At 57.1% G+C, this 68,752-nt stretch overlaps 2 protein-coding genes and 1 long non-coding RNA gene across 4 annotated transcripts; 1 reads left to right on the forward strand and 2 right to left on the reverse strand.

The window, feature by feature from the left end:
• Positions 1–6,867: 6,867 nt before the first annotated feature.
• Positions 6,868–40,026, forward strand: TMEM63A (transmembrane protein 63A). Of its 2 annotated transcripts, XM_070055402.1 has the most exons (25): positions 6,868–7,000; positions 9,198–9,316; positions 10,739–10,938; positions 12,707–12,786; positions 14,766–14,832; positions 15,653–15,690; positions 17,563–17,705; positions 18,744–18,795; positions 19,188–19,296; positions 20,220–20,290; positions 23,229–23,309; positions 23,548–23,671; positions 23,761–23,894; positions 25,273–25,410; positions 28,028–28,181; positions 30,361–30,467; positions 30,550–30,636; positions 30,868–30,930; positions 33,393–33,555; positions 34,643–34,748; positions 36,177–36,344; positions 36,886–37,001; positions 37,334–37,396; positions 38,410–38,583; positions 39,023–40,026. In XM_070055402.1, exons 3-24 carry the CDS (start codon positions 10,753–10,755, stop codon positions 38,575–38,577), a joined length of 2,418 nt encoding a protein of 805 aa, XP_069911503.1. In that variant the 5' UTR covers positions 6,868–7,000; positions 9,198–9,316; positions 10,739–10,752; the 3' UTR covers positions 38,578–38,583; positions 39,023–40,026. The 2 variants fall into 2 exon arrangements, with proteins under 2 accessions (XP_069911503.1, XP_069911502.1); XM_070055401.1 differs by lacking the exon at positions 9,198–9,316 and having other exon boundaries at positions 6,870–7,000.
• LOC138844956 (uncharacterized) lies at positions 23,172–25,210 on the reverse strand. The gene is made up of 2 exons (XR_011381476.1): positions 25,074–25,210; positions 23,172–23,295 (listed from the first exon to the last, which is right to left on the reverse strand). It is a non-coding gene; the product is annotated as an uncharacterized lncRNA (long non-coding RNA).
• Positions 39,436–54,567, reverse strand: EPHX1 (epoxide hydrolase 1; the record flags this gene model as incomplete). Its single annotated transcript, NM_001082275.1, is given in 9 exon segments — positions 39,436–39,764; positions 40,367–40,492; positions 43,130–43,238; positions 44,436–44,644; positions 45,149–45,278; positions 45,681–45,908; positions 49,118–49,298; positions 51,894–52,081; positions 54,450–54,567. Coding segments are annotated over 8 exon segments (1,368 nt in total). The 3' UTR covers positions 39,436–39,562.
• Between the last annotated feature and the right edge of the window lie 14,185 nt (positions 54,568–68,752).

Raw genomic sequence — 68,752 nt, forward strand, 5'->3', positions numbered from 1 at the left:
TCTGCCTAAACCTTGCCCAGAAGAAGAAACTTCTAGAAGACATCCATCACCAGATCTCCTCTTCCTACCTCCCTTTCGCTTCAGTTCATTCAGTGTTTGTTGATTTTTCCCCTTTTTGGGGTAGCGTGGAGACAAGGAGGCCACGGCAAGGACGGCAAGGTCAGGTGCAGGGTGGGGTCCCTCTGCAAAGGGGCCCAAATGCCCCCCCTCCCTGGGCCTGCTCCACCCTGTCCCACACCAGGGAGGCACTGGCCTCATCCCTGCTCTCCCAATATGTTTCTCACTCACTCTGCCCTGTCCCTTTCACAGGGGAGGCTCAGAGCAGTGAGACCCTGGCCTAAAGCCACGAGAGCGCCCGAGGGGATGGATCCTGGCCCAGTGACCTTGGACATGTTCAACACCAGCCTGCACCTTGTTGGGAACATTCATAACATCTGTGCCATGAGCTCATAGTGAGGACCAAGTGATCGCCAAGCAGAGGCCCAGGGTCAGCGGCCAGACAGCATCAACTACTGACGGCTCCTTCCTGCCCCTCTTTTCAGAAGCCTGCCTCTCCGGGACTCCTGGCACTGCCCCATCCCACACCAGAGCACCTGCTTGTCCCACCACTGCTTTGAATCCAGCTTCCTGCTAGTGCAGAACCTGGGAGGCAGCAGATGCTGGCTCCAAAACTCGGGTCCCTGACAACCACATGGAAGACTTTGATGGAATTCCAGCCTGGCCTGGCCCCAGCTTTGGGGGACATTTGGGAAGTGAATCAGTAGGTGGAAGATGTCTCTCTCTTCCTTTAAAATAAAAGAAAAATAAAGGCTTTGTGGTGTAGTGGGTTAAGCCACAGCCTGCAGCTCCAGGATTCTATATGGTCACCGGTTCAAGTTCCGGCTGTTCCACTTCTGATCCAGCTCCCTGCTAAAGCACCTGGGAAAGCAGTGAAGGGTGGCCCAGGTGCTTGGGCCCCTGCACCCACATGAGAGACCCGGAAAAAGCTCCTGGCCCCTGGCTTCAGTGTGGCCCAGCTCCAATTGTTGCAGCCATTGGAGACTGGACCAGCAGGTGGAAGATCTCTCTCTCTCCCTCTGTAATTCAAATAAAGAAAAAAATAAATCTTAAAAAAAAAAAGCGACTTAAAAAGAAAAAGAACATCCTTCTTTGTTTAAAGAAAGGAGAGTCCTGCCTCACACAGCTGCCTGTCACAGTGGGGTTCGTTGGCTTGTCCCAAGGCTTGTCCCAAGCCACACAGCCACACAGTTGGGACTGAGCTCCGGGCTCACACTTGCCCAGGGGAGGCTGCCCGAGCTGAAGCCTGAACTGAAATGTGCTCCTAGTTCCTGGGGCTGGCAGCGGGGAGTGGGGGAAGGAGGGAGTTGATGATGTGCGGCAGCCCGGGGTGTCTGAGTCTGGTCTGGTCTGGCCTTGGGGTGTTTCCTGAGCACTCACAGGAGTCTCTGCCCCTGAGCAGGCAGGGGACAGCTGCCTCTCTGCTGAGCCCTCCCAGACGCTGCGCCCTAACCTGAAGGAGACCTCTTCTGGACTCCCTACCAGGCCCAGAGCCCCTTTATTTCCCAGCTTAGGCCTGGGTCCAGCTCAACCCTGCGGAGAGGCTCAGGATGACCTCGGGCTGGGGTCAAATCCCAGCTGGGAGGGACAGAACAGCTTCCCCACCCTGGCCTCAGGCCCAGCCCCACCCCCAGGGCTTCCGCTCGCTGCCTCTCCTGCATGACAAAGGGCGAGCAGCCCTCCCTCCGACAGTGTGGGGTGAAGGGCCTCCAATCCACACTCACTTTCTTCTGGCTGCTCGCCCAATTCATTTAATTCCCCAGCAGAACTCTTGAACCCATCTGGAGTGCACTTGCAGGACGGAGACCTATGTTTGCAGAGGGATATTAGCCGCCCGCTGTCTGCGCTATTTGCTTTCTGTCTGTCCCTGTGATCCCCTGGCCAGGCACATACCCAGCAATCCCCTGCATCTGTGACATCTCACCTTCTGCCCAGCCCTGGCCAGGAAGGCCCCAGGGTCTGATGTGCAGGTTGCAAACAGCTGGAGGTCGTGGAAGAGCCTGGCCTGCTGCCCCCCCCCCCCCCCCCCCCGCCTTTCTAAAGCACTCGGTGGCTCCAGGGGCCAACCTTTCCCAGCCGCATCCCAGGCTCCTCCCTCCAGCTGGAGGCCGCATTCAAACGTCTTTTGACACTTCAGGTTCAGCCAGGCTCCATACCCGGGAGTCAGTCTGGATTCTGCCCTATCCATATCCCTCAGAGTCCATCCCTAGCAAGTCCCTTGGGTCCAAACACATCTTGCATCCATTCCCGACCCTCCATTGCCTGCCAGGGCAATGCGACTGCCTTGTCCCACTCCCATTCCCCAGCCCACAGCCAAGGGTAGGCTGTAGCGGACATTAACTAGAAAGTGGGCTCTCTTAGTCAAAATCATCCAAAAACTAACTCAGAATGGATCACAGTGGGGCCAATGCTGTGGCTCAGCAGGTTATGCTACCACCTGTGATGCCGGCATCCCTTAAGGGCACAGGTTCGAGCCTCAGCTGCTCTACTCCCTGTTAATCCATCTGGTTCAAATGCTTGGATCCCTGTCACCCATGTGGGAGACTCAGATGAAGCTCCTGGCTTCTGCCTTTGGTCAGGCTGTTGCAGCTATTTGGGGAGTGAACCAGCAGATCGAAGATTTCTCTGACTTATCTGTCACTCTGCCTTTCAAATTAATAAATAAATATTTTATAAAAACAATAGATCATAGGGGCCGGCGCTGTGGTGTAGCGGGTAAAGCTGCTGCCTACAGTGGCAGCATCCCATATGGGTGCCGGTTAGAGTCCTGGCTGCTCCACTTCTGATCCAGCTCACTGATGGCCTGGTAAAGCAGTAGAAGATGGCCCAAGTACTTGGGCCCCTGTACCTGTGTGGGAGACCCAGAAGAAGCTCCTGACTCCTGGCTCCTGGCTCTGGATCAGCCCAGCTCTGGCCATTGCAGCCATTTGGGGAGTGAACCAGCAGATAGAAGACCTCTCCCTCTCTCCCTCTGCTTCTCTGTAATGCTGCCTTTCAAATACATAAATAAATCTTTAAAAAAAAATCATAGATCTAAAGGTAAAACTATGAAACTCCTAGAATATAGAAAACACAAATCACCTGGGGTTTGGCAATGACTTTTTAGATACAACACCAAAGGTATGATTGATGAAAAAAAAAATAAGCTAGATTGCATAAAATTAACTTCTGCTCTGCAAAAGATATGGCCAAGAGAATGAGAAGACAAGCTATAGACTGGGAGAAAGTATTTGTAGAAGACATATCTGATAAATGACTGTTAATCAAAATATACAAATATGGGTGCCAGTGCTGTGGTGTACGGGTTAAGCCGCTACCTGTGATGCTAGCATCCCATGTGGGTAGCCAGTTTGAGTCCTGGCTGCTCCATTTCCAATCCAGCTCCCAGCTAATGTGCCTGGGAAAGTGACAGAGAATGGCCCAAGTGCTTGGACTCCTGCCACCCACATGGGAGACCTGGATGGAGCTCCAGGCTCCTGGCTTCAGCCTGGGCCAGGCTCAGGCTCAGCTCCAGCCACTGTGGCCATTTGGGGAGTGAACCAGTGGATGGAAGATCAATCTCTCTCTTTGTAAGGTTTCAAATGAATAAAAAGACCTTTATAGGCAACAATTTGATGCTACTACCCAACTATTAGAATGGCCAAAATCCAAAACACTGACAACACCAAGGGCTGGTGAGGATGTGGAGCAACTAGACCACTTACTCATCACTGGTGGAAACGTGAAATGGAACAACCATTTTGGAAGACAGTTTGGCTGTTTCTTACTCAATGAAATATACTCCAGCCACAAGATGTAGCAATAATCATGCTCCTTGGTAGTTACCCAAATGAACTAAAACTTATGCTCACACAAAACCTGCAAGTGTGTGTTTGTCGCAGCTTTATCCGTAACTGTCAAAACTTGGACGATGCCCTTCAGTGGGATAAGTAAACTGTGGCGCATCCAGACGATGGAATGTTATTTAGCACCAAAGAAAAAAAATGAGCGATCCAGCCATGGAAAGACGCAGAGGGAGCTTAAAGGCATGTTACTGTGAAAGCAGTCAATCTAAAAAGGCTACACTCTCTCTGATTCCAAGTCTGTGACATTTTGGAAAAGGCAAAACTATGGAGACAGTAGCAAGATCTGTGTTTGCAGGGGTGGGGGGAGACAGGAGGAGCAGGCAGAACATGGGGGTTTAGGGCCCAGAAACTGCCCTGCAGGTCCACGACATCATACACGTGTCCCAATCCCCACGGCTCCAACACCGAGGCTGACACTGATAGGCCAGCGTGGGTTCACTGACTGTAACAAGTGCAACGCCGGGGCGGGGGTGTTGACAGTGGGGACATCAGGCACTTGGGGAGTAGGAGGTACATGGAAATCTTTGGTACCTTCTGCTCAATTTTACTGCAAACCTAAAACAGCTCTAAAAAAAAACAAAGTATGTATTCAAAAAGGAAGACACCCTGCGAGGGCTTCTTCTTGCACTCTGGAAAGAATTCAAAATTCTTTCCCATGTGCATGCCGCCCAGGCTGAGCCGGGCCAGGTGTCCCCTCGGATCCCATCTCTGTTCAGGTTCAGCCTGAGGACTGGCCCCACGGCCTCCCCCACACGCCACGCCTGTCCCCTCAGGGCTTTTCATGAGCTGTTTCTTCTGCCAGCAAGGCCCTTTCTCCAGACTTTGGCAGGATTTGCTAATTTTTTTAAAAAAGATTTATTTTATTTATTTGAAAGACGGAGTTACAGAGAGAGGTAGAGAGAGAGAGGTCTTCCATCTGCTGGTTCACTCCCTAGATGGCCGCAACTGCTGGAGCTGAGCTGATCTGAAGCCAGGAGCCAGGAGCTTCTTCTGAGTCTCCCACGTAGGCGCAGGGGCCCAAGGATTTGGGCCATCTGCTGTCCCAGGCCATAGCAGAGAGCTGGACGGGAAGTGGAGGAGCAGGGACTTGAACTGGCTCCCATATAGGATGCTGGCAGTGCAGGCGGTGGCTTTAACCTGCTGTGCCACAACCCCAGATTCACTAATTCTTATCACTCAGATCAAATGTCACTTCCTCCGAAAGCCCTCTCTTGCCCATGCATGGATGTCTGTGTCCCTTCCCGCTCCTCTTCCCCTTTTATCCTCCAGTTTGTCTGCTTTGTGGCACTGAGTACTGCACACATTTCCTCCATCTCGTAGCTTAACCATTTACTCTACCCCCGCAGGTGTGTGCTTCCACAAGCTCAGCCCATCTGTGCAATGTCCTTGTGCCAAGACAACACCCAGTTCCTGGCAGGTTCAAAACCAAAATTTGTTGAAGGAATGAACAAAACGATGAGAGTTTTAGCTATGCAAGCCTAAACTACGGGGAGAGAGAGGCAAGGGAGCTGGGCTGCTCTCTGGACAAGGCCTCCCCAGGCCGGGAGCCACCGTGGGCCACCTCCCCAGGAGCCCTCTGCACACCAGTCCAGGGCTCAGTCCAGCAAGGGAAAGAATGCCAGGTCCACACAGTGGCCTCAGGCAGCTCTGCCCTGTGGGGCTGACTACCACCTGCTGGCTCTGTCTTGGTGAGGGGCAGGCCCAGCTTTTTGTTTGAGTGTGAGATTCCGCAGAGGGCTGCCATGTGGGCAGGTCCTTGCTGAAATGAGGCAGGCAGGGGGCTGGTGTGAGCAGAGGCTGCTCAGAGAGACCCCTGCCTAGGAGTCTGGCCCTGTCACTACCTCCTAGACAGACACTTCTGCCTTCCGGGCCCGAGGGACAGACAGGTGCTGCACCTCCATCAGAAGTTTGTGCCCACTCCCCCAGAGCAGGAAAGCTGCCCAGGGTGGCAGAGAAGGCAAGTGGGGCAAGCCGTCGGTGGACAGTGGGGAAGAGGGTTAAGTCAGGCCCATCCTCCCAGTCCCCGGATCCAGGACGCTGACCAGGCAGGCTGGCACTGTCCTGGAAGTGGGGGCGGGGGAGGACACTCGGGGAGGGGGAGAAGATTGGACAGGTGCAGTCTGAGAAGCCAGGGCAAGTCCAGGGGGCCACACCCACGAACCTGGTGGGGTCCTGGGGCAGGTGGGAACAGCAGGAGTGGGGAGACACCAGGGACAGGGGCAGAAGGGACACTCAGGGGCGTGCCTAGCGGCTAGGGCTTGGGGGAGGGGAGGAGGTGGATGGGACAGAGAGGAACTGAGGGGGGGGGGCGGAGAGGCACCCCTCCCCCGGCACGGCCGGTGCGGGGATCAGGGACAGGCAGCAAGGAGGGTATTTTTATCATTCCAGTGACAGATGAAAGCTGAGAAACAGAGAGAGGTCAGGGAAGCTGCAGAGCTGCCCACGTGGGGAGTGGGGAGCGGGGAAGGCGCTGGGAGGAAGCTTTGGTCTGAGCCCTTGTTTTGCGGATGCGGGAACCCAAGCGTGCGTGGCGTGCACCCCGGGACGGAGGCTAATGAGGCAGCCCACGACCCGGCTACCGTGCCGGGAGCGCGCGGAGCCATGGGGCTGGACGGGGCTGAGCGCCCCTGGCTCGGCTCCGGGGAGCTCTGGCCGTGCGGCGGCCCGCGTCGGGGGCCGGATGCTGGGCCTCAGGGTTCCACGGTCCCCGCTCCTGACAACTGCAGGGGCTGCCCCAGCGGCGTTGCAGACAGAGCTCCCCGACCTCCGCCCACCAGCGCGGGACCCAGAGCCCGTCGGCGAAATTCAGAGCAACACAGGGACCTTCCCGCGCCGCGTGCGCCGGGGTCCTAGCCCCTGGACGCCAGCACACGGCGGAGAGGGGCGTTGGGGCCGCTCGGGCGCGGGCGCGGGCGCGGGCGCAGGCTCAGACTCAGGCTCAGGCTCAGGCTCAGGCTCCAAATTGGGCTAGAGGCGGCCGCGGCTGTGCGCATGTGCAGGAGACGTCCGAGTTTCACTTTGTAACTTTTAAGTGGTGGGGACGTCGCCCCGCCCGGCCAGGTGCGGAAGGACATCTGCCCCCGCTGCCACCGCCGCAGGTAAAGTGGAAGGGGCGCCGGGGAGGGGCAGGAAGCAGCCGCCGGAGCCCGGGGTCTGCCGCCAGCCTCGGCGTTCCGCGCTTGCCAGCCAGGGGGACTCCGGGGCGCCCCGCGTTCGGCCCCGCGCTCCTCGGGACCCCTGACAGCTTCTCCGAGGCTGCGGCTCTCCGCCTTGGCGGCCGATCTTGCCTCTTCCCCAGTCCCGTCTCTGGGGTTTGTGGGCTGGAGTCGGACCTTGCCACCGGGCCAGGAGCACGACCCCGGGTGTTTTTCCGTTCCCAACCCTGGGCGAGGCAGGGTTGGGAAGAGGCCGGGCGGGCGAGGAGCCTGCTGACGCGGGGATGGCTCGGGCCCTTCGTGGCCGCTGCCTGCAGCCCTGCCGCGGCCGGGGGCGGGAGGCCGGGCTTTTGGGGAGGGGAAGGTCAGCAGGGAGAACGAGGGGCGCTCTGCCCAGAAACCGAATCCGCAGAGGTTCTAGCACCTGGTCCACCCCAGGCGCCCTGAAGGGCAGGGGGCCGCTGTGCGGGGACCTGCACTTCCCCGATCTCTGCCCGCGCGGCCGCTCAGCCCCCATGGCCCATGGCTTTGTCCTGCTCCTACCTGTTGAGGGTTTGGAGCTAAGCTGGGAGATGGTGGTCACCAGTTCACACGCGGGGGACACAAGGAAGCATCCTGGGGCTTCCCTGCCTGGCTGCCGAGGCTTGTGGACACTCACGGTCACCCCCAGGGGAAAAGTAGCCCTCCTTCCCCTCCCCTATGGCCCTCTGTCTTCCTTCTCTCCTCTGACCCCTGCCAGGGCACCCTCAGGCCTGCTGTACCTTAAGGTGGATGTGGACAAAAGCCAAACCCTCCTTTTCCCTCCATGTACCCCTGTCACCTGCTTACTGTTGGGGCAGATGCCTGTCTGGGTTTTTGGGGGCCCCTGTTTGCTGCTGCATTTCTATTAGCCTGAGAGGTGGGGCCAGGCCCAGAGCTGAGTGCTTTACAAGGATTGTCTCAGGTGTGGGCCGGCAGCAGCATCAGAAAAAGCCCATGACTCCCCTTTTATGGAGAAGGAAGCCAAGGCCGGGAGTGGTTAAGCTGATTGAGTGGCGCCTGATGCTGAGACCCGACCCCAGAGCCTGCTCACAGAACCCGCAGCAGGCCGGGCTGCCTCCTGGGTCTGCACCACCTGCTGCTCCAGGTTCAAGTGCAGGCTCCTGCTCATGACAGTGCACAGGAGAAGTTTGTGTTTGCAACTTTGTGAAGCAAGATTAGAATGAGCTTCTGAGGCAGAAGGGCCAGAGCTGCTAAGGAAATTCAAAGACTTGGTGGTGATCCAGGTGCCCGGAGTTGGCACAGGGCCGTTTTTGCCAGAACCTGTAATGCCCCCACACTTGCTGCAGCCTGTTGCTCGTGTTTCTGGAAGGGAGGCTTGGAGATCGCCCAGTGAGCTTAGAGCTGGGCCTTGCTGCCGGCTCAGGTGGACAGGGTGCGTGGTGCTGGTTTACTTACTTGGCAAGTTGAGAAGAGCTGTTGGGTTCAGCCCTATTCTGCAGGCCACAGTCAGCCTCTTGGGTGCTCCTGGGCTGAGCTTTGGGTTGGGGGCCCGAGTTCAGAAAGCAACTCTTGGCTTCACCTTGGGGCATAAGTTGGGGCGGCGATGACAGAAGAAGAGATGCATGCTTTCTGGAAGGCACGGGTAGTGACTGGCATTCCCACGTGGTTCACACACACGCAGCAGTGTCGGTGGGGGCGGGGGCTGAGCCCGCTGGGGAAGACCCACAGTGTGGCCCATGCTAGCCAGAGGGGCCCAGATGCCTCAGCAGAGTCTGGACACGTCGTCCGTCTCGGGGTCAGGGATGGGCTGTGCCCTGGCTGAAAGGTCTGAGAGACGCAGTGGACCCCCAAAGGCGTGCCCTCCCCTGGTGCCTGCGTCCGGGGGCCAGGCCGGCTTCCCTGCCTGTTTCTCATCAAACTTGTTAAGCCCACGTTGGGGAGCCTGCTGGGCCAGAGCGAAGTGATTGAGAGGAGGCGCAGGCCGGCCTGCCTTCCCGCCCCTCTGCCACCGCAGGAAGCAGCTTCGACCAAGGGCCCTGGCCCCCACCCGGCACCGCCCCGGCCGCCGCGGCCTGCTGGGGACAGTGCGCCCTCTGTGAGCATTTGGTGAGGGTGTTTTTTCCTTTCCACTCACTTTTCAAGCCTTCCCTGTTTTCAGCTGAGTCCCTGATTCTGGCCTCGGGAGCAAAGTCCTCCCTAGCAGCCGCAGTCCTGGGGCCTGCGTGAGGCCTGACCTGGAGGTCTCGCTGAAGCCCACAGCCACCTGTGCATCCGGAGGTGAGGACCCTTCCTCTCGCCCCAGCAGGGCCCCCAGCCGTGGGTGCTGTGGGTGAGGAGGAGTGGGCAGCTCAGGGGTGCACCCACCGAAGGGAGCCACTTCTGTGAGTTTAGGGGAGACCCAGGGAGGAGGGAGCCCACTGGGGGGCACAGGAGCTCCATGGGGGCATCTGAGTCCTACGTTTGCGCAGGGGGAATGTGCGGAGGGGGTTTCCATCCAGGACCCTTAAGCTGGAGAAGGGCAGTGCCCCTGTCCCCCTCGGGGCAGGGACGGCTGTGGAGGCTGGGATCGCAGGACACGAGTGGCAGGCCCGGGGCCAGGCTCCCGGCTCCCGGCTCCGGAGGTGGCCAGCGCTGCCTTCGCCTTTCTCGGCTCCCGCTGAGGGCCTCTCTCATGGACCTGCCCCGGCAGCGTCTGGGAAGTGTGGGACAGGCCTTGACTTCAGCACGGGCGCAGTGCTGCATCCCAGTGGTGCCCCTGGTGGGGTTGCGGGGAGGGAAGCTGCCTGTCATGCTTCACATCCCTGCCGTCACGACCCCTGCCACCTACAGCGCCTGAGAAAGTGACTCGGCCTTCCGGGCAGCCCTCCCATGCCCTTGGGGCTGCCACCTACCCACCCATGCTTCCTGCACTTCCTGTGGGTGGGTGCACCTGCCCGTGTGTTGTCAACAGCTGTGTTCGCTTTGGAAATACGGGGCCTTCTTGGAGCCCTTGAGGAGGGCCTGAGACTTCCTTCCTGTCCCCGTCCACGCCCTTGGCTGCCCCCTCTGCCTTCTCCACTGTCCTCTCATGCTCTCTGGCTGCCCCCTCTGAAGCCAGGTGCTTGGTCTCAGTGAGTTCACACCTGTTTGTGAGTCGCCTGGTGTGGAAGGAAAAGAGTGTGTTGTCTGGGAACTGGTTGAGACTCTGTTCTATCTTGGGGCTGGTTTGTCAAACTCTGAGCCGCAGTTTCCAGGTGCATGGGATTGGCCCATCCCTGAGGCCCCACCTCTGATGTCCTGTGACAGCAGCAGTGAGTGAGGTCTTGTCTGTGGCTCCGACGGATCAACATCAGCCTCGCTGCTCCCTCCCCCTGGGTCGCATCTGTGTTGTCCTCTTCCCTGCCTTCGTGTCCCCAGCCCCTGTCCCACAGGACCCCAGCAGCAGTCCCTGAGGCCAGAGGAACTCCAACAACTTCTGTCCCTGCCACCTCCTTTCTCCCTGTTTGCCTTCCTGGAGATCCGCCCACTGTGTCTCGAGTGAGCCATTTGCGCCGGCCATCTGACTCTCTGGGACTCTTCCTACAATGGAACTATTCTCTGCGGCCACTGCCAGGCACGCGAAGGGCCAGTGTCCAGCTCTCCCTGGTCCTGGGTTGCCGGCCCCTGCAGGAGCCACGGAGCAGCTCCAGCCCTGACCACCTGCATCGTTCTGTTCTCCAGGGAGGGCAGGCGCCATGACCGACTCCCCATTTCTGGATCTGTGGCAGCCCCAGGCCGTGTCCATCCGGGAGCGCCTGGGCCTCGGGGACCAGCCCAACGACTCCTACTGCTACAACTCGGCCAAAAACAGCACCGTGCTGCAGGGGGTCACCTTCGGCGGCGTCCCCACCGTCCTGCTCATAGACGTCAGCTGCTTCCTGGTGAGAGCTTGGGTGGGCAGGTCCCCTCTTTACTCGTCTGTCTGAATCCTCCAGCCAGGGCTCTGGGGGAGACACGGGTGAGGAGTCAGACACACATCCCTGGGCTTACGTCCCAGTTCTGCTGCATTCCAGCTGTTAGGAAAATGGAGGTAACGATTCCTACCCAGGAGAATTTTGGAGAGGTCTGGCCAAGCCCTGGATGTGGAGAAGACATCCAGCCGCCCCTGGATTGCTCCAAGGCCCTTGGGGAGGGTCCGTCTCAGAGCACTGCAGGTGTCAGCGTCACCACCAGTTCCCCTCTAGGATCCCTTGGGGCCCTGTGTCTCAGAGTTGACCTCAGTCCTCGTTCAGCATAAACCTTTTGTTCACAGAGAGCCCCTCAATTTGAAATATGTTCTTCCTTGTACGGCCCTGGCTAGTTGGGGCTTCCTGGGGTTAAAGTGCACTTGCTGTTCCCAGATGCCTGTGGGAGGGTCGGGCACTCCTGATGCCATCTCCTAACATGGAACGGAGGCTGGGTGGGGGGAGCTGGGGAGGGGGAGTAAGGGGGAGTTCCTGAGGGAACGGGGCCCTCAGAGGCAGGAAGGAAGGGCAGCGGTCACAAGTTTGCTGGCCTCAAACATGTTCATCAGAAGGGGGCAGGGGGTTCCCCTTCTCTTCCTGTGTTTTGTTCCTGGGTGTAAGAACCACATGATCACATTAGAGTTTTGCTGCATTGTTGCTCCTTTCCGGACTGGGGACCTGCAGGCCACCCACTTTGCTTTCCTGGAAAAGGGCTCTGTCCGTACCACACGGACCCATTTCTCAGAGCTCCAGTCTGCTGTCAGCGGAGAGCCCTGTGGTATACATCAATCTTGGTGGAGAAGCAGGGCCAGGCAGGGCGCTGGCGGTGGATTTGGGAGTCGGATTCATGGAGGGGGTGGCCCAGGTCTCCAGGGTGACGACAGAGTCGGGAGAGGGGACCTGGCGGAGATGGTATGGCTACAGAAGGGCTCGAGAGTGTCCCCTTCTGGTGCAGTGAGCTGGGCTGGGTGGGTTTGTACTGCAGGAACCTAGCGGACTGTGGGGGAGGCGACAGGGCCAGGAGGGCCTGGGGAACACGGACGTGTGGGAGGTGTCCACACCCCATGTGCCAAGACAGCAGCTGTCCCAGGCAGGCTGCCATGACTCACCTGCCTCTGAGCGACCAGCACTGACTTCCTGATTCACCTGGAGATGCGACCCTCCCCTTAAAACCCCAGTTTCTGACTGGAGCTAATTTTGGGGTCCCTTTCCACCTCCCTGGTCAGAGAGCCGAGGTGGGAGTGGGGAGCAGGCTGGAATTTGTGGATTTCTAGAACCAGGGGATAAAGAGAGACCTTGAGCTGAGCTGCCTGTGGGAGACCTGAATTCGGAGAAACCGGGCCACTCCTGGCTCAGCCTGGGGATGCTCTGCTACCTCTGTTCTTAACTAAAAATGAAATTATGCAAGGAGGGGGCCAACCCTGCCCCCTGGCTCAGGGCCTGCTGGCGGTGGGTCAGGGCCTCAGTGCTGACACTGCCTTGAGAGCAAAGCACAGAGCTGATGCGCTTGGCTGGGCAGGCTCTAGCACTGAGCGCCTGGGTGCTGGGAGCAGCACATCAGGCCCCTGGGCTGTGTGACCTTGGGTAGCTAGACGCCCTCTCTGGGCCTGGGTGACCTCCTGCTAGCCCTGCTGAGCCTGGGCAGGGGTCTCCTCTGTTAGAAGCCGTCGGATGGATTTTGACTTGGTTTCTTTTCTGCTTCTAGATTTTAATCGGGGTTTTTTCCATCATTAGAAGGAGATTCTGGGATTATGGCCGCATCGCCCTGGTGTCAGAAACAGACAGGTAAGAAAGGCAGGGAGCCTACGCTGTGGGCGTGTGTGTGTCTCTGTGTATGTGTTAGATACACACACACACACACACACACACCACACACACACATACTCTGGAGTGGGCCGGGTGCTTGCAAGGCCCGCTGTGCAGCCAGCGCCCACACTTGACCGTGGCAGTAGCCTGTGTTCCCTGAGGTTGTGTCCTGTCCACTCCTCGCCTCAGACCCTGAGGTCACCCCGTTGCCTTCACTGTGCTCCTACACAAATCAAGGCCCAGGGGCCCAGCTCTCTCGGGGCTTTCTGGCTGGGCCGTGGCTGTGACTGAGGAAACTGTTCCCTTAGGGCTTTCGGGGTAACTGAGGGAATCCTGCTTTCTGTCCAGGACTCAGGGCGGGGGCTGGCGGAGCGCGTTATGGAGAGCAGCTGGGCCGTAGGGAGCTGCCCGGCTGGGTCAGGGCGGGGATCGCGGGCTCTACGCCGACTCTTTGTTCCCTGCTTGTTCCCTGCCTCTGAGTGGGAAAGAACTCCCGGTCTGCTCTGTGCAACCGGACTTTCCAGCTGCAGCTGGCCGTTGCACATGCCGGATCTTGTGTCAGATGCAGCAACAAGAAGCAAGTGGGGGAGAAGTCAGGGAGGCTGGGAAGGTGGTTACTTAGTATCAAAGAGGAGGCTTGCACAGGCTCCTGTGGAGGTGTGGCCCATGGGGTGTCCCCCTCTCTCCCGGAAAGAGGAGGTATGTCTGTAAGTGCACTTCCTTCCCCAAGTTCTCTCTTCTGGCATTGGTGAAAGCCCAAGGGGATGACCTTGAAGTTGGGGGAGAACCTTCTGGCACGTCTGCTGTGCCTGTGACCTGTTCAGCCTTGAGCAGGCCAAGTGCACCTGGGCTTCAGGAGGCCCTGCCGAGTCCCCACGCCACCTGGGGTCTGTTTCCTCCCTCCCTCCCCCGTGGAGTGAGTGTGAGAAAATGGCTGGGTAAGTGCTCTGAAAGTGAAGTTGTGTCATGTTTTATGCCATTCGAGGAGGGACTGTGGAGCCAGGAGCAGGGAATAGAGACAAGTAAGCAGTCACATATTGAAGATGCCTCGGCCGGCGCCGCGGCTCACTAGGCTAATCCTCCGCCTAGCGGTGCCGGCACACCGGGTTCTAGTCCCAGTTGGGGCGCCGGATTCTGTCCCGGTTGCCCCTCTTCCAGGCCAGCTCTCTGCTGTGGCCCGGGAAGGCAGTGGAGGATGGCCCAGGTGCTTGGGCCCTGCACCCCATGGGAGACCAGGAAAAGCACCTGGCTCCTGGCTCCTGCCATCGGATCAGCGCGGTGCGCTGGCCGCAGCGCGCTGGCCATTGGAGGGTGAACCAACGGCAAAGGAAGACCTTTCTCTCTGTCTCTCTCTCTCACTGTCCACTCTGCCTGTCAAAAAATAAAAAAATAAATAAATAAAATAAAAAAGAAGATGCCTCTACGTCCGAGAGAACAGGGGATCTTCCCGGGGTGCTGGGGGGGGGGGGTCCGGTCAAGGTGCCGCAGCTCAGCAACTCTAGCGTCTGCGTGCTGGCATTTTCTCACCTCTGACATTGGCATGCATCTTGTGATCAGTGGTGATCAGTCTAATTGGCAGGATTTTATTTCTTACTGGTTCATAAAATAGTTACGTACTGTACACACGTGGTGTCTTGGATGTGGGGAATGCAGTACTCATTTTCAGCTTTATTTGCTATGTTATGAAATGCATTGTGAGCAGACAACACTTTGAAGTCACTTTAGGTGGACGAGTTCCAGAGGCTGAAGGGTGTGGGCTCAGGGAAGGCTTTGAGCCCGTGTAATCACCCCAGGTAACAGAGCTTTGCGCGGCACCTGGGAACCAGCATTTCCCTCATCTCACTTCCCACATGGGAGGCTGCTGGCTTTGGTCCTGAGCCCTGAGAGGCAGCAAAGTCCTGGACATCATTTCTGGATTTTTTTTTACAAATGTAATTTTTTTTCTTTTATGTCTCTAGTGAGTCCAGATACCAGAGATTGTCATCAACTTCCTCCTCAGGGCAGCAAGACTTTGAAAATGAGCTGGTTGGTATCCCAGGCATGGTCATGGCTGGGGGTGGGGACTGGCTGTGGTGATGGGCGGGGGGGGGGGGGGGCAGCTGTCCTCTTGGTTCCACAGTGAATTTAGTCCCTGAGTAGCAAGTTCTGGGGAAAGCACCTTTCTGAACTTGGAAGAATCCCCGGGGGGAGCCTGCAGCTCCATGAATGTGAAAGCAAAACGGGCACAGCACCCCCTGGGCTTTGGCTCTTACCACACCTGTGACTCTGGTGGCAGTTAATTATTGACTGGTCTGCTAGATTAGGAGCCAAGTGTGGGCAGGGGCCCTGCCTTCTCCAGCTCTGTTCTCTACTGGGACCTGGCAGGGGCTTAGTCATTGTTGAATGAATGATAGGCAAATATTTGTCTTTTTCCAGACTAGGAGCAGCACCTCTCTGGCGAGGATTAAAGGTGGGAAGGACAATAGAACCCCCAGATACGCCTTTTCCTCTCTGAACCCCACTCCACGGGGCAGTCCAGAGCCATAGGCTGGACTCTTCTCTTCTGTCCCACCGCTCATTTCAGTCACTTTGAAACCATCAGACGTGCGCCTGTGTGCTGTCTCCTGATGTCACCTGGGGCTTCAGTGATTCTACAAGTTGTAGAGCTTGAGAGATTTTCTCAAGAATTCTAGGCAGGGCATGCAAGTGGCAAAGGACTGGTTCTCTGTCATGACTGGGCGGGGGCAGCTGGCAGGAACAGGGCAGAGATACAAGAGGAGGAAAGTGGTTACTTAGTATCAAAGAGGAGGCTGACACCTGCCTCCCGGGCACAGGTGTTGGAAGCTGATCCCCACTCTCTTTGCAGGGATGCTGCCCCTGGCTGACTGCCATCTTCCGTCTGCAGTGAGTACCACAGGCAGCTGTTGGGGCCTCTGCTGGGGCCTGACTGTTTGGGTATTTGGCCAGCTGGGGAAAGAGCCGAGGTGCTGATCCTAAGATGGAGTCTCCTGGATATGTCTCAGTTCAGGTCCCAGACAGGACGTGGGGGCTGAGAACAAAGGTGACTCAGGCAGCCCTCAGCAGCGGGGTCTCTGGGAAAAGAGGCCTTGAGGATGGGAGCCTCGGTGCTGGAGGGCACGTAGAGCCTGCTGCAGTTTGGGGCCACCCAGCTGCAGGTGGATCCCATGGGTTCTTGAGGTGGTCATGAACTTTATGTCAAGGTATTTAGTGGAAACCCTGTGTTCATCTTTTTTTTTTTTTTTTTTTTAAGATTTATTTACTTACTTGAAAGGCAGAGTACAGAGAAGGGGAAAGACACACACACACATACAGAGAGAGAGAGAGAAAGATAGAGATAGAGAAAGATATCTTCCACCTGCTGGTTCACTCCCCAAATGTCTTCAACAGCCAGGGTTAGGCCAGGCTGAAGCCAGGAGCCTGGAACTGCCTCTGGGTCTCTCATATGGGTGGCTGGCAGAAACCCGAGTACGTGGGCCATCATCTGCTGCCTTCCCAAGTGCATCAGCAGGGAGCTGGATGGGAAGCGCGGGGCAGCCAGCGCTCCATCCAGGTGCTGTGATGGGGGGTGTGGGCGCCCCAGGCAGAGGTGTAACCTGCTGCACCACAGCGCCCGCCCTGGCACCTGTTCCTCTGTCATAATCCTGCCTAAGATGACTTATTATTCTATTTAACACATCCCTTGTGGACGGAAGCTCTTCTAGGCAGGTTTCCATGTCTTTGAAGTAGTGGAAAGTGGAGAAATAAAATACAGTAAGCTCATTTGGTTTTTCTCAAAACTTGGGGTCCATGGAGAGAAGTCTGAAAGATGTGGCTGGTGATTAAGCGCTAGTGAAAGTCGTCTCTCATGGCAGGAGCTGGGAGTGGGGGCCCAGATATGGGTCCTGGTCTGTCCCCTTGCCCCATTCCTTTGCATCTAAGGAGGCTTTTTCTAGGGGGTGTGTTAAGTTGCACAGCACCAAGAACAGGAAAATGCAGCCGGTTAAGCTACCAGCAGCTGTAGCTGCAGGTGCGGCCCATTTACGAGGTGTTGAAATAGGAAAAGGGCATCTTAGAATTGATGAACGATGGGGGTTGCAGGACCCTGGGTTACTCCCTCTCCCTGGGCCTCAGTTTCCCCAGCTAGCAGAGGAGGCTGGGGATAACCCACGCTTTAGTAAGTCAGGTTAACCAGTACGTGATGGGGGAGGGGTGCTGTGTATGGGCAGGTTGGCCAGGGCTTGTTCCCGAGACAGAGGCCTGTGGGAAGAGCCGGTGGACTGAGCAGCTGGCCGAGCCTGGACTCTGAGTTGGCCCAGAGCCTCCTAGCACTGGCACAGAGGGGTGGAGCAGATCGCCTCCCCTCCCTGGGGCTGGAGGAGGGGAAGACCGGGTTCACCTCTCCCGCCCAGTGGCCTGAGGGGAGCCAGGGGACTGGGTGGGGCCTGGGGCTGGACATATCCCAGCCACATTCGGGATGAGACCAGCAGCCGTCTGGCTGTGGAGCAGGAGGTGCAGTCTGGGATGCAGTTCATACGCCTCGCCTTTGGCTCGGAGTGGTGGCCGTGCCTCCGCCCTGGGCGTGGTGAGGGGGCTGAAGGGCCGGGCTCCGGTACACCGCAGCCCTGCTGTGACCCTCCACTTGTTTGCTTTCTTCACATGTGAAAACACAGAGAGCTTAGTTTCTAGGACTGCCGTGGGGACTGGACGGGGTGATCTAGGTGAGGCCCCAGGGTGCCTGTCCTGTGCTTGCTAAGGTGGTGCCTGTGTCTCCGGCAGCGATGACCAGATTCTGCAGTGGTGTGGGGAGGACGCCATCCACTACCTGTCCTTCCAGAGACACATCATCTTCCTGCTGGTGCTGCTCAGCCTCCTGTCCCTGTGCGTCATCCTGCCCGTCAACCTCTCGGGAGACCTGCTGGGTGAGCTCCTGTCCCTGCCTGCGCGCCTGGGACCCGGGGTGGGGGGCACAGCTCTCGGGAGGGGGCCCGTGGTGGCCAGCCTTTCTGGTGGGGGAAGGTGTCTGGAGGTGACCATCTGGTTACAGATCTGGAAAAAAATGTGGCCAGTGCCCCAACTCACTAGGCTAATCCTCCGCCTTGCGGCGCCGGCACACCGGGTTCTAGTCCCGGTCGGGGCACCGGATTCTGTCCCGGTTGCCCCTCTTCCAGGCCAGCTCTCTGCTATGGCCAGGGAGTACAGTGGAGGATGGCCCAAGTACTTGGGCCCTGCACCCCATGGGAGACCAGGATAAGCACCTGGCTCCTGCCTTTGGATAGGCGCGGTGCGCCGGCCGCAGTGCGCTGGCGGCGGCCATTGGAGGGTGAACCAACGGCAAAGGAAGACCTTTCTCTCTGTCTCTCTCTCTCTCACTGTCCACTCTGCCTGTCAAAAAAAAATCTGGAGAAAAATGTACCCCAAACTCGGAATAAGAGCTAGGGCCCCTAATATCAGTTTTTAGTCCTATCTAAATAGTAGGGAAAAACCCCAAGACTTAGAGAACCGGGGACTTTAGGTGGGTGTTTTCTACTTTCTCGCTCTCACCCAAATTAGGAGGTAGCAGTTGGGGGTGCCGGGGGATGTCGGTGGTGCTCAGTGGAATCCGAGTGCAGCTGCGGGTACCTGCAGGCATCCGCCGCCTGAAACACCGTCCTGCGCCCACTTAGGGTGTCCCTCGTGCCCAGCCTTGGAGTTGGCAACAGCTTAGGGTGTTTGCCGTTTTCTTGAAACATCTTCAAAACAAAACAAAACAGAACACCTGAAGGCAAGATGAGTCCCCTGCCTTCGCCCGCGACAGTGAGTTGAGAAGTTGCTGGGGGCACCTTGCAGTAGGCAGGAGCCCCGACTGGGCCTGGCGTCCCTGCACTGGGCACTGATTCTCCTCTGAGTTCCGTGCACCAAGGCCAGCCCCTCCTGCTCCTGCGCTGCGGCCCTGCCACTAAGTCTCTGCTTCCCGGCAGACAAGGACCCTTACAGCTTCGGGAGGACGACGATAGCAAACCTGCAGACCGAGTGAGTGTCGGTGTCTGCCGCGGGCTGGAGGGGGTGCGTGGCTGGGTCCCGGCAGAAGGAAGGCCCTGGAGCCCCAGGGCCGCCGGAGGAGGCCTGGAGCAGTAGGCTGGGGTCTGCAAGCCGCTGTGGCTGCCGTGCCCCTGGGCCTGGGCCTGGAACACCGCAGGCTGCTGCCATGGCTGGGGGAGGGGGCTCCAGAACAGGGAGGCCCCGGGGATCTGGAGTTCATTTGTCAGCACTGGCACTCTCGGTGTTCCTGGTGGGCAGAGGGGGGTAGGCCAGACGGCCTCTGTTGGAGGCACCTGTTGGGGTGAAGCTATTCGCCCCCCGGTTCAGGGCCCGCTGGGAGCACCCTGGCCCCGCCACTGCTGACGCAGGCGATGTCCCCTCAGCAACGACCTCCTCTGGCTGCACACCGTCTTTGCCGTCGTTTACCTCCTGCTCACCGTGGGCTTCATGTGGCACCACACCCGGTCCATCAAGTACAAGGAGGAGAGCCTGGTGCGTGTAGCTGGGGGCTGGGGAGGGAAGGGCATCGCAGCCTGAGACCACGGTGCCAGGACAGCACCAGCCAGCCTGCACACTCGTGCTCCCACTGGGCTGTGACAGGCTTTTTATTTTTTTTATTTTTTTTATTTTTTTATTTTTTTTATTTTTTTTATTTTTTTTATTTTTTGACAGGCAGAGTGGACAGTGAGAGAGAGAGAGACAGAGAGAAAGGTCTTCCTTTTGAAGTTGGTTCACCCTCCAATGGCCGCCGAGGCCGGTGCGCTGCGGCCGGCGCACCGCGCTGATCCGATGGCAGGAGCCAGGAGCCAGGTGCTTTTCCTGGTCTCCCATGGGGTGCAGGGCCCAAGTACTTGGGCCATCCTCCACTGCACTCCCTGGCCACAGCAGAGAGCTGGCCTGGAAGAGGGGCAACCGGGACAGAATCCGGCGCCCCAACCGGGACTAGAACCCGGTGTGCCAGCGCCGCAAGGCGGAGGATTAGCCTAGTGAGCCGCAGCGCCGGCCTGTGACAGGCTTTTTTCATGTTTTAATTTCCTGGTAGGTTGTTGTAAATTTGGAACACCCCCCCCACCCCCGGGCCCCGCCCCGTCCTTTGCCCTTTGACCTGTGGGGTCTGGGCAGTGCTTGCTGAGGTTAAGTAAAGAAGTGCGGGGTGAGAGCAGCCCCTTTGCCTCACAGCTTGGCGGGACGGGGAGTTTGTGCCACGTGGGGCCCTGCATGGGGCCTGCTCTGATCTGCTGGGGGACCCCATTTGAGTAACTTCCTCCCCCGGGTGCTCTCTCCGTCTCCTGCCACGCAGAGGGGCTCCCGCGCATTTCCAGTGCTGCCTTGGGAGAGGCTTGGCTGGGGTGGGAGCCTGGCCCCTCGCGCTGGCCGGCTCCCATGACTTTCCTCGCTGCTGCTGCCTCCTGCAGGTGAGGCGGACCCTGTTCATCACCGGACTCCCCAGGGAGGCCAAGAAGGAGACTGTGGAGAGCCACTTCCGGTGAGCAGGACTCCTGGATGGAAGGGTTGCTGAGTCTCTTCCAAGTGGGGCCGCCACAGTCCCTCAGGCAGGCACCTTACAGGAGCCCTTGCACCTTCTACCTGGCATCCAGGTGACATCAGAGAAGGACCTGGCCCTGCCACGCTGGTGTCAAATGGCTGCCATGTGCTGGCTCTGCTGGGACCGTGAGAGAGACGAGGCTGGGGTGGCCCCAGTGCAGGCTGGGAGAGGCACAGTACAGGGGGAGAAAACGCCCCCTCCCCCTCCAGGTTCTCAGTGACACCTGAGGGAGTCACCTTGCAGAATAGGGACATGGGAGTGGAGGCTGTGTGCCAGCCTGCAGGGCGGGAGCCTGAGCCGGGGCAGGGCCTCAAGGCCACGTGTGTCTGCGGGTTCATCCAGAGCCGCCTCTCCCGCAGCCCCCGGGGAGTGTGGGCACCAGCAGCGGCTGCGGGTGGAAGATGGCTTGGAGACTGGGAGGAAGGCCTGGCATCCTTGTGGGAGTAACGACTGGTGCTGGGCTGGGGGTCTAGTGCCCAGAGGGCTCCCGGATACCATGCTAGAGGACTCGAAGACCTGCCTTGAACGCTGCGGATCAGTTCACTGGGCGCAACCACTCACTTGTTGTCTGCATAGGTTCCATTTAATTTTGTGCTGCTTATGAGGAAAGCACTCAATGAGTTATTAGATATCAATAGAATCATGCAGTGGATGTTGAAAATGCATTCTTCAGAAACTCCAAGTGATGTAGAGATGCTCACTTAGATGCGAATACTCGATACGGAAATCGTGTTGCCCAGAGTCGCCTGCTGTGTACCGTCTGGAAACCGTAGTCCCACTTAGCTGTGCATTGAGCAGAAAAGAGTCCCCTGCACCCCAAACATCATTGAGTCCCTCTCTCCCTGTTCAGGAAGCTTCTTAGCTCTGCTGTGGTCTGTGGGGAGTGGTGCGTGGATTGCTTAAACTGCGGCTCGCTCTCAGCGCTCTTATGGGGACCTAAGACTGTTCCACTGATTTTTTTTTTTTTTTTTTGGACAGGCAGAGTGGACAGTGAGAGAGAGAGACAGAGAGAAAGGTCTTCCTTTGCCGTTGGTTCACCCTCCAATGGCCGCCGCGGCCGGTGCGCTGCGGCCGGCGCATCGTGCTGATCTGATGGCAGGAGTCAGATACTTATCCTGGTCTCCCATGGGGTGCAGGGCCCAAGTACTTGGGCCATCCTCCACTGCACTCCCTGGCCACAGCAGAGAGCTGGCCTGGAAGAGGGGCAACCGGGACAGAATCCGGCGTCCCGACTGGGACTAGAACCCAGTGTGCTGGCGCCACAAGGCAGAGGATTAGCCTAGTGAGCCGCAGCGCCGGCCTCCATTGATTTTTAAAAAAAAATTTTTTTTTGTTAAGATTTGTTGATTTATTTGAAAGGCAGATTTAGAAGGAGAGAGAGTGAGAGAGTGCTTCCATCCACTGGTTCACTCTCCAAATGGCTGCAATGGCTGAGGCGGAGATAGGCTGAAGCCAGGAGCCTGGAACTAGCTGGATTGGAAGTGGAGTAGCTTAACCCCCACCCCACAGTGCTGGCCCCTGCCCCAGTAATTGAGTGACTGACATGTATGTGGGCTGTGTCTCTCGTAAAATGTGAGTTTGTCCAGGCTCTGTTCCCAGCACCTAGAATAGTAATAGGTTGCGATTTATTTATTTGTTTATTTTTAATATTTATTTGAGAGGCCTGCACGGTGGCACACTAGGTTAATCCTCCGCCTGCGGCACCAGCATCCCATATGGGTGCCGGGTTCTAGTCCCGATTGCTCTTCTTCCAGTCCAGCTCTCTGCTGTGGCCCGGGAGGGCAGTGGAGGATGGCCCAAGTGCTTGGGCCTCTGCACCCGCATGGGAGATCGGGAAGAAGCACCTGATTCCTGGCTTTAGATTGACGCAGCGCGCCGGCCGCAGTGGCCATTTGGGGGGTGAACCAACAGAAGGAAGACCTTTCTCTCTGTCTCTCTCTCACTGTCTGTAACTCTACCTTTCAAATAAAAAAATAAAAATCTTAAAAAATATATATTAATTTGAAAGGCAGAGTTAGAAAGGGAGAGAGAAATCTTTTATCTATTGGTTCACTCCCTACAATGGCTGGGGCTTGGCCAGGTTGAAGCCAGGTCTCTCTCGGGTGCAGCTGCCCAAGCACTTGGGCCATCCTCTGCTGCTTTCTCAGGTGCATTAGCAGGGAGCTGTATTAGAAGTGGAGCAACTGGCACATTAACCAGTGCCCATATGAGATGCCGGCATCTTGGGCTGTGGCTTTACCTGCAGTGCCACAGTGCCGGCCCCATGTAGGTTGGGATTTATGTGGTTCTGTGTTTGTGGTGAGGGGGTGATGCGTGGGGGCTATGACCATTGACCTTGGGCACAAGCCGCTTCACCTCTGTGGGCCTCCACTTTCTCATCTGTAAAATGAGGGCAAAACCTCACAGATTATGATGAGGATAAATAAATCAGATCGCGACGACACCTGGCCAACGGCGAGTATGTATTTTGTGGTTGTTGCTATGTGCATAGACGTTTTCTGGTTTGAGAATCTCTTGCTTTCCTTAGACCCTCTAAAAGGTCTGTGACGTTCAAAAAGGTTACAGCCTTGGTAGTGCTTCAGCGATGGCCTGGCAGGTGCTGACCTGGAGCAGACGATGACTCTGCTGGTGTGGTCGGAGGGGAAGGGAGCCCGCTGGCTGAAAGCCGAGTGGGTGGAAGCGTCCCCACCACCAGCAGTGACTGCGTACCCTTGAGAAAGGCCTATTTGTGTTAAATTCCAAACTGCTTCCCTCTGGGAGAATAAAGAGTGAAGCGGTCTCGGACGGCCCAGAAGCAAGCTTGGAGATGAGGGCACTCTCCTGCTGAGGGTTCTCTTTTACAATGGCTGCTTTTGCTTCTGGCCGGCGCTGGCCCCAGGGACGCGTACCCCACGTGTGAGGTGCTGGATGTGCAGTTGTGCTACAACGTGGCCAAGCTGATCTACCTGTGCAGAGAGAGGTAAGGGAGCGGCGGTGGGCAGGCTGGGTGCTTTCCAGCCCCGCCCCCTGCCCTGATGCCCACCTGCTCTTGCTGGCCCAGGGTCCCCCAGCTGGGAGGGGAAGAGGGGGGTGCCCTGCCTCCTTGTTTTGGAAAGCTGTTCTCTCTTGGCCACTGGTGGTTGAGCCATAGATGTGGGGTCCGAGCCACAGGACTGGATCTGAAGTTTGTGCCCCTCAACTTCCCCCCCACCCTGCAGAAAGAAGACCGAGAAGAGCCTGGCCTATTACACAAACCTGCAGGTGAAGAGCGGCCGGCCCACCCTCATCAACCCCAAGCCCTGTGGCCAGTTCTGCTGCTGCGAAGTCCGTGGGTGTGAGCGGGTAAGGGCCCCGCGGCCTCCCCCGCTGGGAGTGGGTCCCCGACCCCAGCACGGGGCCGCCTCACCCCCCGGGGCTGTGTCTGCCGGCAGGAGGATGCCATCTCTTACTACACACGCCTGAAGGAGAGGCTGCTGGAGAGGATCACCGAGGAGGAACGCCGGGTCCAGGACCAGCCCCTCGGGATGGCCTTTGTCACTTTCCAGGAGAAGTCCATGGCCACCTAGTGAGTGTGGGCATCCCGGGCCCTAGCTTGGCCGACTCCCTGTCCCCCTCTCTTGGGTAGAGATGGTGCCACCTTCACTCCTTGTGTATGAGACAGCTGGTAGGGGCTGGGCATGGGCGGTGCACATGGACTGGGCAATTCTAGCTGACCCCTCGTGGATTGCTGTGCCACCAGGCTCTTGCCAGCAGCCCCAGGGGTCCATCCCGGTGGCTCTGTGCCCCATACTCTGCCCCCTCCTCTGCAGGTACCTGCTCGGGAATGCAGGGCCTCCTCCTGTCTGTGGCCCCTGCCTCCCACAGACGACACACTGTGGGAGAAGGCCTCTGGTCTGCTTCAGGGCACCCTTGACTACGGAAGCCTGGAGCTCAAAGCTCATCAAGTGTCCCCTCACCCTGGGAGCAGCAGGGGCTGGGGTGGGGATAAAGGTGCAGAAAGGGCAATCCGGTGCCCCCTCCCCGGCCCTCGCTGGGTCAGGCATGGTGGCCCTGGGGACCGTCTCCCAAGGTTCTCTGCAGGAGTAGTAGGAGATGGTTCTCTTTTTCGAAGATTTATTTTATCTATTCTAAAGGCAGTTACAGAGAGAAAGAGCTCTTCCACATGCTGGCTCATACCCCACATGGCTGCAATGGCCAGGGCTGGGCCAGGCTGAAGCCTGAAATTATCCATGTAGGAACATGGATGACATGGGACCGAGCATTCGGGCCACCTGCTGCTGCTTTCCCTGGCACATTAGCTGGGAGCTGGATGGAAAGCAGGGAGCCAGGACTGGAACCAGCGCTCTGATCTGGGGTGCCATTGTTGCACACAGCGGCGCAGCTCAGTGCACCACAGTGCTGGCCCAGGAAGGGTGTTCTGTTACAGGAGTCAGGGCTGGCGGCTTCTTCTTAGGAGGCTAAAGAGGGAGCGAGGGGGAGCCACTGAGACGAGATGGCTGAGGCGGGAGTGCTGCGGAGGGAAGTTAGGGAGTAGGACGTGTGGTCTGGTGCTGTTCTCGGGGCCGGGCCCCCAGAGAAGGAATGGGAAGGAGAAGGCATTGGGCTTGCAGCAGGGTTGAGTCAGAGCTGCAGCTGCGTGGGCAGAGTGGAAGGGCTGGGCCCTAGAGGAGCCCTGTGTTGGGGGAGCTGGGCTCAGACCAGTAGTGGCACGGCACCTGCCTTGGAGAAGCCTCCCTTTCCTTACCTGCAGGTGCAGACGGTGCGCTCTTGGCTGCAGGGTTGTCCTGAGGGTGTACGGAGTTGCCATGCTGTCCCTCTTTGGGAGTGTTCATTATAGCGATAGAACAGGAAGGAAAGATCCGGTGTCTCAGCGCCGGCCCTCTCCCCGGTCTGTGTTTGCCACGTGTGTGCGTGGTGCCCCAGCCACGTCTGCCTTTCCACAGCATCCTGAAAGACTTCAACGCCTGCAAGTGCCAGGGCCTCCACTGCAAAGGGGAGCCCCAGCCGTCCTCCTGCAGCAGGGAGCTGCGCACCTCCCAGTGGGCCGTCACCTTCGCTGCATACCCTGAAGACATCTGCTGGTGAGCTCCGGGGCTGGGGAGGGGGCCTCGAGAGGCCTGGGCTCCTGGCGGGGGCTGGCGTGTCCCCTGGAGCACAGGTACAAGCTGACCTTGTGTGTCACAATGACTGGGTGTCTGCCCCTGGTGCATACCTCCCTTGTGACTCCCTGGCCAGCAGAAATGTGATACAAGCTGCCCATGTCATTTAAAATTTCCCAGGAGTCTTGCTGGAAAGCAAAAGGAAACAGTTGCAATTAATTTTCATCCTGTATCTCTCCCAGTACAGTGTGTCTCTTATCTGCAAGGGATACATTCCCAGACCCCGGGGGATGCCTGCAACTGTGGGTAGCAGCAAGCCCCATTTGTATAGCACTCTCACACTCTCTGGGGTACCCAAATTGCCAGCATTACCACTCCTGTGCCTCTGGGCCATTATTAAGGAGATGAGGGTCACTTGAACGCGGTAAGTACTGTACCACTGTGACGGTAGCCCTGACAACCCAGGCAGTGATTAAGTGGCTAGTGGACAGATAGTGAATATGCTGGACAAGGAGTGATTCACATCCCAGACACTGAGATTTCATCATACTGCTCAGAACAATGTGCAACTTAGAACATGCATGTTTATTTCTGGAATTTTCCATGAACATTTTTGGACCTCAGTTGCCAGGGCTGAAACCATGGAAGATGACACAGCAGATAATGGAGGACTACTGAATACTCAAAATGTTAATCATCTCAACATAGAATCAACTTTGTTTATTTAGGGTTTTTTTTTTTTAAGATTTATTTTTTTATTTGAAAGAGTTACACAGAAAGGAGAGGCAAAGAGAGAGAGAGAGAGAGAGGTCTTCCATCTGATGGTTCACTCCCCAATTGGCCACAACAGCCGGAGCTGTGGTGATCTGAAGCCAGGAGCCAGGAGCTTCCTCCAGGTCTCCCACGTGGGTGCAGGGGCCCAAGGACTTGGGCCATCTTCTACTGCCTTCCCAGGCCACAGCAGAGAGCTGGATCAGAAGTGGAGCAGCTGGATCTCGAACCGGCACCCATATGGGGTGCCGGCGCTTCAGGCCATGGCATTAGCCCACTGCGCCACAGCACTGGCCCCTGTTTTTTTTTGTTTTTTTTGTTTTTTTTGACAGGCAGAGTGGACAGTGAAAGAGAGAAACAGAGACAAAAGTCTTCCTTTGCCGTTGGTTCACCCTCCAATGGCCGGCGCGGCTGGTGTGCTGCGGCCGGCGCACCGCGCTGATCCGATGGCAGGAGCCAGGTACCTATCCTGGTCCTCCATGGGGTGCAGGGCCCAAGCACTTGGGCCATCTTGCACTGCACTCCCAGGCCACAGCAGAGAGCTGGCCTGGAAGAGGGGCAACCGGGACAGAATCCGGCGCCCCGACCGGGACTAGAACCCGGTGTGCCGGCGCCACAAGGCAGAGGATTAGCCTAGTGAGCCACGGAGCTGGCTCCCTGTTTGTTTTTTAAACACTCCTTTTCATGTTGTTTTGGGAGTTTGTGTCTTTTACTCCCGAGTGCCTCTCAGTTTAGACCAGTGACTTTCCAAGTGGCTGTGGCTATCATTTTGGACAGTGCAGTCTGAGGTTGGGCAGCAGCCTGGGGTCAGGCTGGTGAGGGGCCCATGTCCACACTGCCATGGGCAAGCCAAGGTGCCGTGCAGAGGTGAGGGCAGCCCCAGCAGAAGCCCTGGCACGTCGACCTGTGTGGCCCTGCCTCGGTCGTTATATAGAATAGATGTGAGGTGCTCAGGTACCCAGGTGCTGGCTCAGCCTGTCATGGTTTTGCTGTTTGGTTCAGGGGCTTCCCGAGCTTGGGTTTGGGGTGTGGGTGTGCTCTGGGTAGGAGTGAGAGGCGGGGGCAGCTTCCAGCTGTGCCTTTGCTCCTCTGTCCCTGCCTCCCTGGCAGACACCAGGCCTTGTTGGGAAGAATGTGCCACTGGCCACAAAGCATTGCAGATGTGTCCAGGAGCTGCCACACAGGGACTCATGTGGTCTGTTTGGGTGCTCATGGCGTCCCCTTCAGAGGGTCTGTAGCTGGGGAGCTGGGTCAAGGGGCAGTGATGTGTTTTTCCTCTGAGCTCCCTGGGGCCTGAGATTTGGCCTTTCTGTGGACAGGCCTTCCTGGAAGTCAGGGCAGAGAGCTTGCCTGTACCCCTGAGGCCCAAGGGAGCCCCCAACCAGGGTTCCTGGGCCTGCCTATATTTGACCTCTGTGTATGTGTGTATGCACGTGCACTTAACTGACAATGTACAATTTATTTATTTATTTACTTGTAAGTGTTAGAGATCTTCCATCTCTGCTGGTTCACTCAACAGATAGCCACAACAACCAGTTCTGGGCCAGGCTGAAGCCCGGAGCTTCATCTGGGTCTCCCATGTAGGTGTCCGGGACCCAAACACTTGGGCCATTAGCAAGGAGCTGGATGGGAAGTGGAGCAGCTGGGACTTGAACCAGTGCCCATATAGGATGCTGGTGTTGCAGGTGGCAGCTTTGCCCACTGTGCCACGATGCCAGCCCCCATATATCTGACCTTCTGACACCCTGAGCCATATGTACTATTGGCCTCACAGGGGCCTAAGTGTGGGCGATAAACCTGCAGGCCCCTGTGTCCCCGCCCTCTGCAGGAAGAACCTCTCCGTCCAGGGCCTCCGCTGGTGGCTCCAGTGGTTGGGCATCAACTTCGTCCTCTTCGTGGGGCTGTTTTTCCTGACTACGCCTTCCATCATCCTGTCCACCATGGACAAGTTCAACGTCACCAAGCCCATCCACGCACTGAATGTGAGTGGCCATGCTGGCAAGGGCTGGTAAGAAGAGGGTGGGTAGGGGGTGGACAAGGCTGAGGGGCATAAGGGAAACTGAGCCTGGAGGCCACGTCCCTCAGCTCACGTCTGCATGCATGGCTCTGTTAATTATGACATCTTTTAGTAATGCCCAAAATATGTTTTTAATGAAATCAGTCAAATGCTCAGCAGTGGGAACGAGTATGTCCAGACAGACAAAATGTTAGGCACCCATTAAAGATTGTGTGGGCTTTGTGGCACACCCGGGGCTTCAGGTAGAAGCAGAATGCAAAGTTGTCTCAAAGCGATGGTTCCAGCCAGTGACGTGGACGCACGGGGACACCATGGGGAGGGGCCGAGGAAGAATGAACAGAACTTCTGTGTTTGGGGTGGGCTGGAACACACATGATTCCTCCTAGATTTTAGTTTCTGTTAATCATTTGTATGTCTTGTGTTCTGTTTGCCAGTTATTTCCAAGAATCTTACATGGCTCAGCGAGACTGCAGCTTAATGCCCTGTATCTCTCTTTTCCCTCTTCCGTTGGCATTTGGCTGATCATCCTCCGAGAAAGCCCCCTAGCAGGGGACCTGAGGTCCCAGTTGGTCTTTGCCACTCCCCCCGCCCCGGGGAACTCTGAGCCTTGGTTTTTCACCCCAGACAGGAGCTGAGGTGGCAGCGGCATTACACCCACCAGGTGGTTGTGCTGACGGTCGAATGGGCCAGGGTGCTGGGTGCCTTCACCTGACCTGCGGTGCGATAGCAGCTCCCTGGTATACCCGAGGCAGATCAGCGTTCACTCCTCTGCTGATCTTGTGACGTGGGGACAGGCCTGTTCTTGTGAGGAAGGGTCTGCTTTGTCTGTTTAACACAAAACACACACTCTTCTTTTGTTGATTACAGTTTTGGTTTCGTTTGTTTCTTTCTTTCTTTCTTTTTTTTTTTTTTTTAAGATTTGTATTTATTTATTTGAGAGGTAGTTAGAAAAGAGGGAGAGAGAGAGATCTTCCATCCACTGGTTCACTCCCCAAATGGCCACAATGGCCAGAGCTGGGCTGATCTGAAGCCAGGAGCCAGGAGCTTCTTCCAGGTCTCCCACGTGGGTGCAGGGGCCCAAGCACTTGGGCCATCCTCCACTGCTTTCCTAGGCCATCACAGGGAGCTGGATCAGAAGAGGAGCAGCCGGACACAAACCAGCACCCACATGAGATGCTGTTGTTGCAGGCAACAGCTTAACCTGCTGTGCCACAACGGCAGCCCCAGTAAAGCAAAAATTTAAAGATGATTGCAAAGCCACTCTAAAAATAGAAACTTGATTTTCTATAATTTACTTACTTTCATCTAATTCAATGGTATTAGAAATGGGCCTTAATTAGGTCTTCTCAAAGTATACAACTCAGTTTACAAAGAAAATCTTTTTATCTTTGAAAATTTATTTTATTTGTTTGAAAGGCAGAGTTACAGAGAGAGGGATTTTGATTCATCTTCCATCCATTTGCTGGTTCAGTCCCCAAATGACCACAATGGCTTGGGCTGGGCCAGGCTAAAGCCAGGAGCTTCATCCAGGTCTCCCGTGTGGGTGCAGCGGCTCAAGCACTTGGCCCATCTTCTGCTGCTTTCCCAGACACTTAAGCAGGGAGCTAGATTGGAAGTGGAGCAGCTGGGACTTGAATCAGTTCCCATGCGGATGGCAGTGTCTCAGGTGGCTGTTTAATCAGCTAGGCCACAGCGCTGGCCCCAGAAAATTTCCTTAAGTTCATTTGATCAGTGAAAGTAAGTTACCCAGGTCATATAAGTACAGTAGCAAATATAAGCGGCATCTGCAGGATTTGGGACAAATGCCGGAGTCCTGTAAGCTGCAGCTGGGCCGGGGGAGCCGGGCAGGCGGGCGAGCAGCCCTGGCCTGGAGCAGGGGAGCCAGGTGGGCAGAGGGCAGCCCTGGCCTCCCAGAGTTCGCTCTGCCTTGGCATCAGTGGCTTTGTGTGAGGAATGGAGGTTCTCTAATCTGTCCATCCGGTAAGAGGAATTGAGTTGAAGGTGCAATTGCTTCACTGCTGAGAACCAGGCAGGCAGAAGGTGGCGCTATGGTGTAGTCCACCACATTGAGCGGGAAGGGTGACCCAGCCCTGCCCCCGGGTCACTCAGAGCTCCTGCAGGCACGCTCTGACCTTGTCTTCCAGAACCCTGTCATCAGCCAGTTCTTCCCCACCCTCCTGCTGTGGTCCTTCTCGGCCCTGCTGCCCTCCGTCGTCTACTACTCTACCCTGCTGGAGTCCCACTGGACCAAGTGAGTGCCTGCGGCCTCTGGCCCTGCCCCCGCCCTGGGCAGCGGGCCCCCGGCGTTTGTGGTCACCTCTGACTTCCCACAGGTCGGGAGAAAACCGGATCATGGTGACGAAGGTGTACATATTCTTGATCTTCATGGTGCTGATCCTGCCCTCCCTCGGCCTCACCAGGTACACAGTGCTGCCTCTCACATTGACCTAGAGACTCAGGGTCATGGTGTGGGGGGGTGTGTGGAAATGCCTTTGGAGGCAGGGGTCACGCTGTGCATGTGAGTGGTGTGGCTGAGAACCTGCGCAGGTCTTGAGAGCCAGCCTGTTCAGAGGAGAAGCAGTGGAAGACACATGCAGGGGTCACACGGACTGTCCCGAGACGATCACTTACGGGGTGCGTTTGTTTTTCAGTCTGGATTTTTTCTTCCGGTGGCTCTTTGACAAAACTTCCTCAGAGACCTCTATCAGGTTGGAGTAAGTATATCAGCCAAGTTGTGTTCTGGAGCTGTGAGCCTGGGGAAAAGTCTCAGAGGGGCTCCAGCGTGGGCCATGGTATGGAGGGTGTGGTCGGGCCTCAGAACAGCATCTGACACCCCCATCCCATCCTCCCAACCCCCCAACCCAGCCCTGAGAAAGCAGGGGGGTCCAGCGCTTCCCCATCCGCCTCCCAGACTCTGTGCACACTGCGAGCTGACCCACTTTGCACTGCAGAAATGTGTCTGATCCCTCAGGCCAAAACGCAGTTAGAGGCAGTCTCAGCCATGCTTCCTGAGCCTCTGGGGAGAAGGGCCGGCGGGGTCTCAGTGGGGCGGGGGGCGGGGGGGGGGGGTGGCAGGGAGGCGTGGCAACAGTGCCATGTGACCCTGATGGCCATTTGAGCTCACCCCACACCCACCTAATGGGGAGAGCTAAATGCCTTTTTTTTTTTTTTTTTTTTTGGGTAAGATTTATTTATTTATTTGAAAGAGCTACAGAGAGGCAGAGAGAGAGAGGGAGAGACTCCATCTACTGGTCCAGTCCCCAAATGGCTGCAAAGACCAGGCTAAAGCAGGGAGCTGGAAGCTTCATCGGATTTCCCATGTGGGCACAGGGGTCCCAAAAACTTGGGCCATCTTCCACTGCCTTCCCAGATTTGTTAGCAGGGAGCTGGATTGGAAGTGGAGCAGCCAGGACTTGAACCCACCCCCACATGGGATGCCAGCACCTGCTATGCCACAGTGCTAGTCCCTAGCTAACTGCTTTATACATCTTTAACTCATTTAGCCTTTTTTCAAATGCAATTTAAACAAAATCTTTTTATGTGAAAGGTAGCGATATCTCCTATCTGCTGTCTCCCAGGATACACATTAGCAGTAAGGCAGATTGGAAGTGAATGGCAGGGACTTGAATCAAGCACTCCAGTGTGTGATGTGGGTGTCCCAAGTGTTGACTTGACTGCTGCACCAGACGCCTGCCCCTTGGTTAACCTGTACAGCTGTGAACTAGACACTCTTACCCTGTTTTATGGTTTTTTTAAAGATTTATTTATTTATTTAAAAGTCAAGTTACACAGAGGAGAGGCAGAAAAAGAGAGAGAGAGTTTTTCCATCCAATGGTTCATTCCCCATTTGGTTGCAACGGCCAGAGCTGTGCCAATCCGGAACCAGGAGCTTCTTCCAGGTCTCCCACACGGGTGCAGGGGCCCAAGGATTTAGGCCATCTTCCACTCTTCCACTGCTTTCCCAGGCCATAGCAGAGAACTGGATCAGAAGTGGAGCAGCCGGGACTTGAACCGGCACTCATATGAGATGCTGGTACTTCAGGCCAGGGCGTTAACCCACTGCTCCACAGCGCCAGCCGCTCTTACCCTGTTTTAAAGATGAGGAGACTGAGACTCAGAGGTACCCAGCTAGCTGGTTACGAGAGCTGGAAGTCAACCCCAGCCCCAACGGCACTGTTCTGCGGGTCCCAGCGTAGGCCCTAGGACTTGGAGTGGCCTCTTCCCAAGGACCATGGATAGGAATCTGGGGCTTTCCTGGAGGCAATGGTGAATTCCTTCGAGTGTGTTCTGGCCAGGCAGGCTGACGCCACGGAAGCTGGCAGTCAGACACGCATCCACTCTGCCGGCCCTTGTCTGGCTTCACGATGACTTCCAGATGGCCAGACCCTGCAGCCACTCTGAGCCCTGCTCTTCTGTGCTCTCGGCCCCTCCTCGCTGAAATGCTGTCTCTCCTGGCCCTGCAGCTCGGCCCTCGGCCGTCCCTCCCAGCCTCACCTCCACAGCCCTTAGTAGGTTCTTTCGCATCTCACAACTGCAGACCTTGCCTGCCCGAGGGCTCAGCCCTCTCTGGGTGGCCCCAGCTGGACCCAGGCCTTCAGCACTGCACCAGTACTCTTGAGCTAAAATATGCAGTCGGCACCCCCGTCCCTAACTCCAGCCTGCACCCTACATGCTCTGTCTACCGCCTGCATTTCAGTTCCCTGCATGTGGAGTTCTAGACTTTACCTCCCCTCACCAAACTCCTGACTTTTAGCCCCAAATCTGCTACTCCTCCATGTTCCCCACTCCGTCGTGCTTTCCAGCGGGAGTTTTTCTTGTCTCCTGTCCTTCCTACCTCACCGTGTATGTCAGCAAAGGCCCCCAGCTCTACATGGGCCGGGTCCAGAACTCGACCTGCCTCGCCACCTCCACACGACTGCCCCCTTGCTGCGCCTGGATGGTGTCCATAGCCATCCCTGTGGTCTTCTGCCCGGCCGTGCCCTCTCCCCGACCCCTGACCCCCTTTGGCCTCATGCTCCGGCTATGCTGGCTTTGGTTTTGTGCTCAGTGCCAGGTGGAGAGATGGGCTGAGTGAGGGGTGGGGCTGAAGCCTCCCCATGTGCTGGCAGCCCCTGCCCAGCCCAGGGCCCTTCCTTTCCCTCTGCTCTCAGCTCACAGACCCCACCTGGGTCCCCAGGTGCGTCTTCCTCCCTGACCAGGGTGCCTTCTTTGTGAACTACGTCATCGCCTCGGCCTTCATCGGCAATGGCATGGAGATGCTGCGGCTGCCGGGCCTCATCCTCTACTCTTTCCGCATGGTCATGGCCAAGACGGCCGCCGACCGCAGGAACATCAAGCAGGTGCTGCCCCGGGGGTGTGGGTGTGGTTGTGCCTCTGACTTGCCTTGGGCCAGGTGCTGTGCTTGGTACTTCAGGCCAGGGGGCTCCTGCAGGAACATACCACGTACCCCTCAGCCTCTGCTCCCACTCACAGGCTGCAGAATACAGTTTGCAAGTTTTACGTTTTTTAAGATTGATTGATTTGAAATGCAGAATGATGGAAGAGACAGTTATCTCCCACATACTAGTTTACGCCCTCAGATGGCTGGAACAGCCAGGGCTGCGCCAGCCTGAACACAGGAGCCAGGAACTCCATCTGGGTCTCCCACATGGTGACAGGGGCCCCAAGTCCTCGTGCCTTCCTCTGCTGCCTTCCCCGGGCCCACTGGCAGGATGCTGGATCAGAAGAGGAGTAGCTGGGACTGGAACCCACACTCCAGTATAGGATGCCAGAGTTGCAAGTGGTGATTGAACCCACTGTGCCACACTGAAGCCCCAGGATTTTTGCATGTTCACGTTTGGTCACATACATACGTATGAACAACTGGGACGCAGACTTCCTTTTCCACAGCTCCCCTCCCCCAATTTGTATACTTAGGATTACTGTGGATGTCGGAGCCCTTTTGGGCTTAGGGCAGGAGTCCCTAAAAGGGGTGGCGTGGGGCTCTCTCTCCTCTGCCAGGGGGGTGCTGTGAGTGGAGAGGGGGCAGCGGCTGCCTCCTTCTGTTTGCTCCTCAGCGCCCCTCGGGATGCAGGTGCTGTTCATGCCGCTGTTTTGCAGCCGTGCAACTGAGCTGGCCCCGGGCTGGGGGGCCGAGCTCATGGCAGTCTGATGCCCAAGGCTTTGGGGAGTCGCTCTACAGCCCCTCCAGGGCTCACAGACCTGCTGGGTAGAATGATGAGAACAAGGAAACACTAGGAAAACGCGGCTCGCTCTGCCTCGGGAGGGATGGTCAAGCGGGAGAGGGCAGCCAGCTGTGTCCTGTTTCCCTAGCCCATTCCCACCCTCCACCCCCTTCAACCCCGTCCTCACCTCACCACCTGGTGTGTGTGGAGGGTGTCTGGATGGAACCAGCCTGTGAACTGCTCACCAATCCTCCTCCCCCAGAACCAGGCGTCTGAGTACGAGTTTGGAGCCATGTACGCGTGGATGCTGTGCGTCTTCACTGTCATCATGGCCTACAGCATCACCTGCCCCATTATCGTGCCATTTGGTGAGTGCCACGGAGCTGGTCCCAGGGTACACAGACAGCTGATGTCACCCAGCCAGCCCCCTAGGGACAGTGGGAGCCCCCGAAAACAGGGTGGATCTCTTGTAGGCACCAGAACACAAGCTGCCAAGGACCACACGTGACACCAATTTCATTTCATTGCTAAATGCATTCCTTCCGCTGGCCTCCTGTGTGACCCCTCTCAGTACTTCTGCTGCTGGCCCGAGGTTCTCTGTCCAGTGGCCACATTGTTCTAGGTGTTTTGTTTATTTATTTATTTATTTTAATGATCTAGTTACTTGAAAGAGTTACAGAGAAAGAAGGAGAGACAGACAGATCTTTGATCTGCTGGTGTACTCCTCAAATGGCTGCAACAGCCAGGGCTGGGCCAGGCCAAAGCCAGGAGCTTCATGTGTGTCTCCTGTGCAGGTGGCAGGGGCCCAGGCACTTGGGCCATCTGCTGCTGCTTTCCCAGGTGGATTAGCAGGGAGCTGGGCTGGATGCGCAGTAGGCAGGCCATGAACCAACCCCCACAGGGGATGCTGGAGTTGCAGGTGGTGGCTTCCCCTGCTGCGCCACAGTGCCGACCATTCTTGGCTGGTCTTTAACAACATGTAGGACGACATAATGATTGAAGCTCTCAAGTTGTTGCTCTGGTTCTGGCCAGATGCCAGTGCCTCCACGTGGGCAATCCTATTTAAGTCTCACCCAGCCCCACCCAGGCAGGTCTTGAAGAACTTAAATTAGAAAGGAGGAGAGCCAGGACTTGAACTTGGGGACTGTTTGACTTTAAGGGCAAAGGTCTTGCCACTAAAATAAAACATCAAGAACTGGCAGACTGATGGAAGAAAACACAGGAAAACCCAGAACACCCAACAGACTCTTGCCCGTGACAGTTGTGGTTTAGGGATAGGAGGAAGTTTGTTTTCCCTGTAGACTCTATTGTGTGATTTAAAATATATATATAATTCTATATATAGAATATATAAAAATACATAAAATAGATACTCCTTGAAAACATTTTTAGACAAAGTACTTTTCTATTAAGCCAAGACCTCACCCACCTTCTGTCCCAGGCTAGGAGTCAGACCTGTGGGTGACTGAGGGCAGAGGGGGCAGCCTGGGTGGGAGAAGCACGGGGTGGGGAGCCTCAGCATGGGAGGGGTCCTGGAAGACTGAGTCCAGGCATCTGCGAGTGACACCACCCATTTCCCAAGGGGATCCTGGGATTTGAGTCCCACGGGGACAGAATGACAGAGAAAGGGGTGAGCGGGGGGAGGAGGGAAGCAGACACCAGCAGCCAGGCTGTGCCTTTTGCCTGCAGTAGAGTGCAGTCAGCCCCAGCCACAAGCAGGCGAGCTGCCCCTAAGAGCAAGGGGCAGAGGCTACTGTGGTCCAGTGAGGTCCCGGCCCCTGGCCCCCTCTCTGCAGGCCTCATCTACATCCTGCTCAAGCACATGGTGGACCGGCACAACCTCTACTTCGTCTACCTCCCGACCAAGCTGCAGAAGAGGATCCACTTTGCTGCCGTGAACCAGGCTTTGGCTGCTCCCATCCTCTGCCTCTTCTGGCTCTACTTCTTCTCCTTCCTACGCCTAGGTGAGGGCCCTTTTGGAGCCAGGGTCCCAGCCCTTGGCCTTGGCCTTCCCACCTCCACATGAGCCACTCAGATCCCTTACAACTTGGTGTTCAATCAGAACATGTGCCCGGCGTGAGGGCTGGTTGGGTGTCCAATCAGAATGTGAAAACCCAGCTCCTGAGCTCCAAGCCTGGTAAGGCCAGCTCTTTGCCCCAGGCAGCCAGAGAGAGGGCAGCCCCAGAGGAGATGGACAGCTGATCCAGAATGCTCTGTGGGGATGGTGGCAGAAGACACATGGGGTATCCTCTTCCAGAGGAGCCCCCGTCCCTGGGTACCCAAGACCGGAGGGGACAGACCCAGCAAGGGTGCTGACGAAATGCCATCACTTGGTGTCCCAACACCTGAAACTTGAAGGGGAAAAATGGGAGGGACACACCACGTGCCCCTGGAGCGAGGGGTTGGGGGAGACATCCCCCCAGTTCCTGTGCTGGGCGTAGCCCTTTCCCTCAGCAGGGTGCTGGTACTGTGGGTTGCCTCCAAGGCGGGCATCTTTGTCCCCAGGGATGAAGGCCCCTGCCACCCTCTTCACCTTCCTGGTGGTGCTGCTCACCATCCTGGTCTGCCTGGCCTACACCTGCTTTGGATGCTTCAGGCACCTCAGCCCGCTGAACTATAAGGTAAAGACACCTGCCGCCGCCCAGCCAAGACCCAGGAAGAGACAGGGAACGGGGGAGGCACAGGGAGAAACCCCACTATTGGTACAGTAGCCAACTTCTGGAGATTTTATCCCTGGGACAGGCGTGGGTCTGGATGTGATGTGCGGCTCCTCCTCCCCCGCACCACCCAACCGTTTCTGCTCCTGTGCGCCCCCAGCCCCCACCTTGGGCTGCTGCTGGGAGCCTGGTGCAGCTGGGACAATTAATCTGGGTGTTAACAGTCTGTTGGGAGGATCTTAGCTCAGGGAGATCAGTTTTTGGTTAGTGTTGCAAGTTTTTGTTGTTGTCTGCAGACAGAAGAACCAACAAGTGACAAAGCAAATGAGGCCGAGGTCCACGTGCCCCCACCATTCACAGTAAGTGACCCACGCTCCTTACGGCCCAGTGCGTGTCACCTGCCCTTGCTCTGGCTGTAAACTGGCTCCAGCCAGATGGGCCCTGGCACATGTGCCTTGATCCTCTCTTGCTAAGGTAGAAGTCCCTTGACCACATGGCAGGCAAGTTCTGAATTAACGTCCGTGGAGAAGGCACCCCTATGGCCTCTGGAGGTCTGGGCCTGCGTGTTGGAAACCCCCTCGCGAGGGAGAAGACAATCGGTCCTACCCGGATGGCTGCCCCTCCCTCTGGGTTTCGGTTCCCTGCTCCACATATTTCATGCTGGGAGTCTGGGGCTCAGTGAAGTCTGATCAGCAGGCCCTGTGGTTTGATGAAGCTTTGTCACCAGATTTGCCTGCCCATGTGAGGGCTGCCACTCAGCACCAGGAGGCTAGCAGACACGTTTCCCCTTGACTTTCATGAACGCACGTTGCACCTGCTTTGGAGGAAGGCAGTGTGTGGGAGACACCACACTTTGCTTTCTGGTTCTCCCTGCTTCCAGGAAGGGCTGCACAGCAGAGCCACAGGGTCCGGGGCCGTGACCACCCCCTTCCTGGCAGACCAGAGGCTCCTGTCAGCAGTGCTCACCCCAGGCGCTGCCGCCCAGGTGTCAGGCACTCTTATCCGCGTCTGCCCTTGGACAAGCCCCAGACTAGGCCCCTTGGGAGACTCACTGCCCACACATCTGCGGCTGTGCCCACAGGGCAGGTGTAAGCCCCTCAATCTCAGCCTGGCTTGGGGGCCTGTGCTGAGTAGGCAGCCAGGGCCTGGACTGGGAGATCCACTCGGCACGCCCAGTCCCACGGACTGTGTCCTGCCTGCCTGGAGCCCAGTGCCAGGATGTCTGGCTTCTCTGTGGCGCTCCCTTCGGCAAGACCACGAGCACCGTGCCATCTGCTGTTTTGCACACTTGACCTCTCTGGGCTCTTGACGCCCTACACGGACAGACGCCACTTCGTTGAGGACGGGCACTCACTCTCCCCTCTGCTGACAGCCCTACGTGCCCCGGATCCTCAGTGGTTTCGCCTCGGAGACGACAGCCCTGTCCCCGCAGCGGCAGCAGACCTATGGCGCCATCCACAACATCAGCGGGACCGTCCCGGGGCAGGACTGGGCTCCGAGCCCTGCGGACGCTGTGACTGCTGACCACCAGGAGGCCTGAGCACAGGTGAGCTGTGGGGCAGGGCCGAGCTCCCCCCACCCCACCCCTGCTGGAGGAGACAGCGGTGGAGAGGAGCCTCCAGCCCTAACTGGGTTCCCAGCATCTCTCCATCTGCTTCACAAGCTCCCCCTGCTCTTCAAAGGCAGCACAGGAGCGGCCTCGAATCTGGGCTCAGGGGGAGGGGAGGGGCGGGACGGGGCGGGGCCGGGTGGGGGGGATGCTTTCTGAGTCACAGCAGCTGCAGTGGGAGTACACATTGCTCCCTCCCCTCTTTCCCAATTCCCCTTTCGTGCCAGAGTTTCCAGCTCTGGAGCTGGGGCTGTGTGTGAGGATCTGTGCCTCCTCCCCCTTCCCCCCCCCCAGCCAATCAGCCCTGGTCACTGTGTAGGGTAAGCAGGGGAGTACCCCTACATCTGAGCACCAGACAACGCCCATCCCTCTGCAGGCCCCCAGCCAGCCGGTAACCAAAGATCCCGCAGCGGCCGGGTCTGGATGGGAGTCCGGCCCCCTCCACGTGCTGCGTCTTTCACCCACTGCTGTCAGATGGACTGTGGGGGAGCTGGGGGTGCCGTACGGTTGCTGCAGCAGCCCCCACCCGCCGTGCACGCCTCCGCGGGCGGAGACCACCGGGACGACTTAAAAAGCACCCTCTGGGCTGGATGAAGCCTCTCCTGCCTTGCCAAGAGCTAGGTGTCCCAACCTCCAGGGTTAGGGGCAGCCCAACTCTTGCCCTAGATGCTGCCTCCCTTCTCCCCCAGGGGGCGCCAGAAGCACAGGCTGGTGGGGCCTCCTTCACACTCTGCCTGGCGTGCCCAGCAGAGCCAACCCCCCTGCCCATCACTGGGGTCCAACCACTCATGGGAGTCAAATCATTTATCAGCCACGCCATGGGGGTGAGACAGTGAGTATGGAGGCCTGAGGTGGGTTCCAGCAGGCCAGGGGAGGAGGCAAGCCGACCCCTCACCCCAGGCAAGGCTGGGAGGCATCACTGCCGCTCCACCAGCCCCACGAACTTGCAGATGTCCCGGGCCAGCAGCTCCGGCTCCTCGAAGGCGGCGAAGTGGCCCCCGCGGGGCATGTAGGAGTAGGAGATGAGCTGCGGGTACTTGGTCCTCACCCACTTCTCTGGCACATGCATTATCTCACACGGGAAGGCTGCGAAGCCCGTGGGCACGTGGACCTTCAGCCTGCAAAAAACACAGCCACCGCTGAGGATGGAGGCCAGGCCTGCTGCCGCCCTCACACAGCCAGGGAGAAATGGGCGGGCAGTGTTAAACTGGTGCCCGGTTCGAGTCTGAGTCACTTCACTTCCCACCTAGCTCCCTCACAACTCCAGGAAAGCCATGGAAGATGGCCGCTGCCATTGTAGCCACTTGTGGGGGTGACCCAACAGACAGAAGCTGACTCTGTCTCTCCCTGTCACTCTGCCTTTCAAATAAATTTTTTTTTTTTTTAAAGAGGCCCTGGGCTCTAACCCGTCCTTGTGTTCAGATCTCCAAGGGCCCACGCTCTCCTAGGAGGCCATGGGGGCAGGCCCACGGACTGAGTCCGGTGCTCTCACTGTGTTCCCTTCTCCAGGACGAATCTGGACGTCTCAGAACTGTCAGGGCCACACCAAGCCCATACCCGAGCTGGGGCTGGGCCCTGTGGGACAGCCAAGGGCAGTGCTCCTGTCCACACCCCAGGCAAGGCTGTACCTGTCCTGCCCCCATGCCCTCCCTGGAGTCCAAGAGCAGGCCACACCCCTGCCTCCAGCCTTGGAGGCTCCCGTGTGCTCGGGCAGGCTCACCGCTCATGCTTGTGGGCCATGAAGCCCTGGCCCAGGTTCTCCTTGTAGTAGCGCTGGGAGGAGACGATGGAGCCAGTGGTCCAGTAGATCATGATGTTGGTCAGCAGGTCCTGCAGGGAGAACTTCCTGGAAAAGCAGAGCAAGGAGCACACTCAGGCCAGGCGCAGCTGGCCCCAGAGCAAGCCGAGGCCCTGTCCTGCACCACACCACCAGGTGGGCCTCGATCCCCCTGCCGCGGGGAGGCTGCTCCACTGCCCAGAGCACAGTGCTGACCCTGCACAAGGCAGTGCCTCCGGAGCCCCTTCGGCTGTATCCGTTCCTTTACCCCTCTCAAGCGCCGATGGGGCACAGGTCCCGTCACCAGCTCCATCTGCTGTGGCAAGGGTCCAGGATGCACACCCCACGGCCCCACGGCTCCCGCCTCCATCTGCCTGCACTCGACTCCAGCCCACCAGGGGCTTCTGTCGCTCCCCGTCTTCGTGGAGGAACGACACAGGACCCTGCATTGTTCTTTCGTCTGCTCGGCCCTCCCCGGGTTTGCTGCTGGTTCTTCCCGGGTTGGCTACTGTCCCTTCCACCTCCGTGGAAGGGCGGTTCCCCCTGCCACATTCCCCACTTCCGCAGGGGAGCGGCACACCGCCGGCCGGCTCTCTCGGGGGCTGCACAGGTGTTCCCCTTAGATGTTCCTGGTGCATGCCGGCTCTCTCCTCCTATATAGTCCTCTTCCACCAATCCCAACTCGGCTGCCCACACGCCGAGCACGCTGCTCTCCTCCAATCAGGAGCAAGTCCTACAGTTTATTGGCTGAACTGGAGGCAGCTGTGTAGAAGCTGTTTTCTTCTCTCCCAGCGCCATATTGTGGGAGAGCAGATGCATAGAATAAGTCTTAATTCCAGTAACAGTATAGTCCGAGTTGCTCCCCACAGCTTCTCCAGGGCAGTGTGTGTCGCATTCCTCAGGAGCCTAAGGGACTTGGAACTTGGAGGCGGCCTGGACATGGAGCTCATGGAGGCAGTGAGCCCAGAGGGCCGGGGGTCCAGGGTCTCATATTAGCCACTGTGCTCAGGAGCTCTGGGACTTGGAGTCGTTTACCCTGCCTCTGCCTCCATTTCTCCTGTCCTGACAACAGGATCTACACCACCTGGAAAACATCCGGAGGGGATCCACTACATGGATCCCAGGCCCATTTATGACTGCGTGTCCAGGCAGGAATTGGCTCAAGTTCGCCGCTGATCAGAGGGTCCCTGCTGTACCGGTGCCTCACTGATGATGCGTTTACTGAACGCCAGCTGGCTGCCAGGTGCCAAGCGATGCACTAGGTTGGCTGCCTGCCTGGAGGAAGGAACAGGTGGTCCGACAGGGAGACTGTGACATAAGCCACACTGGCTGCACTGTCCTGGGGCAGAGGTGGGAGTGGACACAGGCACAGAGACAAGTCTGGCCTGGATGATGGAGAAGTCAGAGAAGGCTTCTCAGAGGAGGTGACCTTGGCCCTCAGCCTGGGAAAGGATGGTAAAATGGGGGCAGGCTGATCCAGACAGAGTTAGGCATCCAAATAGGAAGACGGGAGGAATGCACGGACAGAGGCTTCCTGGGAGTGGAGTCGGTTCCCGAGACATCTGCACACCCAGGAACGTACACTCCTTACGCTTGCCCCTCTCAGTCCCTGTCCCCAGCCACAGCAGTGCAGAGCAGGGACCGTGACAGAACACCCTGCTCAGTGTGGTTTTGCAGTTTTGATGGCAAAATCAAACACCCCTCTGAGAAACCGGGAACCACCGCAGTAATGACAGACTCTGCGAGCCAGCGTTTGCCGAGTTGGCCCAGTGCTTGTGTCTCCCTGGCGGCTCTGGACACAGCGTGAGGACCACCACGGCCACCGTTTCTACCGGCTGGTGCCAGTGGTCGTTCTAGAACACAGCCGTGATCCTGTCTGCTACACCCCGTTGAAAGCCTGGGGCTCCCTGGCGCTGGGTGGCAGGGAGGCTCACATCAGGTTCCTGGCCCCCGTGTGTGAGAAGCCCTGGGACATCCCAGGGCGAGGCCTGTCCCACTGCAGGCTCTGCGTCAATCACCCTTCCCGAACATGCCTTGCATCTCACACTCGCTCTGAAATCCCATCTTCTGCCTCTCACCTTTCCCCACCTGGCAGACTCCTACACGTCCTGCCACGTTCTCCCAGTCACGTCCCCTCTTCTCGCTCAAAGTCAATTCTCCTTTCTTTGGTCTCCCAGAGAGCGCATTCATTCCACATCTGTTTCCTGAGTACCTACTATAGCCTGGCACCATTCTAGGTGCTCAGACCAGAGCATGGCCAAGACAGAGTCCCTACCGCAAGGGGGGAGCCAGTCTCCCCACAGCCTCCATTCCCCACCCCGCACTGTGCCCGGTGCTCCCTGAGGAGCACCTGTGCCTCCCCAGGCCTCCTGCAGCCTCCCTCCCTAGATGGTTTCCACAGACTACAGGGTCACGCGGTGCTCTTGGCAACACAGGGGTGCTCACTGCCCTCTGGGCTCCTGGATGCCACAGGGCAGAGGTGCCGTCAGCCCTCGTCCCACATCTGCTCGCCCCACCAGGAAACCTGGGCCAATCATCAGAACCCCCTAATCAAAACCGAGGGCTGTGCTGGTCATGGGGTGAACACCTGTGCGGAGGCCAGCAACAGCAGGAACTTGCTCACCACCCTCCATAGCATCAGCAATGAGCAGGAGCGGGGTGGCCGCCAGGACCAGGTCCCCGGCAGCTTGGACAGACAGCTCTCACCTCTCCAGGCCTCCGTCCTCCAGGTCTCGGAATTCTGAGTTGGTCCAGGTGGAAAATTTCTCTAGAATGTATGCAGCCAGTCCCACAGGAGAGTCATTCAGAGCACAGCCTGGTCGGGAGGAGCAAGGGCAGGGCTCAGGCCTGGGTCCCCAGGGACTGTCCATCAGGACGGTGGCGTTCTGGCAGGACACCTGCACCCTAGCCCCTTTGGCGCTTCTGTGCCCACCTTCCTTAACCTTTGACCAGGCATGCCCATCTGACACCTGGGGATGCCAGCTCCCCCACCCTGTGTGCGTGGCACTCTTCAGACGGAAGGGTCCCAGCTGTTTTTAAGAAGGTGGGGTTCTCTGGTCTGTGTGTGTGCTCTGATTCGTGACACTGAGAAGCAGCCCAAGAAGCCAGGATGGGGATCAGTAGGCCCATAGCTAGGTAAGTCATGACTGTGACACGGAGCCAGCGCAGCGGACCCCGGTGTGCTGACCCTGTGACCCCTCCGCGGAAAAGTGCGGAGTGAAAACCACGCTGTCAGGAGTCCGGGGGTGAGCAGCCCCAGGGGCACAGAAAGATGGCGTCCAGGGTTCTGGGCTTCTGCCTGTGCGGCAGGCTCAGGGCGTGAAAATGAACCAGCCACGCCATCAGCATGCTCCTTTCAAAGACAGGAGGGGTGGAGCAGGGGCTACAGGTGGATGGCCTTTGCCATCATGTGCTGTTTGAACGTGCGTCTTATACTCAGAGGGGAAATGGCTTAATAAACTGCAAGCAGGGACTCGCCTACAAGACTTTAAAATAGGCAGCACAGCTCCTGGCTGTCCCCTGATGGGGCCTGGAGCCGTGCAGTGGGCCCTTCCGGAGGTGTCTGATCCCCTGGGGGCAGGGGGGCACACTATGCCCCACCTTTTGAGCTTGGTGAGTTACAGAATTCAGATGTGTCAGTCAGCCTGTAACAGGACCCTCGCAGCAGAAGGGTCGAGGAACTGGCTCCAGGCCCTGGGCCACCCTCTTGCCTTCCTCCACAGCCCAGAGCTGCCAAGCGTGGAGCCTCCTCTTGCTCCACATCGCCCACCTCTTCCTTCGGCCTCTTCAGGCAGGACTTGGGCTCAGGGGCGGGTCAGGGGTCAAATCACTATGAATATGGAGCCGGCTCAACAGATGTGGCAGGATGGGCCTGGGAACTTGACACTCACTTTCGTGGCAAGGTGCAAGTAGGGGCCTGACGAGCTCTGTGTTCCCTACAAGTGAGCCTGAGGCGTGTGCCACCCTGCACCCCCACGCCCAGTGGAGCCCCCGGCCGGCCAGCTGTGCTCACCCACAGTGTCGGGCTTGGTGGCCTGGATGTGCATGTAGCCGCTCTCCCTCATCAGACTGTAGAACACCTTCTCCTTGAAGGGGTACAGCAGCTCCATGTCCCTCTCAGTGTAGCCAAGAAGTCCCCCTATGCGCCGTCCCAGCAGGAGGGTCAGAGTGTAGTGATTTCTTAAAATCAAAGCCATGTTCAAGTGCAGACCTTTCACGTGGCTGAGGGCAGAGAGGGGCCAGGTAGGTGAGCCTGGGCTGCTGCCAAGGCAAGGGGCGGGGGGTGGGGGGCAGAAAGGGGAGAAAGGCCAGCCACAGAGGGAGGGGAACAAGGCTGGCCTCCTCTGGCACCTACCCCAGGGACGGACACAGGAGTCACGGGACAGGGATTGGGGGCAGAACACAGAGTTTCCAGAACGTTCTGGCTAGGGCTCTTCCGGACTTGGTCTATCAGGAAGGTCTAATTCCCCGCCACCCCTTCTCACCGGCCCTCTCTGAACACCTGGCCCGGAGTCACTAACCCTGCATTATGCCAAGTGGGAGGACCCAAGCCAACGCACTCCAGCCCCAGCAGGGACAGGGACCCTTCCTATTCCACAGGCCCACAAGCATCCCTTCCTGGGTGGCCTCTGACAAGACGCTGCGCCTCGTGTCCTGGGGGGATGGCTGCCCCGCACACATATGCTCCCAGGGTCTGTTCCCTGCACACGCGGCGGGTGGCCTCACCTGGGCACCAGCTGGGCCATGTTCGTGCAGACCAGGGCCCCCCAGTCCCCGCCCTGGATGTAGAACTCCTGGAAGCCCAGCCGCAGCATCAGCTTGTAGAAGATCCTGGCGGTGCTCACCGAGTTGAAGCCTGGGGGTGGAGGGCAAAGTCACGGGCAGCTGAGGGGGCAGCAGCCCCCGTGGGGTGAGAGGGAGCGCAGAGGCAGGGGCTCCTGCCCCCTAAGGGCTGTGCCCAGTGCTTATCGCAGTCGACGGGGCAGAGTGGACCGCCGCCACCCTGCGGGGATGTGTGGGTGCTCATGGGCTCACACTGGGCTCCCTAAACGGGGAGCTCATGAGGACACGAGTGCAGGGCTTATGCAACACTGAGCAGCCTTGGCAGCTGCTCTGCCCACTCCCTGAGACGCACAGCCCTTTAGCACCCCCGTCCTGGCCTCCTCGGCCACTCCCCGCCCGATCCTCAGGGAAGGACAGCACCGACGGAGCATGGCCCAGGACAGGGTGGGCCCGTGGGCCCTGGCGGTCTCCGTACCCTTCTTGGAAGATGCCTGTGAGAAGCCATAGCCTGGAATGGAAGGGCAGATGACTTCAAAGATGTGCTCATCGCTCAGGCCGTGGCTCTTGGGGTCAGTCAGCAGCGGGATGATTTTGTAGAACTCGAAGAAGGAGCCGGGCCAGCCATGCACCATCAGCAAGGGCTTGGGGGTGCGGCCAGGGGGCACCTGCGGGGGCTTCACGTGGATGAAGTGGATGTCCAGCCCTGGGGGGACAGAGTGCAGTCAGGTGGGGGTGGGGATCCAGTCAGCCCCTGCACCCCACAGAGCGCCAAGGGCTGGTGCTGTTCCCCACCGACTGTGGTACTGAGCGCAGGAGCAGCAGGCAAGCCACCGAGCACCTGCTGCACTCAACCTTCACGGCCTCCCCGCAAGTGTGGCACCATCACCACTCCCGGTCACATCAGAATGCTCGCTCAGGAGGACAGGGCCACCCTGTGCAGGCAGCGCTGTAGGCTCAGCGCCCAGACATTTCCTGGCTCGCAGTGGGATTCCATGAACACTTGTTCAATCATTGAAAAGTCAGGTGTGGGGCCGCCTATGGTGCCAGCATCCCATATGGGTGCCAGTTCGAGTCCCAGCTGCTCCACTTCCAATCCAGCTCCCTGCTAATGGCCTGGAAGATGGCCCAAGTGCGTGGGTCCCTGCACCCATGTGGGAGACCTAGAAGAAGTTCCTGGCTCCTTATCAGCCTAGATCCGGCCATTGCAGCCAACTGGGGAGTAAAGCAGCAGATGCAAGATCTCTGTCTCTGTCTGAAACTGTGCCTTTCACATAAATAAATAAATCTTTAAAAAAAAAAAAGTTGGGGTTAGGGACCCTGTATATCCAGCAACACAGGAGTCATCAAACAGATAACAGTTTAACAGTGTCTTAGAATACAAAGTAGTCATTTACGATGACAGTGTAGCTGTGAATCTACTGAACACAGAAAACAGTTCAAGGGCAGGTGTTGTGGTGTAGCACTGAGCCACTGCTTGGGATGTTTGCATCCCATTGGAGTGCTTGATTCCAGTCCTGGCTACTCTTGCAATACAGCTCCCTGCTAACATGCTGGGCAGGCAGCAGATGATGGCCCAAGTGCTCGGATCCCTAGCACCCACATGGGAGACCAGGATGAAGTTTGGTCCTGGCTTCAACCTGGCTCAGCCTGGTTTCAACCTGTTGCAGCCATGTGGGGAGTAAACCAGAGGAGAGAAGATGTGTCTCTCCCTCTCCTTCTGTCACTCTGCCTTTCAAAGAAATAATACTTAAAAAAAAAAACAGTCAGGAATTATTTAAAAAAACAATGTCAGCAGACATTAGTAGGTGGTAAAATCAAATTACCAAGTCATGCCTATTGCATGATCCAGTTATGTATGCACGTTTATACTGCGTACATGATTTCAGCAGTCTGGAGGGTGAACTCAAACATAAAAGGCAGTTTTGGAGTAAGATCAGGTGCTTTCATGTTCTTAGTGTCCCATGTACTTCGTAATTTTAAACAACATTTTTTAAATGAGATGTTGGAGGGGAGAGGGAGTGCATAGGGAGAAAGATCGAGTGCCGCCCCATCTCCTGGTTCCCTGCCCAAACACCAGCAACAGCCCTGGCAGGGGCTCCAGCAAGGAGCCAACAATTCAGTCCAGGTCTTCCATGTGGGTGACAGGAACCTGACTACTTGCACTGTCACTGTTGATCCCCCGGGTTTTACAATAGCAGGAAGTGGGACTCCAGAGCTGGAGGCGGGCACGGAAGCTGAGCCCTTGGCGGCCTCACTGCTGGGCTGTGCGTTTAGGAGCTGCACACAGAGGGAATCACCTGCCCAGTGCGCTCGGCATCCAGTCCTCCAGGCCCACCTGTGCCGCTGCACGCTGCAGCTGAACGCTACCCTGGGACAAGCAGCCACTGGCGCATCACCCAGGTTCGCTCAGCTTTCACCCAAGGACCCCTCCCGCCCCAGGATCCCAGGCAGGACACAACGTGGCATTAGCTGTGTTGGCTCTTTAGACTCCTCTTGGCGGTGACAATTTAAACTCTGAGAAATACTTCGAGAACATAACTTCCTTTTAGCAAAAATAGAACCCTACATGCATTCTATTCTGGAACCTCATTTTTGTCACTTAACAATGTATCTTGGGTGTCCTTCTATGTTGCTAAATTTATTCCTATTCTAAAGCTTTTTTTAGTAGGTATTCTTATCTCTTGGAACACACTGAATGATGCAAGATGATTTTTTTCTATTAAAATTCCACCACATTATCCTTTAAGCTTAGAAAAACCACACACACATGCACACACACACACACACGATTCGTGTGTCTTGGCTCGCCCTGAAGTACAGGCGAGTAAACAAAGCAGAAGTGTCTCTGGGAGTGAGAGGGAGACCTCCTGTCCCTGTATTTCCTTACTGAACTTTCTGAATCCTAAATATTTGGATTTATACATTTTTACAAGCCTCATGGTCCCCCTGGGGGCCCCACTTCCCAGTAGGAAGGACACGCTTGCTGGGCTGCTGGGTCAGAACCCAGGAGCTGAGCTGTGCTGCGCTCCAGGAGGCCTGGCCTGACGGGGGCATGAGACAGCATGGGGTGGAGGGTGTCACGGCCAGAGGGCCCAAGTAGCCGGGTGTAGGAAAAGCAAGGAGCTGTGAACAGCCAGGAAGGCTGCAGACCAGACTGTGGCCCTGCACCTGCACCCCTCCTGCCCTCTGCACAGGCTGCAGTTGGACTCACCGGGGGCCTCGGGGAGCCCCCGCAAGCTCCCAGACTCTAAGGTCGGTCTCCTGCTGTTGCAGGATGTGGGTTAGATCTGGATGCTCACCACAGAACAAGGAGGGAAGAGGCGGGAACAGGGAGGCCGAAGGGTGCAGCCAGTGGGGCCAAGCACAGAACCCTGGAGCAGTCAGCAGCAGGGACACAGGGCTCAGAGTAGCCCAAGAGAGGACCCTGGGAAGGTCCGTGATGAGAGGGAGATGGCAGCACACGGACAGCAGACGGGGCCTCCTTGGACCAACTTCAGGCTGGGGAAAAGACACACGAAGGTTTGCTGGGCTGGGGCTCAGAGGCCAGCAGCTGGCACCATGGAGGCTGGGCAGAAGACAAACAGACCCAGACCCAGTGGAAGGACCCCACAGTGCAAGGCCAGGCTGAGAACGAGACCGACGCCATGCCCATCTGACTCTCCCTCTCAAGGACTGCCACATCACTGGACTGGATTCTCTATTTCTTTGGCTTTTAAGTTTTTTTTTTTTAAATACGCTCCTCTGTCCAGCTCCAAAGACCTTTGGAATTGTAGGGACTCAGCATTACCGTAAGTCCCAGCTTACGAATCCCTGCGGGGACCCGCAGTCAGCTGCCAGGCCCCCAGCTCTGAGCGACTCTGAACCTCACACGTGAAGGCTGCTCCGGGCGGAGCGGGGGATCTGGAAACAAACCTTCGATCTTGGTCTTGAAGTGAGGGTATGAGTTCAGAATCTCCACTTGCTTCTTCCAGTCGAATTCGTGCCTCCAGTAGGAGAGGATCTTCTTCAGGTAGTTGGAGTTGAAGCCGTAGTGGAAGCGGCTGTTCTCCAAAGGTGGGGTCAAGCGGATCCTGTCGATCCTCTGGTGTAAGTCCTGGAGCAAAGGAGAGGGGGCTGGGTGGGGCGGAGCGAGCACTGCGCAAACCCTCCCACCTCACTGGCTGCCCCAAAGCACAAGGGTTCTTTGCTGTAAATCTCAGGCTTCTTTCCATATTTTATTTATTTATTTTTTAAGATTTATTTATTTGAAAGTCAGAGTTACACAGAGAGGAGAGGCAGAGAGAGGGAGAGAGGGGGAGAGAGGGGGAGAGAGGGGGAGAGAGGGGGAGAGAGGGGGAGGGGGGAGGGAGGGAGAGAGAGAGAGAGAGAGGTCTTCCATCCGATGGTTCACTCCCCAGATGGCCACAACGGCCGGAGCTGGGCCGATCCAAAGTCAAGAACCAGAAGCTTCCTCCGGGTCTCCCATGTGGGTGCAGGAGCCCAAGGACTTGGGCCACCTTGTCCACAGTGGCTGAGGCTGGGCAGGGGCTGGGAGCTGGGGACTCAATCCAGGATCTCCCATATGGGTGGCAGAGACCAATGACTTGGGTCATCACTGCTGCCTCCCAGGGTCTTCGTCAGCAAGATGCTGGAGTCAGGAGCTGGACGCAGGTACTCTCATGTGGGGTGCGGGCACCTTCACTGATGTGTTACCCGTAGGCTAAACGTCTGCCCTATCTTTTATTTTTAAATGTTTGCACACTATTGATATTGCATTTGATTTTAATTTAATAAAGCATAGTCCAGCTAGGGGTTGGTGTTGTGGCACAGTGGGTTAATCCATCACCTGCAACACCAGAATCCCACATGGGCAGCAGTTTGAGTCCTGGCTGCTCCACTTCTATTTAAGCTCCCTGCCAATGGCTGGGGAAAGGCTATAGAGGAAGGATGGCCCAAGTCCTTGGGCCCCTGCCACCCACATGGGAGAGCCAGATGAAGCTCCTGGCTTCGGCCTGACTCAGTCCTGGCCGTTGTAGTTACCTTGGGAGTGAACCAACAGATGGGACAGTATGCTCTCACTTGCTCACTCTAACTTTCAAATAAATAAATCTTTAAAAAAAATTCACTTGTGGACAATGAAACTTGAATGCCATATAATTTTCACATATCGCACAATATTCTTTTGACTCTCCCTCAATCATTTAAAAATGTAAAAACTGGGGCAGGCATTTGGCACAGTGGTTAAGATGCCTGCAACCCATACTGAGGGGCTGGGGCGAGTTCCAGCTCTGCCTCCAATTCTAGCTTCCGGCTCATGGGCACCCTGGCGGAGGGGGCAGGTGATGCTTCAAGTACCTGGGTCCCTGCTACCTGCATGGGAGATGTGAACGGAGTTCCGGCTCTGGTTCAGGCCCGGCCCAGACCTGGCTGTCACTGCCATTTGGTGAACCAGCAGATAGATTTCTCTATGTCTGTTTCTATCTCTCTGCCTTTCAAATAAACAAAGATTTAAAACATAAAAAGGTCAAAATTATTTTCTGGCCTGAGGGCTTTGCAAGAGCAGGTGGTGGGCTACATGTGGCCCCTGGGCTCTGGTTTGCTGACCCCTGATATATACGTGAGACCTCAGCTGAATAAAACTGACAGACCAGGAGAGAGGGCGTACGTCCAACGGGCACGGACCAGGCTACAAGCCCCGTGCCGGCTGGGGACAGTTCCAGGCAGTCATGATGCCTCCTAAGTGTCACCATTCCCAGGGCTTCCTCTCCCATGCTCCAGTCGCCCCCAGGGAGTCCAAGATTCCACTGAAGGAATCGTCCTCAGGCCGCAGCGGCCACCTGGAATAGGCAGGCTGTAACAAGTCCTAGCCCCAGCTTCTGTTTCTAGACACCCTCCTCCTCAGAACTCCTGTCTTGCCGTGGCACTGCTTGCAGTATTTATCTCTGGTCGCCTTTTCCTCACCTCTTGTTCGCACACCTTCCCTCTCTCACCTACGGGAATACCAGTGATCTGAGGGGCCTCTCTCTCCTCCCGCACACTCAGCAGAGCCCCTGCACACAGTAGGTGTTCCAATACCACAGAAGGAAAGACAGACCGTGCAGGGCTGGGCCCAGCCTTGCTCCTCCAGGAGGCTGCCCGCTCCCTGCCTCCAGCCTTTTGTGTTGCAGGTGGACCTGGGTTCAGCTCCTTCCGCCTGTTAACTCGCTCACCGCGGACAAACCACTGTCCCTCTCTGAGCTTAAGTCTCTGCCTGTGTGAGACCGGCAGGCATATTCCCCCACCAGGATTACCACTGGCACACGGTGGGTGCCTTCTCAGCAAGACAGCACTTCTGCCCGCAAGGCCCCGCTTTTCCCACAGGATCTCTGCCTGGGCCCTGTGGGGGACCCGCTCACTTTCTCCTGCACGTTCACTCCCAAGGTTTCAGGTAGGGCTTAGGGGAGGTGAAAGCAGGTGCTTCCTGCGACCTTTGAAGCTGGCAGCTGGGGCCAGCTGGCGCTCCCTCTCCTGCCTGGGCACGGCTGGCCTTGGGCAGGGGAAAGGGTGGGGAAGCCGAGCACGCCTGTCTGGAGCCACCTGCACCTGCAGCTGCACCTGGGTGAAGTGGGGAAGAAAACACTGCCGAGACGGGCTGCTCCCCTTGCCGCATCCCCTCCCCCACCCAGCGCGGTCTCAGCGCAATCCCAGCCTGCTGGAAAAGGAGCCTCACGTTGATCTCTTCGTCCGACGTCTCCACCTTGAAGGGCCGGATGCTCTCGTCCTCCAGGCCTACGGGCCTCGACCCCGGGCCCCACCACCCATCCTCCAGTGGCAGACTCTCCTCCTTGTCTCCAGAGACGAACCAGTAGATGACGAAGCCCAGCACTGAGGCGAGAAGGAGTTCCAGCAACATGGCTCCTGCAAGTCAAGGGGTGAGCCCTTAGCCATGGGCGCCACCTGGCCAGGCCCCGTCCCAGCCCCTGCCGCAGAGTCCATGTCCCCACCTGTTCCTCCACAGCTTCTCTCCCACTCAACCCCCAATTTGATTTACGTTTATCCCAGAATTCAGGTATGGTACACTAAAAATGGACAACAGAAGAAGGCACAGCACTGTAACTAAGCTATGGCAATCATTAATCACTTTGGGAAAACACAGGCCCACGTTGGCTGCTGAACAGTCTGTGCGGGGCGTTCTGTTCCAGAAGTTTCCGAGAGGACTCCCTCCCCTGGGGCAGGAGGGACAGACTTTCTGAGTGGCCGGCCCAGGAGAAGCAATGGCGTCTCATGGCTCCGCCCCTTTCTCTTGGAGCAGGGCCTGTACCCCCTCGGGTATCCAAGAGGCAAAGGGGTGTCTTGGAAGCGCTGAGAGAGGACACTCAGCTGGGCAGCAGTAAGCCCAGGCACAGCGGGCATCTGAGCTGTGTGACACTTTACCAAATTCTGAATCATATACGACGGCACTTCAAAAACCTGATGCAAGATGCACGTTAGCTTTTAATCCCACTTCCCACGAACTTTTCATGGTGCCTACTGCACAGCTCACCCATCTAAGCATGCAGTGCACACCCATCCACTCACGACCACAAGCCCATTTCGGAACATCTGCGCCACCACAGAGAAATCCTTACCCTGAGCATGGCCTCCTGTCTCGCCCCAGCGCCCCCGGGGCCCCAGGCAAGCCTCATCTACCGCCCGCCTCCAGGGACTTGCCTCTGCCATTTCACAGGCACCCAGCTGCCCTCCTTTCCACTCCTCCCCGGACTTGCTTCCCAGGAGGTCTGGTGAGGACCCCAGCCCAGCACTGCCACATCCCAGGGAGGTAACCGCTGAATGTCTGCGGTCAGGACCTGGCAGGGCAGCCAGCATGGAGCCCAGCTTGGTCCTGGAGGCCCCTGCCTGCGAGCCTCCGCTTGTGTGCCCTCTGCTTGCTCCAACTTACGTGTCCCAACCCTGCTGGGTGTTTACAGAGGCCCCAGGCTTGCTGCCGCCCAAAGCTGCCTCCCTAAGCTTCAGGACCAGGGTCATCCCCAGAAATCCCACCCACAGAGCTCCCCAGAGAGCCAGCAGGGCCTGGCACCTGCCCCCTTCCTGCAGCACAGCGGATTCTGACTGGGAAAATCGGCCCGGAAACACAGTTTTGTCAGTGGCATTACCGACCTCCCAGCCCCCCGTGCAGCCCCTGGCCCAGTCTGATTCCACACTCCCCCCACCCTCGTCGCAACTTTCCTCCTCCGTGCTGATGCCACCCAGAGCCAGCCTCCTCCTCTGAACCAAGCCCCCTCTCCTCAATCGGAGATGTCATCCCACAGTGAGATCACGGCAGCTTTCGAGAGGTGACCCCCAGCCCTACCTCTCCAAGTCACTCTCAAGTGCACGTCTCAGAACCCAGGCCCAGTAAACCCAGCCTTGAGCCTCTAACACCTCTTTGGGCTGTAAAACATTGAACTGGCTCAAGGTCTCACTGACTCAATGTTTACTGAAGTCCCCGATGTGCCAGGGAGCTGGTCTCCAACATCTCCACCAGAGAGGTGGTATGGGATGTGGGTCCCATCCCCAGGCAAGTCAGACTGTGGGCCATGGCTCTTATCTCACAATCCCAAGTGCCAACAGTGCCAGCCCCAGCTACTTTGATCAGCTCTCCTGCAGTAAGAACAAGCCAAGGACTGCTGGAGATGAAGCCCTGTTGTTTCAGAGTTCAGAAAAGAAAACTTGCATGGGCTTTTTCCATGCTCAGAGAGGCCCTCCGCCCCTTTGAGAAGATGGAGAAGCACCACCCTGCAGGCTCCGTGTGCTGTGACTGCGGGGCTCCTGGGTAGTGTGTAGGAGAAGGCAGAGAGCCGGGCTGCCACCTACAGCGGGAGCAGATGGGTGCTGCTCACCCGGCAGGCAGGTGGGTGGTGAGAGACCCTAGCCCAGCAAGGCAGGGACCGGGTCTGTCCTGGTCTCAAACCCCGACTCCAGCACAATGCCCAGCACAGCAAGGCATTCCACCAGTATCTGCGCCAACTGCACAGACCCTGGAAGCAAATAAGGCAGCTGGCAGGCATAAGGAACAACAGTGGGCCAAGTGCACCACCATCACCTCCCCATGGACACACAAGGGCACTTCAAAAAGTTTGTGGGAAAAATGGGATTGGAAGATATGCTTATTTTGGTGCAAAAAAAAATTTTTTTTTGAAATCTATTCCTAGTGTTTTTTTTTCCATAACATGCATGTTCCATGAACTTTTTGAAGACCCCTTGTAACTGTCCATCTTCCCCATTTCCCTGGGCAGGGTGCTTTTACCTGTCCACAAGGGCGCTGTGTTGTCAGCCTCTGCTCACCTGCTTGGGAAGCAGAGCTGTGGAACTCTGCGCACGGCGACACTGCAGAGCTGCGGGAGAGGCGAGACAGCACTGTAGGCACTGGCCCTGGGCCCGCCTTTCTATAACTGCACAGTCCTGCTGACTCAGCTGATTTGATGTCCGCACAGGTCGGTTATCTCCCTTGGACTTCAAACAGCAAATTGAACCCAGTTGGCCCCAGGGAGGCAGGGCTGAAATGGTTAGTGCTCCGGTCCCACCCAAAATCAGGAATCCAGGCCAAGGGGCATTATGGTAGCCAATGCCAGCACTGCCCTGGATACTTTTTTTTTTTTTTAAGATTTATTTTATTTATTGTTTGAAAGACAGAGTTACGGGGAGAAGTAGAGACAGATGTTTCCCTATATGACAGCAATGGCCGGAGCTGAGCCAAGCCGAAGTCAGGAGCTTCTTCTGAGTCTCCCACTAGGGTGCAGGAGCCCAAAGACTTGGGCCATCCTTGGCTGCTTTCCCAGGCCATAGCAGAGAGCTGGACATGCGGTGCCCATATGGGATGCCGGCACTGCAGGCTGGGGTTTTAACCCACTGCGCCACAGCACCGGCCTCCACCCCGGGCAGTATCAGCTCAAGCGGAGGGCAGGATAGCAGATGCAAAGAGAAATTTAAAAACTCTCTCTTGCATTCTAATTAAGAGAATCAGGACAGTGCCTTAAAGCCACTGCTATCAGATCAGAGAGCAGGCTTTAGGGCAGCTTGCTTATTTGCCACTTGGTAGCAGCCCTCATTCACTCGAAGGAGGTGTTCTAGACAAGCCCTGTGTGACAGCAGGTGTGGATTCTCTCCCGGTCAGTTTCTAAGGGATGTCAGGAACCACGGGAAATGCAAATCCGCCCACTAAGGAGTCACAGTTCACGGAACTTGGTTTCCTTTTCACTTATCTACACAAAGAATCTGGGTAGCCAAGGGCCTTGCTCCAATTTGCACAGCAAGTGAGGATCTGAGTTTGTGGCCAAAGCATTGGGTCCCTGGCAGTCACTGGTCATTTGGCTTGGCTCTGCCCATCTTGTCACCGACCCCCAGAACCTGCTAGCAGCCTCAAACCTTCCTATCTGTTCCCTGGGACGGCCAGGACACAACCCAGCCACCACTGCACAGGGACTGAGGCCGTCTGCCCCACCTCATCTCCCAGGCTGGAACATTTTCTCCCAGAAAATGGAAACAACAAATCAGACCTTTTCTTTACAGGTGGGTCACCCAGCCAGGAAGGGGTAGGGCCAAGGAGTCCAACCAATCAAATCCCAGGGATTCACCGCTACCTGCTTAACCCCGCCCACAGACCCCTCGCACTCCACCGATGGCCCGCTGCCCTGGGGCTCCCTCAGCAGGGCTGCTGACTTATTGAGAATAAGTGGAAACTGAGGTTGGGGGCTCAGTAGAGACAGCCTCGCCCTGCCTGCTCAGCTCCTGGGCAAAGCAGCAGGGCTGTGGAGCTGGCAGGTGACTCTCTGACCTAGGGTGGACTCCCTGGAGCTGGGCAGCAGAAACAAACATCACCCGAACCAAGAGAGAACAACGGTTCACAGGGACACCCAAGGCCAGGTGGATTCCTGCAGCAGTGAGCAGGCCTGGGGGGGGGGGGGGAGCACTGGGCAGGTGACAGAGCCTTGCCCTCCCTCTCAGGGCCTTGCTCACAGCCTCCCAGCCCCCAAGAGGAAGACAAGGGCGGAAATGCCACAGGTCAGCACCATGGGACATGGAAGCTGGGAAGGAACTCGGCAGCCTCGGGCCCAGTGCCCTCACTTCATGGCTGGGCAAAGGGAGGAGGAGGCAGTGCCTGGGCCCTGGGCATGTGGCCTGGGAGTGGCATTATCTAGAGTAATCGGACAAAGGCTTACGGCTTTCTCTGTCCTCTGTCGCAACCGCTCTAGGCTTTCTCAACGTCTGCGTGCCTGATATTTGGCCCGGATGCCTGGTGTGGGGCTGTCCGCTGCAGCCCAGAGCATTTGGCACAATTTCTGACCTCTACCCGCTAGTGGCCAAGTCCTCTCCTCCCTCTCCCCAGCATGACAACCAACAATGTCTCCAGATGGTTCCAAACGTCCTGGGGTGGGGCTGGGGGCTGACCTGCTGAGAACGATACCCCTGACCAGTGGTTCAACTGCAGGGTATATCCGAGCACAGGGCAGCACAGTAAACCCAGACTTGCTGAGGCAGGAGGCGGGGGGTCGGGTGGGCAACCTGCAGCCTAACAACTTCCCAGGTAACGCTGCAGCTGCTGGGCTGGGGGTCGGGCTTGGGGAATCCCCTGCTGTGGACTGCAGCGAAAGCTCTGATAAGGTGGGGCCCTCCGTCCTGCACACAAGTAGGCCACGGGCAGGGGCCTCAGGGCCAGCACCAACCATTGTTGAGCGAACAAACACTTGTGCTGGGAAGAAGGAGAAATGTGAAGATAACATCAGCCCAAGGTAACAGGGGAGCAGAGCCTCTCTGCGCATGGACTCTGTGCACAGTCCCGTGCAGAAAAGCCAGAGGCCAGGGCTGCCCTCCTGGTTCTCACTCCTGGGGGAAGGGTAACTGCCTGGATGGGGCGGGGAGGACTTCTGGAGAGCTCAGCAGGACGCGCTCCCACCACCTCCCCAGCGGGTTCTTTCCCCCTTCCCCTCGCCCAGTGCAAGGCAGTCTTCTACTTCTTCGGTCTACCCCAGTGCCCCGAGCTCAGGGCTCTGCGCTGCCACACACCTAGAGATGGGAGCCGGTTTCAGGCCTGCCTTTGACTGACGGTGCTGCCACTCCCTGGAACTCAAGCGGGACACCTGCCTTTAGGACGGAAGGGGGTATATGGTGTGGAGGGCACCACCGAAGTGGGATGCAAAGCTGAATCCCTAGAGTGGCTCCTAGAGGAGACGCCAAGATCGTAATGGGAGCCTTTGCTAAGTCACTCCGGAAAGCTACCTGGCAGTACCTGGGAGGACTGAACATGCCTAAGCCTGAGTCACAGCCATGCTGGCGCCGCGGCTCACTAGGCTAATCCCCTGCCTTTGGCGCCGGCACACCAGGTTCTAGTCCCGGTCAGGGCGCCGGATTCTGTCCCGGTTGTCCCTCTTCCAGGCCAGCTCTCTGCTGTGGCCTGGGAGTGCAGTGGAGGATGGCCCAAGTGCTTGGGCCCTGCACCCCATGGGAGACCAGGAGAAGCACCTGGCTCCTGCCTTCGGATCAGCGCGGTACGCTGGCTGCGGCGGCCATTGGAGGGTGAACCAACGGCAAAGGAAGACCTTTCTCTCTGTCTCTCTCTCACTGTCCACTCTGCCTGTCAAAAAATTTTTTTAAAAAAATTAAAAATACACGAAGAGCCACAAGGGTGCCAGAGTCTCCCAGGGGATCCCCCTCAGCAGCGAGTCAGACGCCTGTCCCCCAGCACAGCCTCACCCAAGACGCGCAGGCAGCAGGGCAGGGACGTCTGCTGTGTGACTTTTTTCTGTCCGAGAAGCCCAGGGGACGAGGGTTAACCTGGGACCCCACGGGCACCTGATGGCCAGAGGCCTGGACAAAATGTGGTAACGAAGCTGGCTGGGCATCGGGAAAGCGGTAGCTGCTGGAGCCACAGCCACCTGCGCAGATGACAGATACGTGTGAGCTTCCCAGGGGCACAAGGCAACACTGGCTAACGAAGCCCTCAAGGCCTGGGACCCAACTGCCCACTTCGCTCCCCCCTCTCCTGGGTTCCAGTCACTCCCTATCTTCTTTCAGTTATTTAAAAAAAAAAATCATTTTTGAGACATCCAGAAAAGAGATCCCAACTGTTGTTAGCTTATGCCCCAAACACCTGCAGTGGGGGTGAGGGGAGCCAAGAATCTCAACTCAGTCCAGGTCTTGTGGGTGGCAGGTACCCGACGCTGCCTTCCAGGGTGTGCATGAGTAGGAGGCTGGAGCCGGGGCTGGGGCTGGGGCTGGGGCTGGGACTCCCCCCACCGGCACTCTTACTTCTCTGCTCCTCAACTCCCCCAACAGACCGTGTCCCTCCCATAGCCTCTCCTGACCCTTCCAGCAGTCACCTCTCACCCCTCGCCTCGTCACCATCACACTTCTCTGCGTGATGTGATCAATACCAGCTTCCCCCACTGCACGTGAGCTCCTCCGGAGGACAGATCCCCTCCCCGCTGGACCCTCGTGCCTGGTATTGCTTGGGTGCTCAGCACATGTTTGGTGAACAAACCAATGAACACAGCAATTCTGTGACAGTGCAGAACATCATCAGAACATTTGAACAAAATTACGATCAAATTCTCCTTGAGGAGTAATCCTTGTCTACAGCCAGTTTCTCGGCCTGGGTCTGTAGGGCAGATGGCGAGATGCAGCAAGAGGGCCGAGCAGCTGGCATGTGGCACTATGGCAAGTCTTCCCCGAACAGGAGACCAGAGGATAGCACCCTGGGAGCGCCGCAGACAAGTTCTGGATCTGAAAAGACGAGGCTGGGGCAGACCCGCTCAACCTGCGAGACTCCCCACTCTCAGACACAGGCAAGAGGCCAGACTCAAAATTGGGAACAGCGCCAGAAATCACAGTGGGGTACTAGCTAACGGTGACTCAGCACCTACCGCGTGCCTGAACCTGGCCAAGTGCATGACAGGGCCGGGTGCCCAAGTGCTTCCCCAGAACAAATGCCACAGAGGGTGGCCGTGCTGTGCCAGCTGCGCAGCCTGGCCCTGCACGCGAGCTCATGGTTTCTAGGACACCTCAAGCTCCTGTGGGGGGACATCTGCCACTCAGGGCAGAAAACTGGGGGGGGGGGCAGGCGGCAGCGGCACGCATGCCACCCAGAAGCCAGCGGTGCCGGAAAGGCGGGCTTTAGGGTGTCTGCCCCTCACCAACAACCCCAGCACCGCAGTTTGCGGCTCCTCCATGGGCAAAGCGAGGGACACGTCCCATGGACAGGCAGAAACAGGTGGTTGGCTCCCGCGCCAGGGGCTGCCCTGGATAAACACTGCCGCTGCCCACTCCCTGTGTGGCCACCCAAGCCGCAGGCCTCCCAGCCCTGCGCCCTCCAGCAGAGACCACCTGGGCTGCGGGCTGGCCCAGGAGAGATGGAGGTACACCCTGCGGGGACCAACCTCTCCACTCAGCCACTGTCCCTATCCCGGGTGGCCAGGCCAAAGGCTTTATCTCCATGTAAGACCTGGAGGCAAGCACTGGGAAAACAACTTGGAGCCAGCACCCCGGGCAAAGGAGAAACATAGCCTGCAGGTACAAAGGGAAACAGAATGAAGAATAGCCTGCTGTGGAAGGCCTTGAGGAGAGACAGGGAGCAGGCACTGTGGTGCAGACGGTGTGCCTCTGCCAGGCACTCACTGCTCACTGCCCGCTCCTGCCATTGCCAGCCAGGCAACCTTTGGCCCGGCCGCTGGGCTCCACCACTGGCGGGGAGGGTCGGGAAGGGGGAAGGGATGGCCCACATGGCAGGTGGGCCCCGAGCACCTCTTTTGAAAGCCACATGAGCTTGCTTACTCCTGTAGGGAAAGAAGGCGAGAGACCATCTCCACACTGCAGGGCTCATGCACCCTGTTCCTCTCTTCTCCCCTTCTGCCAATGGAAACAAGCACTGTCCAGCTGTCTGTCGGCTCTAAATTACACAGTGCAACACGCTTCACTGCCCATAAGGAAAACACTTGTGTCAGGGGCCAGCAGGAGAGGCCCTGGCACTCGGCATACACTGCCTGGCTACCTACCTCCCTGCTGCGTTCCAGGCCTCCCTCCCCCTCCCCCTTGCCCAGCAACGCCCAGGCGCCTCCTCCACACAGAGTGTAACAGGAGAGCACTGGCCTCCAACTAACCTCCCTGCTGGAGCAGGCCTGAGCGCTGGGCTCGGTTCTGAGCAATGCTCCGAGTTGTTCTATCTCAGTGCGGGTTTGTCTGCTTGTGGCAACGTCTAGGCTGCAAAAAGGAACAAAAAGCTTCAGCTCAGACGCTGCCTCTGCAGAGCGGATGGCTGTGCCCCTCCAGACTCCGTCTGCACGGCCCTGTCCAGCAGTGAGGGGGGTGGGCTGCTGGGCTCCGCCGGGAGGCTACAACCCACCAGGCCCAGCCTGTGGCAAGAGACCCTGCTGAGGCTGGGCACCGAAACCCAGGCCGCACTCTTGCTCGCCGGCACATGCCAAGTCCCTGCAGCTGGAACTGAACGGGGGTCGAGGGGCTGCGGCTCCCAGGAGGCAGGCACTGGGACCTCCTGCTCCCGGGGCTGGCACTGCTTCTGATGCAGCAGCAGCTGGGCCCCCACAGCCTCCCTGAGGAAGCCCCGCCCCTGCCCCTGCCCCTGGGGTGGACGGACTCTTTAAGCTCATCACCTCTTGTAACACAGCCCGCTAAGAGGTAAGGGGCAGCTTTGTCAATGTTAAAGATAATGAAAACTGAAGCTCAAAGAGGCCCAATTGTTTGCTGGAGCTGACCCAGCTGGTAAGAGCCAGAAAGACCTCAAACTCAGTCCCCTCAACCTTCTCAAGGCTCCAGGTGACGACGTCAAGGAACAAGCAGTCCCAGTCTGTAGGTCAGCCAGAGAATTTTCTGGAGAGAGGTCAGGGTACTGCTCCTGCTAATTGGAGTTCTCTCAGCTGGGTTTGGCTTTGCTACACGGAGCCCTGCGTTCAATCAGTTCCTTAGAGGAGAGCAGTGCCCACTGGCCCAGCACCAAAAGGAGAGAGTTGCCAGGGAGGCAGCGGCTTGGTGGGCCCAGGACTCTGGTGGGGGCGAGGCTGTGGGAGCGTGCGGGGCACTGCTCTGGTAGGAAGGATGACCTGTGACCTCTCTGGGGAAAGTACATAAACTCCGATGGCAGTGGAGGCCGCTCAGCCAGAGTGCGGGTTGCACAATCAGGTGCTTAGTTATGTAACAAGCTGTGATCCTGCAGCCCTCTCCTGGCAAGAGGGAGCAGCTCTTGCCGGGCGCCCACCAACCACTCCGTCCTCAGGACAGGGCGCAGCTGCGTCCTTGGCCAAGCTCTGGTTTCCTGGGGGGGAGGAGGGGGAGTTGGCGGAGGTGCCGTCTCCCTGCAGCAACCTCCCCACCTTCCAGGCACAGCCCCTGGAGATTCGGCAGTCAGCTGCCAGGCCAAGAACCACGCCAGCCAGCCAAAGTGAGCGACCCCAGGAGGCAGAGACCCTCCAGCCTCAACCCTGGCCCTGACCATGAGGCTTCTATGCTTACCCCGCCCCGCTCCGCTCCCACCACCCTTCTCCGGGGCCGTGCCCTTCCCTCTGCCTGCAGCTGTCTTCAGTTGAGCCTGCATAGGCCACGGTCCTGCCCCCAAACAGCTCCTTTCTCCAGGCTCCCTTTGGACTCCTCATGCACAGAACCACCCTGTGCTGGAGACACAGGGGCCTTGCGGGGGCTGAGCCAAGCTCCCGTCATGGGTGAGGTGCAGGGAAGGTGGCAAAGGCCAAGCTGTGCCGTGAGCCGGACACCCTCAGGGCCTGTGCTCCTTCCACATCCCAGTGCTACCCCAGGGAAGAACTGCCAAAGGTGCGTGTCCAGTATGAGCGCCTGCCTACCTAGCCCGCTGCAGCCCTGGGCAAGTGTGCAACGAGCTGTGCCTTCAGCAGTGGGGCCCAGCTCACGCCAGGCTCACCCTTGCTTTGCAAGCTCAGCAGTGTTCCATGTTCCTGTGTATTGGCACAAGAATCGAGAAATGGGGTCTACAATAAGGTGCCAGGTGAGCAGGGAGTGTTCTCATGTTGGTGGCAGGAGGGACAGTGGGCACTGGGCATGGTGGTGGGGGGTGTCCTGTGGGGAGCAACTGGGAGCAACTCGGACTAGACTAAGTTACTGGAATTAAGACTTATTCTATGCATCTGCTCTCCCACAATATGGCGCTGGGAGAGGAGGAAACAGCTTCTACACAGCTGCCTCCAGTTCAACCAATAAACAGCAGGACCTGCTCCTGATTGGAGGAGAGCAGCGTACTCGGCGTGTGGGTAGCAGAGTTGGGATTGGTGGAAGAGGACTATAAAGGAGGAGAGAGACAACATGCACGAGGAACATCTAAGAGGAACACCTGAGCAGCCCCCGAGAGAGCCGGCCGGCGGTGTGCCGCTCCCCCGCGGAAGTGGGGAAAGTGGCAGGGGGAACCGCCCTTCCACGGAGGTGGAAGGGTCGGTAGCCAACCCGGGAAGAACCAGCAGCAAACCCGGGGAGGGCCGAGCAGACAAAAGAACAGCGCAGGGTCCTGTGTCGTTCCTCCACGAAGACGGGGAGCGACAGTGTCCAGCTGGGCTGATTTCAGAGAGGTATAGGGCATGGGAGGAAGCCAGGGGATGGCAGTTTCCACCAGTGGTCAGGGTCTCTGCCCCGGGGCCACTCTGCGCGGGTGCCAGCCAGCATGCCTGAGGCACAGCTGAGCGCACAGGGGTTGTGGCAGATCGGCCTCGGGACAGCAGCAGGAGCTCAGGGGCCTCTGGCTTCTCCAGTTGTCACTCCCACAGCCTGCTGTGAAGATCATCCACCCACGCGGGGCACACCCCTGCCCCAGGGCCTTCCAGGCACTCTGCTCCTGGCCTGGGGGGTGCCCTAGCCACTTCCTCAGCTGCCCAGGGCGCCAGCTCTCTGCCGGGCCCCCTCTTCCCTCTGTAATCCTTCATTTTTCTCCATTGTGTAACTCATCTTCTAACAGTTTTCACAAATTTCCTTTGTTTGTTGTCTGCAGGCCCCAAAACCACAAAGCCTGCGGGGCTTGTCCTCTGCTGCCCAGGGCCCAGGGCAGGGGCTGCACTGGGCCAGCAGCCCCTGGGCACCACCCACACCGTCCCGGGACAACAGGGGTCTCGCGAGGCCCTCCTTGTGGGGAGCTCAGGACGGGAAACTGTTTGCCTGACACTCCCCCAGTTTTTGCAGCTGAGCCAGACCATGTGGGGCGTGCAGGCGGCCGCCCTAAGGAAGGGAGAAGACAGTGTTACAGTCTGCCGCAGCGCCGCTTCCTGAACATGTTTATTTTAAATCAGGCCCCGGGGCACCCCACCCCCCCTACTCCGCCTTCCAGCTCCGCCCGCTGCAGGGGGAGGGGCGTGGGGAGTCCCAAGTAAACAATGGCAGGTGGGGAGTGGAGCGGGCACGCAATTTTAAAAAAAGTCAAAATTCGGATGACAACGCGGCTGGAGGACTCCCAGGGCCCACACGCTCCCAGACGGGGCAAGGGCAAGCGAGAGGGCAGTTTAAGCGAGCGCTCCGGGGAAGCAGCGCACTGGGAACTCGCCGCTGGGAACCGACCGCCGTTCCCTTTCGTGCGCCGGATCTCCGCTCCCGAGGGCCAGGGACAGATAAGACCGGAAAGCACGGTCCAACCCGAGGCGTGACCCGCGAGGACGCGGGTGACCACAGATGTGCTTCACCCAGGGAGCACCGGGCCCGGGCATGTCTGTGCGCTCCCGCCCCGCCAGGCTCCCCAACTCCCTGCGCCCGCGGCTTCCTCTTCCCCGCGGGAACGCGGCGACCTGGCTGCAAGTCCCGCTGCACCCACCGCGGTCCCGCCGCCCCGTCCTGGCGGAGCGCGAGCCGCCGCGTCCCCTTGGGAGCGCTGTCCCGCCCGGCCCCAGGCCTTACGGTCTCGGATCGAAGACTCCGGGGGTAGCAGGTGTGCGCACTCGGACTCGTCAGCTCCTTCTCGTCCCGTCTCCCGCCCACTCGGCGCTGCCCTGGCCCAGGCCCGGCCTCCGAGCGGGGCGTTCCCCGGCCCGGGCCCCGCCCGCCTGCCCGCCTACCTGAGCCCGCGGGGAGTCTCTGCACCAGAGACCCCACCTCCGCCCGAGGAACATGGGCTCCTCCGGCTGCGGCCCGCGTTCGGCAACTGGCTCAGCTATTTGATCCCGTATCGTGGTCAGCTGTTTGCCTTTTTAATTTACAAACGGATTGGCCCGTGACAATTTGAAATTTAAAAACAAAACCCTTTTGTCTTTGAACAGAGTCTGAGAAGCACTAGGGCTGGTGGGCTCAGCACACACCCCCGCCCCGAACGCCCGGTCACTGCGACCATCCCCGGCCCCACAAGGCAGGAAGGAAACTCGCCCAGCCGCCCCCCGCCCCCACTCGTCGGCTGTTCTCCACCCCTGCAGCTGTGTGAGATCTCGGTGGTGCGACCACAGCTGACCATGGGCGCAACTCCAGGATGAGGCTCCATTTTAATTGAGAGGCGGTTTCGGGCCAACAAACACACTGAGCTCATCTCACCTCAAGCCTCTGCTCCGGTCCTTTAACTCCACCCCTAAGTGCCACCTAAGCCTCTGGCACCTGCAGCCTCTGGCATCTCCTGTCTCCTTCCAAACTTTAGTCCGGGAAAGCCCCCTCCCAGCCCTCCAAATAGTTTAAACACAAGTTCTGCCTCTGGCCACTCCAGCAGACGGTTCAATTTTTTAAAAAATTTTAAGCTTTTTTTGAAAAACACAGTTATATATATGCAGAACTTCCTTTCTCTGGTTCACTCCCCAAATGGCCAGGACAACCAGGGCTGGGTCAAGAGAAAGCCAGGAGCCTGGAACTCCATCAGGGTCTCCCACATGGATGCAGGAGCCCAAGTCTGGATGTCTTCTGATGCTTTTCCAGGCGCATTAGCAGGGAGCTGGATTGGGAGTGGAGGATGCCTGTGTTGCAGGCCGTGGCTTAACCATGAGCCACAATGGTAGCCTAAGAGGACTCAATTTTGTGACTCTGAGAACTGCAGTGATGATGAGACTATTCTAAAGACAGATAACTGGTGATAGCCACACCACAACTCAGAATCCACGAAAATGCACTCAATATGCTTTAAGCAGGTGGATTTTATGGTATATGAGTTGAAACTCAATACAGCTGTGAATTTTGTTTAAAAGAAAAACTGTAGTGAGAGCGCAACTTCACTCTTGAACCCTAAGCTCCCTCGCTTGGTTAATCATCCACCCAGCATGATTCTGAAATCTAAAATAGGGCAAGATATTTCAAAACACAACTTACAATCAATACACAAATAAGTTACAGAGTCCGACGCAATAGGGCAAACATTTTTTTACTGCTTTTGATCAGAAGCCAACGAAAAGTTTATGGAACTTTAGAATGGGAATAGTGTCATCTCCAAAAATATTAAAAAAAAAAAAAAGAAGAAAGGCTGTTTCTCTATATAAACTTTTGGAGTTTCTAAGTACAAAGGGTAGCATGAAAATTGTGTGTGGGGGGTAGATCAATTCTCAATTCACCAAAAAAAGAAACAATCTTTAAAAAAGTTTTACTTGTTTCTTTGAGAGGCAGAGATAGACAAGTCCATATTCACCTCCAAATGCCTGCCTAAAGCACACAGTGTGAATCTAATATTGAGGGAACGCCAGAAAGCCCCCAAATTAAATAACATCCTAAAAAACAGGCTGCATGCTTCAGACACGACATCATAAAAGACAAGGCAGGGGCCCGCACTGTGGCGTGACAGGTAAAGCCGCTGCCTGCAGTGCCGGCATCCCATATGGGCGCCAGTTCGAGTCCCAGCTGCTCCACTTCTGATCCAGCTCTCTGCTGTGGCCTGGGAAAGCAGTGAAAGATGGCCTAAGTCCTTGGGCCCCTGCACGCACATGGGAAGACCTGGAAGAAGCTCCTGGCTCCCGGCTCCTGGCTTCGGATCGTTGGCCCAGCTCGGGTCGTTGCGGCCAATTGGGGAGTGAACCAGAGGATGGAAGACTCTCTCTGTGTAACTCTGACTTTCAAATAAATGAATTAATTAAAAAGAAAAAGATAAGGCAATGATGAGAGTTCCTGATGAAAGAAGGAAGTCACGAAAGCAAATTACAATGCGCCGTTCTAGACTGGATTCTGCAACTGAAACAAGAAAGTTCCTGTAAAGAGTATCACTGAGACAATGGGAGCGATTCTAAGAAGGCCCACAGCTTAGGTGATAGTATTATGCTAAGGTTAAACATCTTGGTTTGAAGCTTCAATTGTCTCCTGGGTAAATATCCTTGATTTTAGAAAACATATGCTGATGTATTTAAGGAGTGATAGGGCATCATGTCAAATTCACTCTGAACTTTTGTTCAGTGTATCTATATCTAGTCACAAATACACAGCTTCGGCTGGCGCCACAGCTCACTTGGCTAATCCTCTGCCTGCAGAGCTGGCACCCCGGGTTCTGTTGGGGCGCCGGATTCTGTCCCAGTTGCCCCTCTTCCAGTCTGGCTCTCTCCCAGGAAGGCAGTGGAGGATGGCCCAAATGCTTGGGCCCCGCACCCACATGGGAGACCAGGAGGAAGCACCTGGCTCCTGGCTTCAGATCAGCGCAGAGCCAGCTGTAGCGGCCATTTGGGGGGTGAACCAACGGAAAAGGAAGACCTTTCTCTCTGTTTCTTTCTCTCACTGTCTAACTCTGCCTGTCAAAAAAAAAAAAAAAAAACAACCCACAAACCACACACACACAAATATACAGTTTCAAGATCTTGAGGTATCGGGCACCTCTGAAGGGAGGGTGCAGGTGGATGCTGGGACTGGCAATCTGTCATGGATCCTAGTGACTCGCCATGTTCAGGCCAGGTATGCTGAGAATGCAAGGTTCTGACTTGATTCTCTGACTCTTTTCCAAGGCCATTTCTCAGAGCTGTGTTTGCAGGAAGCAACTGTGAGTGATGGGGCAATGGTGAGCTACCTTCCCTCCAAAAAAAAAAGAGTAGTCATGTGCCATCACACAGCACCCCGAGTGCATGGGAATCTAGTTTGGGCCCCCCTGCATTTCTTCCTGGGACTCTGGGGCAAGAGAAACCAATAGGAACATGAAGCTTGGGCTACTGTTTTCACCATGAGTGACAAAAGTCTCCATCTTTGGCCATCATCCATGAAACAGCAACAGGCTAACTTGTTAGCCTGCATGTAAAATAAATCCTCTGTACAACTCTTGCCAGTAAGGTTAAAAAGAACAGGGTGACTACATGAAAACAAATAATCTGTTTCAAAAATGAGTAAAGGACTTGGGTAGGTACTTTCCAAAGAAGAGAAAATGGACAGTAAACATGAAAAGATGTTCAACACCACAAATCCTTAGGGAAACAAAGATCAAAACCAGCCTGAGATACACCTGGCACCTGTTAGGATGGCTACTATCAAAACGATACAACAAGACACAAGTGTTGAAAAGGAGAGAGAGGGCTCAGAACCCTTGTGCACTTACTGGGAAGGCAGAATGGTGCAGCTGCTGTGCAAACCAGCACGGTAGTCCCTCAGAAAATTAGAAACAGAACTGCCATATTATCCATCAAACCCACTTCTCTGTGATAACCAAGAGAATTGAAAGTATGGTCTTGAAGGCTTATTGGTACACCCATGTTCACAGTGGCATGATTCACAACAGCCAAACAGTAGAAGCAACCCAAGCGCCCACTGGTGGATGAGTGGATAAACAAAAGTGTGCTATATCCATACACACTTAAATAAATAAATAAATAAATAAAAATAGAAGGTGGGTGTTGTGTCATGGTGCATTAAGCTACCACTAGAGACATCTGAGTAACTGGCTCCAGTCCTGGGCTACTCTGTGCTCCGATCCAGCTTCCTGCTAAGCTCCTGGCGCAGCCTTGGATGACTCAAGTCTTGCATCCCTGCCACCCACCTGGGAGACCCAGAAGGCGTTCTGGGCTCCCGGCTTCAGCCTGGCCCGGCTCTGGCCGTTGAGGCATTTGAGGTGTGAACCAGCAAATGAAGATTCTCTGTCTCTCCCCCCTCAACCAACACTGGCTGTCCTCCTGCCTTTCAAATAAACACATTTTAAAAAACAAACACAAAAAGAATTCTGGCACATGCTACAACATGGACAAACTTTTTACACTACAAAGAATAAACCAGTCACATGAAGGCAAGCTCTGTATGGGTCCATTTACGTGAGGTCCCCAGAGTAGTCAAATTCACAGACACAGGTAGACTGAAGGCTGCCAGGGGATGGCGGAGCAGGAAATAGGGAGTCACTGCTGACATCGCTGGGTACGGGAGTTTGCAAGATGAAGTAAGTTCTAGAGATAAGCAGAGGTAAAGATCGCTCCACAGTGTGGATGTACTTAATGCTACCGAATTTAACACTTAAACACGGTTAAGATGGCAAATCGTCTCATGTATATTTTATCGTAATTTTTAAAGATTAAAAAAAAAAGAGAGAACAGGAGGATTAATGTCTGTGGAAGAAATTATACCTCCTGTGTCTTATCCTTGCCCCAAGCCAATGACCAGCTGTCCCTTACTTTGGCAGAGCAGGTGTTTTACCTTCTGGAAACTGAGAATTTTCCTTCCCAGGGGCACTAGACCCAAGTAGGA

Source organism: Oryctolagus cuniculus, chromosome 13 (assembly GCF_964237555.1).
Source record: "Oryctolagus cuniculus chromosome 13, mOryCun1.1, whole genome shotgun sequence".
In the NCBI taxonomy this organism is placed as follows: domain Eukaryota; kingdom Metazoa; phylum Chordata; class Mammalia; order Lagomorpha; family Leporidae; genus Oryctolagus; species Oryctolagus cuniculus.

Coding starts and splice junctions, on each gene's coding strand:
- TMEM63A (XM_070055402.1), top strand. CDS start 10,753: ATGACCGACTCCCCATTTCTGGATCTGTGGCAGCCCCAGGCCGTGTCC. Junction 37,002..37,333: donor TCAGCCCGCTGAACTATAAG/GTAAAGACACCT, acceptor TGTTGTCTGCAG/ACAGAAGAACCAACAAGTGA. Junction 37,397..38,409: donor ACGTGCCCCCACCATTCACA/GTAAGTGACCCA, acceptor CTCTGCTGACAG/CCCTACGTGCCCCGGATCCT.